General features: G+C 40.2%; 1 protein-coding gene, 1 long non-coding RNA gene and 1 other non-coding gene across 3 annotated transcripts; 2 read left to right on the top strand and 1 right to left on the bottom strand.

Moving 5' to 3' along the window:
* Nucleotides 1–17,378: 17,378 nt before the first annotated feature.
* On the bottom strand, nt 17,379–44,096 carry LOC131239969 (beta-glucosidase 24-like). Its single transcript, XM_058237943.1, has 13 exons — nt 43,846–44,096; nt 42,554–42,620; nt 42,293–42,351; nt 41,183–41,258; nt 38,954–39,031; nt 36,749–36,836; nt 36,384–36,633; nt 35,580–35,695; nt 25,623–25,843; nt 24,047–24,078; nt 23,849–23,954; nt 21,993–22,089; nt 17,379–17,699 (listed from the first exon to the last, which is right to left on the bottom strand). The coding sequence occupies exons 1-13, from the start codon at nt 44,059–44,061 to the stop codon at nt 17,516–17,518; spliced, it is 1,590 nt and encodes a 529-aa protein (XP_058093926.1). The 5' UTR covers nt 44,062–44,096; the 3' UTR covers nt 17,379–17,515.
* Nucleotides 44,097–51,798: 7,702 nt separating this feature from the next.
* LOC131239968 (uncharacterized) lies at nt 51,799–52,602 on the top strand. The gene is made up of 2 exons (XR_009168540.1): nt 51,799–52,220; nt 52,302–52,602. It is a non-coding gene; the product is annotated as an uncharacterized LOC131239968 (long non-coding RNA).
* A 9,979-nt stretch (nt 52,603–62,581) lies between these two features.
* LOC131241562 (small nucleolar RNA R71) lies at nt 62,582–62,688 on the top strand. Its single transcript, XR_009169122.1, has one exon. It is a non-coding gene; the product is annotated as a small nucleolar RNA R71 (small nucleolar RNA).
* Nucleotides 62,689–72,089: the final 9,401 nt, after the last annotated feature.

The following is a 72,089-nucleotide window of genomic DNA, read 5'->3' as shown; positions in this document are numbered from 1 at the left end:
GGTCCACTTATCGTTGTGGGACCCACATTTTGGAGAAACACCATCAACATCTTGGTTGTGCGTGAGATTTTCTTGCTTCGCATGGTATTTTCGAACTGGCGAGATTTTGTATGAGATCTTCTAACTGACGCTATGATAGCTTCAGGAAGCCCTATATCCTACGTTCAAGATGTTTTGAAGGAGTCCTAGAAGTTTGTCAATGGCTGGGATTATGCCAACGAGAAAAATATGGAAAGATTCCTTCCGCATTTTCTTTGGGTGTGAAGAGAAAGAAACCCTAATTCTTGCTAAAGTTGAATGGGTAAGATAAGTTGAAATGAATGGTTGAGATGGGAAGGAGTGGAAGCATGCGGATCGCTAGTGTGGCAATGAGAAACAGAAAATTTGTGGTGCCAAAATCACTGTTATGTTATATATAACTTGCATAAGTGAAGCTCTCTCAAGGATCAACATTCATGAACAAGCTAAGCTCACAACAAGCTCACAAGACCCTTTGACTCAAGCTGCAAGACTTCAAGAATAGTACAAAGCAGTTGGTAAAGATCTCAAGACCCTTTCAAGATTGATCTACATCAAGACTTCAAGACTGATACTTCAAGGTCACTTGTTCCTAATGTTTCAATGTCCTTTACTTCATGATTGAGGTTTGATTGACCTTAGGTTGACCTTAGAAGTAGGTCATTTCAGATACATAAACCGAATGTTTATTTTACATGATTTTGGTCTGAGTCCTAGGCCTTCTTCGACTAGTTATAGACTTGTTGATCAATCGTGAGTTTGTTACAAATTCGGGATGAATCTCTTAGGCTTCGACTAGTCCAGAATTTGTTATACTGCATCTTCGACTAGTCGAACAACTTCGACTCGAATTCGGCGATGGTTAATATTCGAAGGAAACCTACGACGATCGTAGGTGACCTACGACCGATCGTAGGAGACCTTCGACTAGTCGTAGAATCGAGCATATCCCGCCGAATTTTTCAAATATTCGTTGTTGCTTCGACTAGTCGAAGATGAAGACACGATCTGCTCACCTATAAATAGTGCACGAATCTCGGAAGAAATCATCGACTTAATTAATCCATTCAAGCCAAGCTTCGTAATTTTGTGCTCCACCTAAGCTAAGTGTGCTTATTTAATATTCTCTTTCCTTAGCTTTATTTTAATTGATTTTGTTTCTTATATTCCAATCTGATTTGATAAGAGAGAATTATTATTCCCTTTCTTTGGAATCAAAATCAATTAAGGTAAGCCCTATTCGGTTTAATTTAAAATCTATTAGAATTAGAACCATTGTAATTGAGTCTTGGACATTGAACTTGGACATTCAATCATCTACTCGATACAACGAAGGAGATATTCGGGTATTTTACATTTAATTGTAAATCCCTTTCTATTTTGGTTTCTTTCAAGATTTGCCGGAAAAATCTTGTTGTATTGGTCGAGGAGAGCCAGGAAAACTCGAAGTGGGGTTTTTTTAATTGTGTAAGCCCACGAGACAAAGACACAATTGTAAAGGTTTTGGGTGAACACTGGGAAAACCTATTTTTAGTGAACGCTAATATCCCTGTGTGAGGATATTAGGAGTGGAGTAGCTTTTTGCACAGGCGAACCACTATAATCCCTTGTGTTGTGGTTGATTGATTTATTCTTCTAATCTTTAATTAATTTTTGTGGGATGTATGTATGGTGGTGAATGTTATAATTATTTAATTCAAGCTTTGTGAGAATGTTGTAATAGTTTAGTGCTATTCCTTTATCACTTGATTTACAATTTCTTTTGAAAGTTGTTTGCCCCGCCATTTTTATGGTGTATGGTTTCACTAGAACAATACATTTTTAATTACAAGTTATTTCAAGTCGATTCCTCTTCGATTTGAGATTTGATACAAAGACCTTTCTAGAAATAAGGTTGTCCTACCATAAATGTAAGGTTGTCCTTAGAACAACGTTTGTATCAACCTCTCAAGATCTGAATTTTGAGGTTATTTTAATTTCCTGCATTGTGATTTACTTTGGCTATCATATTCATTTTAAATTCCGCTGTTATAAGTTTTATTTGCTATTGAGATGGGAAGGAGTGGAAGCATGCGGATCGCTAGTGTGGCAATGAGAAACAAAAAAATTATATTTTTGAAAGATGTTGTACATGCATCTGTTTGTGATGGAATTCGTGTGCATGCACACAAGTTTCATCATGCTGAAATAGCCATGGTTTGGTCAAAATTGCATGCCTCTCCAGATGGATGGCTCAGATCATTGTGATGGTCCCTGATGGTGGGCCACATTGCAAACAACAGATGGCTGTCCATTTAATTCGCAGCTAGCAGGAAAAATGGGAGGAGCAAAATCCTCCTTTTTAGAGGATTCTTAGGTTCGCATGGTCAAACTGTGTTAACAAGTTCGGTGTGCCATGGGAGCACCACCCTGGTGTAAACAACACCTATGTGGGGTCCACTGTGATGTATTATCGAAAGATCTACTCCGATCATATAATTTGAAAAGTCTTGTTAGGCCATTAGACCAAGGATAGGGTAGATATATAATGTAGGTGGGCCATATTTAGTAAATTGAGTTCTGTTGTTGATTATTGTTAATTTAACGATCAGATCGATTCTTCATTTGATCATTAGTGATTCTTAGGGGTTTTACCCCTGACTAAATGTTAATATTTAGTAAACTCAGTGATCTTAATGCCTGTTTGAAATTATCCATGGATGAATTGGTAATTGAGCATGGTGGCCTGATAAAGAGTGGATTTGCCGCTTGAATGGGCCACCCAATGAGCATTTCGACATCTAGTCATTAATCTCGAACAATCCAATGGTTGGAATTTGAACTAAATTTCTAATTTAGAGTGCTGTAATTATTGGAAGGCATCTGGATGGTGTTTTTACCGACAATCTAACGGTTGGATCATTTCTTGATATGCTCTTTGACGATATGATAGTCCTACTTGAAGGTTAAAGAATGAGCAGCTTGATTTAGGTTACTTCCAATAGTCAGATTTAAACTAAAATGAACGTGAGTAAGATAGATGTGAGTTACTAAATTAGGTCTTCATAGTAACACTCCAGTAATGAAAGTATAGGGTGTTACAGTTCCCAAGACCATTACTTTTGACTGTGACACAAAGATCATTAGCCACTACTTTCAGACTTTGTGGAGTCGGTTCGATACACAACTTCAATTTAACAGTACCTATCACCCATAGACCAATGGGCATACTGAAGTTGTGAATTGCACGTTGGGAAACCTCCTTCGATGTATTTCAGGTGACAAACCAAAGTAGTGGAATTTGGCCTTGTCTTAAGAGGAGTTTGCATTCAATAATATGGTGAACCACTCGACAGGAAAGCCTACATTCAAGATTGTTTATAGTTGAGTGCCTCGCCATATACTTAACTTGGTCCCTTTGCCCAAGCTTTCGGGCATGAGCATTGCAGTAGAAAACATGGTAGACTGAATCATGGGTATTCATGCGGATATGCAAGCTAAGTTGCATGCTTCAAATGACAAGTACAAAGAGCAATCTAACAAGCATTAGTAACAAAATGTGTTCGAGGTGGGCGACAATGTTATGGTCTATTTATGCAAGGAGATATTTCAACCAGGACCTACAATAAGTTGAAGAATAAGAAGATTAGACCGATATTGATCCTCCGAAAGATCAATGACAACGTTAACATTATTGTTCTTCCAGATAACATGGAAATCTCACGTACTTTCAACTTCATAGACATGACTGAGTATTATGAACCGAAGAAAGATGAGAACTCAAGGACGAGTTCTTTTAAAGTGGACGGAACTGATGTAGAGCAGGTCACGAACACTTTCAAGTCTAAGATGGACCAGAAAAGGCTCGATTAGAAGTGAAAGTGATCAGGACAATCAGAACCTTAAAACATGCATATCTCATAAACCAAAATGAGTTATTTGATGTATGTGAGACCTGTATCTTAGCCCATACCGTTCCGTAGGCTTCTGCGGTCCTCCCGGTCGAATTCCGGTGACCTGTGATCTGTAATCCGTGTTTGCACGTAACACTGAGTCGCATCTTGTTGATCTGAGTTAGCTCGACCCGAGACCTATACCAGTGTGATCGCGCTGACGCTATGGTTCCGACGCCGCGTCTCACACGCTGAGGCGATCCCCGAGGAAAGAGATGTGAGCCTGCATTTAGTTCGAGGAAAATGCCGCGAGTGCGAATTTCGAGAGAATCTCTACCAAACATCACATCAATCCATCAATCAAGTACAAGTAACCCAACCCATCCCTCTCTTACACCACCTTACCTAAAGTCAACTCTCTCTCTCTCTCTCTCCACCCATCCCTCTCTCACCCAAAATTCAACCCAACCCATCCCTCTTCTTACACACCCATCCCTCTCCCCTTACATCACCCTTCTCTCTCTCTCTCTCTCTCATTTTTCTCTCATTCCAAGCAACCCAAGGAGAGACCTAATGTTCAAGCTCACCACAAGAAGAGCTAGTGTGACCCACCTTCCTACCATCCAATCCCACCCTTTATGATCAATCTTAACCGTTGAATCATGTTCTATTGGAGCTAAAGATGAGGAGAAGTCCAAGAAGAAGCTAATGGTGGGCATTCAACATCTTGATTTTTATGATTTGAGGGCCCACATATAGTGAGACCCATCATGATGTATGTATTGTATTGAGGGGCCCAAGTGGCGGGGCCCCTCCTCCATCCGTTTCTCTCTCTCTCTCTCTCTCTCTTCCTTGTGTGATGGTCCACCTAATTGAGTGTGTGGCATCCACACCGTCTAGAAAATTTGGACGGTGAGACCCACCTAATGTATACATTACATCCAGGCCGTCTGTCCTTGCTAGATGTGCTGGACGTGGGCCACCTTGTTGCATGTATTTTATCTGCACTGTCCAATCGTGGACCCACCTTTGATGTGTATATATCCAAACTGTTCATCTACTGGGTCCCATGTACCAGGTAGCTGTTGCTGCCCTGGATGCTAGCAAGTTACGTGGACCCTACCACTATGATGCATGTGGTTTATATCCACGCCACCCGTCTTAATAATGTATAAACCCACGCCGTCCACACCTCACATGGACCCTCCTTAATGATGTTAATCCACGCCATCAGTCCAGAGCTGGAATCTTTTTTAAATATAATATAATATTATATTTTATATATATGTGTGTATATATATAATATTAATATAATAATATATATGATATTATATGGTGGGCACTACGTGGGACCCACCGTGATATGTGTTTTATCTTGCTACGTTAGTAGCCGTGGGACCCATGTGTGTGTGGACCCCATATGATGCATGCGTTTTATCAACGGTGCCCATCTGTTTTAACCCATGCCATCCAACCATTGCTGAACGGTGGGACCAAGCTACACGTGTGGGATCTCCATCGTCCAGCTGTAGTATGTGGACACCTACCTTGATGTATGAATTACAATCCACACCGTCCAATGATAGGACGGTGGGTCCCCCTATTGTTTGACACCAGCAATTGTGAGCTGCCATGATGTATGTGTTTTATACATACCACCTACACGTGTGGGGCCCATAGGGATGTATGTATTTCATACCTACGGTGGACGTGGATCACACCGTGATGTATGTTTTGTATTTCAAGCTGTTTATGCCTGACAGTTCTGTGGGACCCCACCATGTTGTATGCATTTCATCCACACCGCTCACACATCTGGACGGTGCTGGACAATGTTTGGATGGTGTTGATTCACATAGACAATGTTTGGATGGTGTTGATTTACCTGGACAATGTTTGGATAGTGGTGATCATCATTAGGGTGCCATGTGCCCCATAGATTGATCTGTACAGTGATACACATGTTGCACCTGCAACTATTGAAATGATTTTAGATGTAATCCAAGCTCTTATCTGTGAGGCCCACTTTGTTGTATTTTGTGGCCCATTTGTCAGGCCCACTTTGATGTATTTTGTGGCCCATTCGTCAGGCCCACTTTGATGTATTTTGGGCCCATTCGAGAGGCCCACCTTGATATACTTGTGGCCCATCGGTGAGGCCCACCTTGATATATTTATAGCCCATAAATGAGGCCCATTGGTGCGGCTCAATGATGCGACCCACTGTGATGTGTATGTTATCCAGGTTGTTCTTTGGCTGGATCGCTAGTAGGCCTAGCTGTGATGAGTGGGCCCACTTGCTACATGTGCAAGGCCCACATGTGATGTATATCTGAGGCCCACCTATTGGCTAATTGAGGCCCACCAGTTGGATATTTGAGGCCCACCTGTTTTATTTTTACGGCCCATATATCGTGTCCCATTATGATGTGTATTAGGCCCTTATCGTGCTGCCCATTGTGACGTGTATTAAGCCCATGACGCGTGGCCCATTGATGTATTTGAGACCCAGATACATGGCCCATTTGATGCATGCGAGACCTGTGTGTAGGGCCCACATGTTATGTATTTGAGGCCCATAAGCAGGGTCCACCTGTTGTGTATATGAGGTCCATTGGTGCGTCCCATTAATGTGGCCCACCTGTTGTATTTGAGGTCCACCGTGACGTGTATTAGGACTATGTGATGTGGCCCATAGTGATGTGTATGTAGCCCTTGGATGAGGCCCATTGCGATGTATATTACGCCTTTGTGTGAGGCCATGGGCCCACTTTATGTTTAGCTCTATGGGGGCCACTCCTTCGGAGCAACGTTGGTTGAACGTCCACATCGATGGGCAATGATGGTTCAATGTCCACATTGTGACCTTCCCTTAGGCCTTGTTAGGCCCAGTCTCACCGATTCCGATTGTTGAGGCCGATTCTGATTATCGAGGCCAATTCCTATTGTCATGACCGATTCTCTATTCTAATTGACGTGACCGATTTATCGATTCTGACTATCGATCGATTCCAATTATCGTGACCGATTTCTTGATTCTGATTATCGACCGATTCTGATTGTTGTGACTGATTGCTGACTTCGATTTACGTGACCGATTTACCGATTCTGACTATCGATCGATTCTGATTATCGTGATCAATTTGCCAATTCTAATTATCAGTCGATTCTGATTGTTATAACCGATTGTCGATTCTGATTGACGTGCCCGATTTGTCGATTCTAATTATCGATCGATTCCGATTATCGTGATCGATTGTCGATTTCGATTGACGTGACCGATTTATCGATTCTAATTATTGATTGATTCCGATTGTTATGACCGATTGTTGATTTCGATTGATGTGATGAATTTGTCGATTCTGAATATCGATTGATTCCGATTGTTGAGGCTGAGTATTAAGGCCGATTCTGATTTGTCGATGTCGATGGTATAGGCTGATTCTGATTGTCGAGGCTGATTCTGATTGTTGAGGCCGATTGTATAGACTGGTTCCGATTGTCGAGGCCGAGTATCGAGGCATATTTCGAGTGTTGATTCCGATTATTGAGACCGATTTCGATTGTCGAGGCCGATTTCGATTGGCAAGGCCGATTGTCCAGACCTATATGATGTCTATACGACCCATAATTAAGGCCCATTGTGATGTGTATTCGGCTTGTGTGATGTATATACAGCCCGTGTTTAAGGTCTAATGTGATGAATATGAGGTCTATGTAATAAGGCCCATTGTGATGCATTTGAGGGCCAGGTGATGGAGTCCATTGTGATGTATATTAGGCCCATGTGAGAGGCCCATCATGATGTGTATTAAACTCTTAAGTGAGGCCCATGGTGTTGTATATTAGGTCCTTGTGTGAGGCCATGGGTCCACTATATGTTAGGCTTTATGTGGGCCATTCCTTGGGGGCAATGTTGGTTAAATGTCCACATTGTCGAGGCCGATTGTTGATGCCAGTTGTTGATACTGATTATGAGTTTGTGACACCATAACATTATGATACATGCCTATACGCATCATTTGCATATTTGTTATGAGATGTAGTTAACCATTACATATGTCATTGGGTACTCCCTGATAGGCGGAGGTTTATCTCACATGAGCGCATGGTATGCGCATGATTGATGCATGACTAGATTGTATGACTCATGCATCTTGTATTGTGTGTTGTGATTACTATACACCCTAGCAACATCAGGACTGTAGCCTCCACAGGCATATCGTGGATGGCTAGATGGGACTCTGAAAATCTGTTACTAGCATCGGGCTGCAATAGATGGCCCTAGGTGAAAATTCCTAAACCCTCTTGGTACCAGAGGATGCCCCAACGTCGAGACCGAGTGGATATTTATGAGCTCATGAGAGCCGTATACCAGGAGGCCGTGTCTCTCACTGTGTCTGGCCGTTTGGGAGGGGATGTGACCTTACTCGCCTGAGTGAGGAGGCAATGTCTCTCTCTATCTCTCTTTTTCCCTACTGATGGCCCACCTTGATGATGTATGTATTTTACCCACGCTTTCCCATTTATGGGATGCCCCTATTGTCTAAACTGGGACCCACCTTGCTGTCACCACCCGGTAGTCCACCCTGCTGTTCGTTGTGGGTAGCCGGTCTGGAAGAAAAACACAAATATCAGTTTGATTGGAAGTGGGGTGGCCCACTCACGTGGACCCCCACCATGATGTATATCCTATTCACACTGTCCATCCAGTGAGCAAGGCCCACCTTGCTGTCGTTCTTGGGGCCTGGTTGAAAGGAAAACACAAATGTTAGCTTGATTCTAAGCTAATGGCCCACACGTACGTGGAACCCACCATGATGTGCATTATATCCTCACCGTCTATCCTCTGCTCACCCAAAATGTGGGCTAGATGGGCTAGGAGCGATCAACAGATTACTGTCCAGCAGTAAGCCTGGATGATACTGGGTTGACATCCACCATTTAAAACTTTCTGGGGCCCACTGTGATGCTTTTGGGAGGCCCAACAACTGGCCCACCTTCCTGGGTGGTCTATGCCCTTGTGGGACCCACCATGTATGTGTTTTTACCCAGGCCGTCCACTTGTGGGATGCCCAAATAAGGCCAGTGGCCCGGCAGGGCTGACCGTCCAGCATGCTGCAGGGCCACCATGATATTTGTATTTTATCCTCGTCATCCAGCCATTTTGTGGCCCACCTGGATAGGGCCCACCCTCTGGTGGACCGTCTATAGGTGGGGCCTACCTTATGTAAGTGTCTTATCCAGACCGTCCCCCTGGCTGGACGCCCAACACTGCCAGGACGCTGCTGGAATGATTGTCTAGCAGCTGGCCATCTTAGTGTCTGTATTTTATTCACGCTGTCCATCTGATGGGGCCCATCTGTAACATGTAGGCCCACATGAGGTGTATGTATTCATCCAGGTCGTCCGTTCGCTGGACATCCAGCAGGCCCCCAGGCTGTTGGGCTGGACGTTTAGCAATCGACCCACCATGCAGTATGTATTTTATATTCATGTTGTCTAGCATGTGTGGGGCCCATTAACGCCTTGTGGGGCCCCCTACACCATGATGTATGTGATAGACACGCTGTCCATTCATTTTAGGACCATGGGCCCCATTGCCTTGAGATGCCCACCCCGACTTTCAGGTTATACGCCCAACCGTGGGCTACTTTGTGAGGCCCGCTACGATGTATGTGTTGTATACATGCTATTTCCCCTAGTTTTGGGCAGTGTGCTGCCTTGTGAGGCCCACCATGTGTGAGTGATGTGAGCACACTGTCCAATGTGTTTAATAAGTTATCTGACTTCATCAAGAGTATTTAATTTTTTTCTTAGAAAGACTACCCAAGTATATCTAGTGTAATCATTAACTACCAACAGAAAATATTTCTTTTCGCCTCTATTCTCTGTTCTAGTTGGTCCGACTAAATCCATATTACCATATTTCAAGTGAGTGATCCCAATATGTTTCGTCTCCGTTGTACTTAAAGTAGTTGTTTGATTGATATGTAAAGTGTATTTCTTTGTATTGGTTGTTTTATTATATCTGTTTAAGCTTGAAATTCTATCGATATAATATGATGATATATGTGACAACATGCTAAAATGATGCATTGATCATTCTCATTCATTCATGTCATGCATAGTGCACATGCGTTGACTCCTAGGGGCACGCCCTGGATGACCTGTAAATACTCACAGTACCGGGTGACCTAGAGGACCATCCCTGGATGCCCACAATATATGGAAGCTTACCAAGATGGTGGAAGCCTACGTGAAAAGGGGAGATACGGGTTGATGGAATCCAACTAAAGCAAGTGGACGGATCAATCCACTTAATGCATTCATGCATCAATGCATCTCATAACATCCATGCATTTCTATTTTAATTATGACATTTATGAACTATGATGGGTTCACTCACTAACCTAGTCGGTTAACGTTGTGGATACTAAACCGTACATAGACGAATGAAACAAGAAATTCGATTCAAGTGCATTGATTGCCAGATGAATCGCAAGGACCAGTTGCTATATTTGGCAAAAGATGAACTTGCTATGCAAGATTAACGAATTATTTGTGTTTATTATTTACGAGTTTGATTTCTTTATTGCATTTATTTGTACATAAATATGATTCATCATTGTTTATAAATCTGATCATGGTGAATGATATTTGATTTATTTATTTATTGTTGAATGAAGTTTCAAATGAGTGGACTCAGATAATTCCTATTCAGATGATGTGGTTTTAAATATATGATGACGAAAATTATAAGAATGTAACACAAACATGGATGAATGGATGTTAAATTTGGATGTGAACTTATAATTCATTAAATTGTGCCTCCAGACAACTATATGAAGAGGGAATTAAGTACACTCAATGTACAGGTCATGAGCCGAAACTCGAGTCTGAGGGTGCACACTCTGTATCTGAATTTTGGGGTGTGACACCCATCCTCAAAATGGCCACGACTTTATGAGAGGATGAAAATCGGCCGCAGGCACATGTTGGACCAGCCCATTCCTTTGGCCAGCCTCATAACCTTTAACATACCAGACACCATCGACCATCATTTCTGGCAAAAAATATTCATAACACCTGAGCATAAGCCTCATCTTCCTTCTTCCCTGGTGAGCCCCACAAACATCTTCATTGACTCCCTCCATGATTGACATGCCTTCATTTTTTAACAAATAGAAGAGCAAAACCCCATCGGCCCATTTCTGATATAGTTCGTTATCGACCATAACGTAATTAATGGCCGATCTCCTTATGCTTCTAACAACCTTGGTTTGGAGACTTTGCAAGTAACCCATAAGGGGAGCCCTCCAATCATCTTCTTCTACATCAATCAAACAAACTTTCACTATACTTCCTCTTTGGAAGGTAGAGGGCAATGATCTTTTTTGAACTGTCATCAATCAAACAAAGAGATTCACCAATTATGGTGCTCCTCACCCCATAAGTTTTGGTATTGCCCTGCATCATATATAAAAACTATAAAAACTATAATCATGCTTATCTAATTCCCTAAATTGACCTAATCATTCCATTTATTATAAAATCCATCTTTTGCCCAAAATCCCCGTGCAATCATAAGAGTCTGACATCAAGATCTCAGTCATAAGATATTCATCAAGTTTCATAGAAAATTTTCTTGGGCGTTGTATGTGACCTTGCTACCGAAAGTGATTTTAGGATTTTATCTTGTGCATTGATTGATGAGACCCACCACCTCATCAATAAGGATGTCCTCTCATCAGTGGAAAATGATGGGGTAATTGTAACACCTCAAATTTTCGAGGCCCAAGTATACACTCGTGCTTGAGAATTTTGGGTGTTAATAATGTAAAAATTGGATGCTTTAAAATTGCACCTTATTAATTTATTTTCCATTTAGATCACATCCAGTTACGTTCGCGAAGGTAACCATTCACGATAATTAAACGAACTATATTTATTATTCCAATAGAGTAAAAAGCGTACAAATAATTCTTTAATGCCCTCTTAATGGGAGTTTATTACATTGCCAAAGTTTGCAGCGGAAGATAAATAAAATGATTCGTGGTACCATCCTTCTTCTTTATTTGGAAGAGTCTTCCATTAAATGATTATCATCTGTATCATCAACCTGTAATTCACCTGTAATATATATACGGTTGGAGAGGGCCAACGCCCTACTCATAGTGGTGGCTGTCCTTACAATGATTCAAGTGATTCATAAGAATAACAGAAGGGTTTCGATACATCTCATACTCCACAAATACAAGTGGTATTGGTATGCGTAAATATTCTATATAAAATGCATGCCTAGCAAAGTATGTGCAGTCCATCACACTTAGCCATCATGATCACAATGTGGAAAGTAGTTTAAAGATATCTGGCTCGCCCTGCATTCTCACACTATGGAGATTCGTCGGCATGTCCAACATTAATGTGAATTTATGCGAACATCTGAAGGCAACACAACAACACGATTGGGGGATTTACGTGACACGATGTGTTCCTGGAGTGACTATTTGTGACATCCAATCTCGAGAATTGATGTAACATGCATGACGATTTACTTATATCGATTGTGCACCACTCACCAACCCATGGGATTACGTATCGACTAAGAGGGCCGCTACCCGAACGCATTATGTCCATGATATTATATTGATCACTAGAAGTGAGATTTCTAACATAATACTTGTGTTGTGTGATATAAGTGCAGTAACTAAAATTACGTAGCAATGATTTGCATAGTGAAGATAGAGGGCATCAAAACTTGAAGTATGTAAGTAAGATGTAATTAAATAAATTAAGTTACAAAATTTAATGGAAAAACCCTCAACTTTAGAATTGGATTGCTTTCTAAAGTTGTCAGTACTTGTTGTATACAACATAAGGTCAGATTTAACATAATTCCTATGATTAGATTTTACCATCATACGGTTAAGATTCAATGTTAGAGTTTGTAGGTCTAGGTTTACACTAAATAGTAGCTTAATTACACACTCGAAATTAAGTTAAAATAATTTACCTTGTTCTTAAATTTTTAGCATAATAGCTCGGATACAACAATACTTTGTGTTGAGTCGACTCAACCTGATTTGATTTTGAATAGCTTTTAGTGATGGGAAGTCTGTCCCAGATTTGGATTTGAACTAGTTGCCACTCTCGACTGGGTGAGTCGTCACCCAGTGCATTAGCTTCTTCCTCTCTCTTTCTCTCTCTTTATTGCTGGACACCTGTCCAGGATCACTCCAACCGAGCGGATATTGTCGTTACTCTCGGTGCTAAATCCTCTCTTCTCTCTTTAACATTTCTCTCTCTTTCTCTCTCTATCTCTCTCTCTTTTATTAGTTAATTTTATAGGGGTTTTTAGTAGGTCATTGTAGGCTAAAAAGTCTTAGTGCTGCTGGAACGAGGAGTGCACATGATGGATTCGCACTTGGTGCAGTAAAATGTTGTTTGGTTCGTTCTAGCTTCCTACGTGATTGATCTTTTTTCATCAGGAAGTTTTGGTGTTGTGTTGATCCTAATGGCCCAGTGAGTGGTCATTTTGGATCTTAAGATGATGGCCAATGAGGTGTGGACGGTTAGGCTTCCGATGAGGAAGATGACATCCACTTTAATGGAAAATTTCATTCCAGCCTTTCTCCTCTTGAACTATTTCTCCCAGATGGGTCGGATTGGTCCACATATGCTTCGTTGCCCATGAAATCGAAGGTTTGTGGGTCCTTTCTTGATGGTTTGCGCAGAGGAAGTTTTTGCATGGTTCGGCTGGGTTTTGGGAAGAGTGAAAGGCATTGTGTTCATTTCGTCTTCCTCGACCCTAGTGTCAGTTAGAGGGAGTTGGAATCCCCCCTCTTAAAGGTTGGACGACTTAGATCACTTAGAGGATTTGGAACTGGGAGTTTCCAGTACAAAAACACCTCTTAGCAAAGGGTTTCGGGTGCTGTTTAATGTGTGTGGACGTTTTAAGTCTTCTGGTTTGGTTGTACGCAATAGGTCGAGTCCACTGTGATGGGTTTTTAGAAAATCCTCTCCATTTATCAGTCTTGCAAGGTCACGTTAGGCCATGGGCCAAAATATTACGTTGATCCAAGTCTCGGGTGGGCCACATAATCGGCATCTATGAGGAGGCGTCTGTTGTTATTAGACGGTTGAGTTTATTTGCCTAGTTGCGATTGAGGAGGGAGTTTCCTCTCTGGATTCATTGACAGATCTATGGCCGGAATGGAGGGAGAGAAATCAAGGATTTCTTTCTTCTTTTTCTTCCTTTTTTATTTTTTTTATTTTTTATTTTTACGTTATCGGTTTTCTGTTTTTGGCACAAACACAGGCCAAGTAAGGTCCAATCATGATGTTTGTTTGATCAATCCATTCTGTTCATCCTCTTGGTCGGACCATATAGACCCATGTGTTCAAATATGGAGTTGATTTGAGCTTTAGGTGGGTCACACTAATCTTTACGATAAAGAATCTTCTGGGATTAGAGATTTGGAGAATGAAATTTCCTCTAACACTTCTCTGTACATGAGATAGCTTGGGTGCACACACCAGTTGTCTGTATGTATAATGTGAGGTCCACTGTAATGACTTTTAAGAAGATCCATACTCTTCATTGACTTCGGCATGCCGTGTTGGCCCATGGGCCCAAGTATGGAGTTGATCGGAGGCTTATCTTGAAAGTGTTCATAACGGGTGTCCAAAACAGACTTGATCTCAATTAGTGGTCCACACTTAATGATCAAGGCTAAATTTTGGAGTAAATGTGTAATCAGGATAGGCAAATAATTGGGTAAAATTCAGTGGTTGATCGATGGCGGGAAAATTCTAAATCTAAAATACCACCTTTTACGTCAAAATGAAGGAACTGGCTTCAGCGTTCAATGGTGTAGGATCATAGATCGGGGTCTAAATTTTGTATAATATTGTAGTCATGTGAGGTCAAAGTGTGGTCCAAGTTTGAGTTGCGATGAACGGCAGAAAGAGGTTAAATCTAAGGATTTGGATTTATACAGAGTTGATAACCTTAAAAGGATAACTTCGCGCCTTAAGTAAAAGCCTACCAAGGTGGGGTCTTCATATTTCTCACTTGGTCCATATGATGGGAAATCCAAGTCGTTCATAAGAATGGAAATATCCTGCTACGAATACGTATGAGCTTTCCTCAGCCAATGGACCCCAAAATCAATGTTTAAGGGGTTGATTTGTCAATTGGGCCACTTTTACAATGATCTAATGGCTGAAATTCGATATTTGTAGTTAATTTATGATACACAGGCATAAAATGAAATCTCACATCAAACGGATCATGAGAATCATGTGATTTGGAATTCAAGGGTCTATGTTAATGGCATTTTCATAATTATTGCTGATATAAGAGTTTTGAAAAATCTAATGGTTCTACATGGTTATACGCATATTTTTAAATTATTCTTACAGAAGAAGTTACATCTAAATCATTATGGATAAAGCATTATTCACCAATTTAATTAAGAGAAGGTACATATATCAAACCACATGATGGATGGTCTTGTCTTAAAATCAATGGTCAGACGACTTGATCTATGGATGTAGATCATTCTTAACAGTTAGATTCAAGTTTGAGAATAGATGTAAGGTTAGGATAGCTAAATCGGTATTATACACATCTGCGTACTAAGTTAAACTTTATGGTAACACTCAAGAACTTTCAATACTCGAGTATTGAAAAGTTTGGGGTGTTACAATCTACCCCATTAAATAAAATTTCATCCCCGAAATTTAATTACTTATACTATTTATGCCCATCCATTATGTTTAACTTTTCAATGTATTCCTTATGATGTGGATATATATGTTTAGGTGTGCGTATAATTAACTATACGAAAGCGGGGTGCTATAGTAATAGTGAACGGATGCTAATTGATGAAAATAAGCTTGTGAGGTACTTGTTGAAAAGAGAGGCGGTGGTGCCATCCTCAAATTTTTTGAAAATGAATATCATGTGCCTTAGGAGCTCCCTGTTGTCGATAATGTAGTGTTCTCCCCCTCATAATGTTATGCAATGTTAGAAGATTTTTCATCGCTACTTCAACCGACCATCAACAACCTGGACCTGTCTCCAATGGGAGAATGAATGTAAACCATTGTGTCTTTCCATCTTCTGTTTTGTTCTAATTTTACATTTTTTTTTCAAATATAAAATAGCTTGAATGAATTGGTGCAGCTATCTCAGTCACAAATGCCCCCTCCTTCAGAGGCTAGAAGCTTTGATTAACACAAGTTGCAAATAATAGAGCCAAGAGCTTAATTTAGTTGGAAAAGGGTTTGATAGGACATTTTCAATGGTGACAGTAAAAGATTAACCATTAAAAACATTTGGGAAAACATCTAACCATTTTTACTAGATGCCCACCTAAGTTTTAGGTTAGCCTCTATTTTAGGTCCAGGGTTAACTGGGGGTGCATGCATATGATAGACGGGTTGGATTTGATGCATATATTGTGTGGGACTCATTTTTTAGTGTTATATATATGTGTATTTGCGTATATGTGTATGTACTAGCAGAATTTCAATCTTGATGGGCATCTACTTCTTCTAGGGGCAGAATTTCAATCTTGAGGGGTCTTATGCTTGCCTTAATCCTTTAGGAACTTTGGAAAGCTAGAAACGCAACTTGATTTGATGGATCGGTGATATGCGTTACTAAGGTCATTTCTAGCATCACCCGCTGGATCCACCTTTTGGGCCCCTTCTTCCTGCTGTACAAGGGCCCTACTCTATCTATGAGGATAACCCTCAGTGCCTTAGGAATTGACAGACCTGTGCCCATCATGCCCGGCTTCCAGATTGTCAAATGGGTTAAACCTCGCAATGGTTGGATAAAAATAAACATCGATGGAACCGTCTTGGGTAACCCGGGCCCTTCAAGAGGAGGTGGAGTTAAAAGGGACTCAACCGGCAACTTCCTCTTCGCATTCTTGGCAGCCTATGGTTTCGGATCCAATACTAGGGCTGAAATCAGAGCAATTTTGGATGGCCTTGTAAAGTGTGCACGACACGGTTTCATGAAGGTGAAGGTGGAGAGTGATTCAAGTTGTGTAGTCTCTGCCCTCTCCAAGCAGTCCCATCCCACATAGTCCATGTGGTATTGGAAGGTTAGGATCATGGATATCACGCGCAATATGGATCTTTGCCTTGCCCACACCCTCAAGGAGGCCAACTCGGTTGCGGATGGCCTAGCTCGTTTAGAGAGCAATGAGCAATAAGACTGGATCTTCAATTCCTTGGGAGATCTCCCCCCTCTATTTGCGGCCCACTATTCCTAGACAAAGTGGGCCTAGGCAACCTTTGGGAAGCCTAACTCCTTTTGCTTTCAGCTTTCTTCCTAGCTTCATGATAGGTGGGCTTGCTTCATTTTGTCAGCGGGCCTGCCCGAATTACCCTATATGTTTTCTTCTTGCAATGGAAAGTTTCTTATTATAAAAATGTACTAGCAGTATTATAGATAAAATTGAAAAATTAGAAAACGAACAAGTCTTACTTCTCAAATTACTAATTAATGAGGCCATACATCATAGGAATAAAGCACTCAATAGTACAAGAGATATTTTAGTGCAGACCCTCTAATTATCCATTTCAAGTGGGAAGGAATTTGCTCATTCTAAGGACTTTTTGGAAAGGAATTTAGCAAACCAATCAGCCGATTTCTTAGGGATTCGGTCAAGTGAAGGCTTGGTGCGATCAATGCTACAAATGCCATAGTTAACTTTATATCCTGATGCCCACTCAAAGTTGTCCATCAATGACCACACGAAGTATCCCTTCACATTAGCTCCCTTCCTGCCATATACACACATTACCATTATTACACAGCTACAAGGGTACATTTGGATGTAACTAGAATCACAAGCCAAATGGATAACAATCGATAGAGCTGTACATGAGTCGAACCAAGTTGAGCTCGGCTTGGAAGGGCTCGACCAGCAGCCAACCCTAGCTTGAACTCGGCTTAGTCCTTAATCCTGACTAGCCAACTTGGCTCAGTTCAGTCAGTAGCTCAGGCTAGCTCGAGCCTTTGTGACATTTTCTCACATACATAAAATGCATCTTTAATCTCTCACACTTTGAATGCAAAGTAGTAACAACACTTTACAAGCATTTCATCGAACACTCGATGAACAACATTAAGATTAAGATGTGAGGGCAGTTCTACAATGTATAGTTATTTTCTTTCCTTTTTGTGTGGTGATTTGTTTCTTCAATCTTTCATTTGATGCTCATTTCAAGAATACCCTAATATGAGGGCAGTTCGAGAAACAACACTTCGCTGAGTCATTTTATCAAACACTGGGTGAGCAACATTAAGATCAAAATAATCAGGTCGCCTAGCCGATTCGATCTAAGTCGATTGAAGTTGGGGTTTGAGCCGAGTCGAGTTAAGCACAGGCAAGCTTAAACTCGGCTCAAAATTTTTTGAGCTCCAAAAACCAGCTTGACTTGGTCTGAATCAAGTTTCAAGCCGAGGTGAGTTAAGCTTTTCCAAGTCAAGTCAAGCGAGCTGACCAAGCTCACTCGACTTGGGTACAGCACTAACAATCTATTACACTCTCCATTGAAGGTTCTTTAGAAAAAGATTTCATGATGGGATCATGAATGTAATTTTATGTTGAAAGATAGTCCAATTGTCCGCCTACCAAGTAAAGCAACAAAACTTGATTGAACCAATCAACTTGATCCAAACCCACCCAAAAAAGTCAATGTTTGGGTCAACCCATTTTCCATGTGGGCTGGGTTGTAGTTGTGTTTTGGTAAAGCAAAATTAAACAAGCCAGATTTTTGTTTGTTTGTTCGGACATGGTTGGTCACACACACACACACACACACAGATGAATGCTCACCTGCACACCTTCTTATGTGAGCATCCATGCGCAGCTTTGCACATGTATCTAAGGCACAAAATTTGAATGATTAACGTGATGTGGCACCCCTTAAAACTTCACAAGCCCAACTTTTAGCCTGATACAAAACTCTGGTGGGCCATGGCAAAAGGAAACATTTTTCTCCCTTGATTTGCATTTCTCTTTGCTATGGCCCACTAGAGTTTTGTATAGGCTGAAAGTTAATCCTACAGTGACCTCAAATTCTATACCCATGACACGTGTGCAAAGGTGCACATTCCTCTCTCTCTCTCTCTCTCTCTCTCTCTTTATATATATATATATATATATATATATATATATATGCAAAGTGTGAATAAAAGTTGATGTATAGCCCATTTTTGTCTCTATATGTGTGTGTGTGTGTGTGTGCTGGGATGGGCTAACCCAACCATCTCATAACTCCAAGGGCATCCTGAATGTACCTTAAAGTATATTTGAGTGAGGTTGTGCTTGTGTAAGTGAACATATCGCCTCCCAAGTTTGAGCAAAATGACTTAACATGAGACCTATTACCACATTTTGAGTGGTGGGTCCTTTGAGCTATGGCCCATTCGTCCATCTAGGTATGGCCCACTCATCCATCCTACGGTGGACGTTGTAGGAGGCCAATTTAAATCCTCAATTCACTGGTATTTACATTAAAATATTTATTTTTAACAAAAATAAAGTAAAATTAAAATAACCCAAAGGCCAAACTCTATTTTCTTGATATGTTTTGATTCCTTTGCATCTAAGCGCTATGGTTTCTTGAAATTTATAACTATTTTAACAATGGCCATACACGTGCCAGGCCTTGTCTGGTGGAATCTCTATAAAATATAACCTAGGCCAAAGCTTGCACTCGTCTCATGGTGAGCCAAAAATACATAGGAACGAGCTGGGCCAAAGACGATTATGGTTAGCTAGATTCTAAGCCTGACCCGTTATTCCAACATTTGTACATCATCCAGTTCGTCCAATATATAGTATATAATCTATGCTTGTAAAAACTAAATGGTAGATGAGTTTTCACGCACATATATAAAGAGAGAGGAATGCTCGCTTGTGCACCAGTTCTCAAGAGAACTGAAAATTAAACTGTTCATGTAATGCAGCACCCCATGAAACCCTTGGGCCCAACTTTCACCCCGATTCAAAACTTTACTGGGCCATGGCAAAAGAGAACAACAAATCAAGTGAGGAAACTGTTTCCTTTTGCTATGAGCCACTAAAGTTTTAAATCAAGGTGAAAGTTGGGCCCTAAAGATTTCATGGGGTGCTTCATCACGTGGACAGCTCAGATTTTACCTCCTATCATGGGAGATGAGTTCTGAAATGGTACTATTAGGTGCACCTTAGGGGAGTTTCGCATCAGGTGGAGCTGTTTGGGTCCAACCATAATGTGTGTCAAACATCAATATCATCATTCAAATGCACCATTCCATGGTGGGCTACAGCGTTAGAAAAAAAAAATTAAATCAATCCATAACTTGGGTGGGCCAAACCATATACAACAGTTGAGAGGGGTTACCCTCCCATTAAAACATTCATAATCATTTATTGCGCTCACCGAGATTTGGTTTACAAATCTAGACCATCCATTGTATGTGTCCCATTGGATGAGGGATCAAACTAAGTTCCAGCTACATCTAAAACTCAGGTGGGGCCCACCAAGTACTTTTATAAGTTTTAAGCATGTCTTCACATGGTTTTAGATGGTATGGCCCACTTGAGTTCCAATACAATTGATTTTTGAGATATCCCATAACCTAAAGGGGACTCATCAAATGCACGGTGTTGATGTTTGACACACATCACGGTGGGGCCCTCGAACTCAGAGTATGATTTATATATATGGTAAATGGTACTATGAGGTCGACCTCATATATATATATATATATATATATATATATATATATATATATGGTAAATGGTACTATGAGGTCGACCTCATGGAACTTCACACGAGGTCCAGATGTGCGGCCCCACTGTGATGTGTGTCATACATCTACCCCATCAGCCAGATAAAACATTACATGGTGGTCCACAGGCTTAAAAATCAATTCAATCCATTGGTTGTGTGGACCACACCATGTACAACAGTTGAGAGGGGTTACCTCCCACTAAAACATTCATAATCATTTATTGCGCCCACCGAGATGTGGTTCACAAATCCAGTACATCCATTGTGTGTGTCCAACTTGGATGAGGGGTCAGACCAAGTTTTAGTCACATCCAAAACTCGTGTGGGCCTCACCAATTGATTTTATATGTTTTAGTCATGTCTTCACATGGTTTTAGATGGCATGGCCCACCTGAGTTCTGTATATGGATGATTTTTGGGATATCCCATAACATAAAGGGGACCCATCAAATACACAGTGTTGATGTTTGACAAACATCACGGTGGGGCCCACACATCTTGACCTCATAGTACCATGTGTGTGTGTGCGCGCACACACACACACACACTTGATTGATAAACAGGATTAAATTTTTGGTCTATGACTAGCCCTGGGTCTTTATATGGTAGCCCGACATTGGCGCGAAGAAGAGTACACCTGAAACTCATGGACTGGCACAGTCATTGCCAATAATGATGCAACTCAGGCTGGTTGGATTGGGTTAAGGGTTAACCTAAACCTAATTTGAAACCCACGGACTGGCCCAGCATCAAGAGAACCCAACCTGCAAGCCTACGCAAACCAAATTCCAACACGTGGTACCCAACCCAAATTTCCCTATACCTGACACAACCCAGCTCAATCTGGCCCAACCCAACCTCAATCTGAGACAAATGCAGGTGATTATTCCTAACCTAACGTAACCTGAACAGGATTTGTTCAACCCAAAACCAACCTAAATTCAAAACATGTTGGCACTATCCAACCAAACCCAACCTAATTAATTGGAGTTTGCTTAATCACTTTTGGATTGGCCTGAACCCCTAATCGATAGCCCTACTTCTAACCAGGAACATCTTACAATTCACTATGGTTAGAATGGGATTGACTGGGTTCCACATCGACCATTGACTATGTTTTGTTTTAAACCATCCATTTGTGGGTTTAAAAAACGGATGTCTGTGATGGTCTAATGGTGGAATTTTTTTAATGCACCACCCATTCATGGTAGGGTGGCCCAACAAATAAATGGTGTAAAATCAGACGAACATGTGCTCAACTAGTCCCATAAAAATGGTATTGGTTATTACCTGAGTGCATCTTGAAGTTCCAAGAGATGAGCAGCATGGAAATTGATCCTCACTGAATCTTCCATCGTGCGACCCTCTCTAACATTTATCCCCAATCCTGTCCATCAAAAGCTCAAAAGTCATCTCTCTGTCTCTCTCATATGCAAATAGTAAGTAGGTTTGTATATATTAATTTTTTTTTAATCTTAGATGGTCATCCATATTCGACGATTATGCACTCAGATTTCTCTTGATGAAAGACGCACAATCCGTGAATCTCTACATGTATAATACAAGTCAGTCTTGGACTTTTTTAGACTCAATGGAGAACCTTGAATATTTTAAGAACATGAAAGGTATTTTATTTAAAATTAAGGGATTTTAGGAACTTGAAAATATGGTTGGTTCTATTGTTTGGCTTTGATTTTAGCATAAAAGCCAACGTACTGCTTATATTCTACCCCAAGAAAGTCTACGCCCTGACTTTCTCTACCCAAACAAGGTTTCAATCTTCTCTCCTGGTTGCTTTCTTCATCTTTCTTTATGTGTATTGCACGTGCTATGCCCCTTCTATGGATGGATGCCACTTGCCCTGGTAACCAAATGTTATGGCATGTGACCCCTGTGGTCACCTAATGAGAAAGTGCCATTGGCCCATGATAGAAAGGGTAAAACTGTAATTTAATGTAATAGTCTTTGTCTTGATTATGGCCTTGCATTTGACATGCACACTTATTACTTTTTCATTGGCCGTGTCAAGAGTCAATTGCCTAGATAAGATGACACACACACTCTCTCCCTTACTAGCTCACACACCTTTACACATATTGTTGTGTAGGATGCCTTAGATTCTGGCCCTGTCTTGGTTTGATTGGTGTCTTTTTCTATCCAAATGAAAATAAAGGTGTATTCTCAGTTTGCACGTTGTGGAGATTTGTATATATATTTTTTTCATTCGACCAAAAAGTGTGAGTCGGTTTGGTTCATCTGATTGAATATGTCGTTCGATCTAATCGATCAGATTATGCAGATTAGCACAAATCGAAGTATTTAAGTTCGATCGCAATTAGGGTTTTGTGAATAAGAGTGTTTTCTCTCCAAGTGGAAGGGTTTGTGAGGTGAAAGGGTTGTAAATACTTGTAAGCACTTGAGAATGGATATTCTCAAGGAACTAGGGTTTTTTGAAGCTTGCGCATTACAATTGGAGATCGAGTGCTTTTGTAATAAAAGGTGTGTGGTGTATATTTTAAGGTTTTGATTATAGTGGATCTCTACCACTTTTTATCGTGGTTTTTTCCGACAAGGATTTTTCATGTAAAATATCTTGTGTTATGTGATTGTTGGCTTCACTGTTTGGTTATTCTGTTTATTATGATTGTTGGATTTTCGTTGAACGTACTTCCGTAAAGTACACGGATTGATGTCAGTATTAGATCCAAATTTCTAATATTTAGGGTTGATCCTGGCTCACAATTACATTATAGTAGTGTGAGACAAGAGCCGGAACTCAAACACGTGCCAATTTATCACATCTGAGACATTAAGATTGTCTTTACATGTGGCCCGTGTGCCAATCTATCACATGTTATCAGCTGTGTGGGACTTCAATTAATATATAAGGGTGGACCCATTACGCACATGATCAACTAAAAAAATTAGGCAGACCATCTGCACTTAGATAATATCATTTTAGAAGAAAAAAAAAGAAGCAAAAACGTGTTGCCTGCCTGATTAGTCATTAGTGGAGCGGCCTCCTTTTCCTGGTAGGTCATTTGTGATAATATATCCAACACATGAAACAGATTGATTAGTTGCAACCTGTAAAGGTTTGCATGGCTGCAACCTACTACATAAACTATTAAAAGTCATATACATACCATTCTCAGTGATGTAAATGGTTGGATTTCCAAATCGACTCTTAACATATAACACTAGATCTTTTATTCCTCTCGGATACACAGATGGTGGTACGACCCCTTCTTGCTGTGCCAAGAACATTTGTAAGGCCCATGTTAGAAGAAACATGTTAGAAACATTGCTTAAATACATACATGCATTAATAGAAATTGTCATACCACAATTCCAATAGGTGTGCAGTCTTTCTTATCTGAAAATAAAGAAAGAAAATGATTGCCCAAAAATTAGAAATAGGATATAGTCAAGATCTTCAAGACATTGTTTGAGATCAAGGAAAGAAGACAAAATTTGGTAAATTCATAAATTTGTCAAATACATGAATTTCTATAGGATTTGGATTTGAAAATTTCCAAAGTCTGTTGTTTAGGAATCAAATTATAAATCCATGGATTTGAAAAACTTTTATTACAAATAAATAACATTTTCTCTTTTAAGAGTCACTAATTTTGAGGATTTTTTAAGTTATCCAAGGATTTGTCTAATCCCTGATTAAAAAAATAAAATGAACGACATTCAAAATAAAAGATCCCTGCCCCAAATGCCACAACCCAAACAGCCCCAGGAGGAGAAGAGAATCCAAATTTATGTGATTTAACAGTCAGGCAGCATCTCAATGCATAATTCAGATGAATTCAAACATTCAATTCAACTAGGAAGTGGATGTCTGACGGTTGTAAGTAAAATCTCCAGACTATCATTCAGTTCTTTCATTAACGAACAGCATGTCTGGCCAACAAATTAATCATCAGAAAAAAAATTTTACAAAAACATATCAACTACCCTCTTTTTTCATGCTTGATTGCCCACTTCTTAACTTAGAGGCCCCTTATTCAAAGGTAGCCTCTTGGGGTAATTTTTTATTCCCTAATCCCAAAGATTGCATTTAAAATTATGGGTTGGAAATCTAAAATGTTCTCGACCAAGGGAAAACCGGTACTCCTTGATCACCATGTGCTCTTCAAGTATTTTGATCTACATTTTGGCAGCAGTTCCAGCCCCCAAATTATGTTGCATCCTGGAATCCCTATTTTTTAACACTTCTTTTTTGGGGAAAAAAAAAAAAAATAGGAGGACTATCAGAAGAGGCATTGGGTGGGGTGAAAGGGCACCGGTATGCCAAGAGAAGAAGGCGGTCTAGGTGTCCGCTGTCGGAAGGATGTGATGAAAAGCCTAAAATTGAAGATTTAATTTTGAAAAGTGATTAGTGTACACTCTTTGTAGAGAATTTGTTCCAGGAAAGAGACAAGATCATGGAGGCTCTTGCTAAAAGGGATAACCATTCGAGATTTAATGACATGTTTTGGAGAAGAGGCGACCTGCTGAGGGGAATTAGGGGTAAGGTTTTTATAGACAACATCGGCCTTGTATATTTCCAAGTATAGTGAGGTCCATGCCCGTTCCCTTTTATGTTCTTTTTTTTCTTTGGGAAAATTGGTTTTTGTGGGGAGTCTTTGTTTGTCACACTGTCTTAGTTTGAGGGATTTTTGTATAGTATTTGTGATTCCTTGGCTGGTTTGTGGAGTATTTTTTTTTTCATCACTTTTGACTTTTGAGTTAGCCATTTATCAAATGGAAATAGATATTAATTATTGAGAGATGTTTGTATAAATCTCGAATGGCCTTTTGGCCCATATGCTCCCTCCTTACGGGTTTCTAAGATTGATCTTTTCATTAATCAAACACTAATGGTGTGCCCCCAACTTTACCAAAAAAGAAGGAAAAAAAAAAACTTACCACATTGCTCAACATAGTTGTCTCGAGAATAGCTCGTGGGTTCATCATCATACTTTATTGGAAGGCTCTTAGCATAGTATCGATAGTAGTAATTGAGACCAATAAAATCAAAGGAGCTCTTTATCATTTTAGTCTCTTTCTCTGTGAAAGTAGGAAGCCTCTCCTTCACTATAGCCCTCATGCTGAACGGGTAGTCTCCAAACACTACTGGCTCCAAGAACCTGAACAAAATCCATGTGTTAGACTTGTTGGCAAATAATATTTTCATCTTTTTAATAGAAACTAGGTTCATGTAAATCAATCAGGGATGTCTTAGATATCAATTTCTAGAAACATGGCTAAAAAAAAAAAAAACTCCACGTCCAACTAGGTCGTCTTGATTTGTAGATTCAAATGAGTCTTTACTTTACTCAACTTGATATATAATAATTAAATCTAATAATACTAGTAACCAGCATGTGCACTGCATGTGTAAGCCACTGTTCCAAATATTTACAGCATATCCGTAGCGAATTCGTGTCCAACCCACCATTAATTGTTTACAGGGAAAGTTTGGTATTAAAACAAAATTAGTAAGTAGGGTCAATTGGCTACTAGACAATGCATAAAACTCATATTCCACCTCTAACATAAGTATTTCTCTTTAATAATCCTTTAAAAACTAAATATATAGGATTGTTGTTGCTAAAATAAGAAACTCCCTTGCCCCAAAGCAACCAGGGGCAATCAAGAAAAAGAACATCCATATGCAACGGTAATGTGATAAAATCTACAGTTCAACTTATTAGTGGAACTAATAGATTTCAACTAAGACTATTATGTATCTTTAGATTAAGTTAATCCTCACAATTATCTTAACTTTTGAAGAGTGTAGTTGTATCATGGATAGCATCTTAAACCTTCAAGAAGAGATTGAACATTTTGATCTTATTTTCTTTCTTTAATTTAATTACTTTGATAAATTGTGATAGAACTTCACTTAATTTATAATTAGCTAAGAATCCATATTAGGAATAACTTCAAGTCAACATCACTGTGCCGAAGTTTGACAAGAGATCAAAAAAGCACATCGATCTATTTTTTCTTCTAACTATAGTATTATTTTGCTCATAAGATTCCCTATCATGACTAGAGAATGGCTGTCGCCTGCCACTGGTGCCTCCGTCATGAAAGATGAAAACATCAAAGATGATTAATACTTTTGATTTCGTGGGTCATCATATTGACAGACCATAGTCCAAAAGTCTTTGACAACTAAAAACTATCATATATAGTAGTCATCAACAACTATTTTTAGTCAATGGAAAAGGATTACACCGATCTAATGTCCTGTTCTGGATAAATAGGTATGTTGTTTGGTGTGTTGGTTAAAAGGCCTGTTCTCATAGATGTCTGTGATAAACTTACTCCATTCGTTTTATGAAAAAGAGTACTTCATAGGCAAGTGACTTGGTTATAGTAGTCATGTGTGGCTTTAAGACACCATGACGGTGTTGTTTGCCATAAAGATCCAATAATGACTATGGTGATGGTTCAAGATGAGACCACCATTGTTTGGTATTCCTATGGATGTGGTAATTAATGTGTAAGAGGCTTCAACTATATATAATTATCTAGGTTACAGAGACCGATTCCCCTACTTGTACCAAGTAAGATGAGACCGGACACAATGGCTAGTCCCAAGAAAGATGAGATATATTGGACTCAATGGCAACTAGCTAGCCAAGGGCAGTTTGTGTTATCATGGATCTTGGTACCCTAAACGTCCATGTCCACCTTAGTGGGATTGGACAACCCATAATCATATTTCAATGGTTACCTTATGGGTAAGGAATCAATAATGAGTTGGAATGAGCGCTTTCTACATTTAGGTTTCCTGTACCTTTGCACTACCCATATGGAACTGTAAGTGTTCATTATATTGATGGGTTCATTGGAGGATCGCGTAAAGTCTCTAATTTGGGATGCTTGCATTGAATTGACTTGTTCATGTTCTAACTTTGACTAGTCCTTAGACTTGATGAATGGAGATTTTGAGGTCCTATTATATGTGATTTGGCTCACCCTAGGAGGTTACATTTGTGACTAACATACAAGTGTAATTAGGTGCATGCATTATGATGCAGTTGAGACCAACATGTTATAACATGGGATTCACTTGTTCTCCTGAAAATACATTAGTGGCTTAGAACTTGGTGATTGAATTGTCCATCAAGTCATTTTTAACAAGCTCTGACACTTACAAGGTTTCATATATTAATTTCTTCAAAAATTGTAATAATTTATCTTTTGATTAAAATGTTAAAAATAGTTTTATTGAACTTAACGGATATCAAATGGTTAAGATCTTGAGGTCCATCTATTAGCCATGCATGGGATTTATGACTAAGGCTGGATACCACCGGTAGTGGAGGGATTTTAACCAATATAAGTACATACATAGGCAACGTTGTAAACTTTTGATGGCATAAGGCATATACTGGAGTCTATAAGGGTGAGGAGACCATAATAGGTCCATCATTCTAAGACCATTACTACTTATAAATTAACTCTACTCCAAAGAGTGAAAGTAAGATAGAGCCTGGGACATGTTTACACTAATAGAGATGACAAAGGATGTGTTGGCAGGTCTAGAGCACAAGTTCAAAACTGAAGATAAGAACAACATGACAAGATTTCTTGTAATCCAGTTACTTGAGTAAATGATGAATGACAATAGTTGAATTCTTAATTAATTTCATAAGAGTTTATAAATTATCAATCAACTTTTTTTTTTTTTTTAAGAAAAAAACAAAATGATAGAACCCTTCTTAGATGAGTCCGCTTGAAAATTTGTTCTAAAATTTGAAGGATCATTATAAAGCATTAAACGCTATGGGAGATGCTTATGCATGACTTCACTCAAAATCTTCAAATTGAATAGATTTAAGAATCTTGGCAAATAGCTTTTAGGATACAATGAATCTATGTATGGTTCGAGAGTCATCTTCTTTGATCATTGGAAAGATGGTTTGCCAAGACATTAGGTGGAGATGAGGGCGAGAAGAGGGGTGCCGTCTAGGAGCAGAAGGCGGGATGCATTCGAGGAAGCCCGAATCCCTAGTCATGTAAGGAATACTAGTAGAGGGAGATCTCTGGGTAGGGCAAGGTATGACAGGCAGAGGAAACTCAGAGAAAAAGAAAAGGGTTTCAGTGTGTTTGTAGGCAATTTTCCTTTCGACTGCACGGTTGATGACCTACTCGTTATTTTTGAAAGGTATGGGAAGGTGGTGGATGTTTACGTTCCAACATTTCTTGATTCGGCTCGCCTGAGGGGATATGCATTTATTCGATTCTTGTACGAAGCTGAGGGCAGAGAAGCAATGGGTGTGCTGGATGGTCAGCGGATTGATGGGAGGATTGCTACGGTCAAAGAGGCAAGACCTAGGGCTTTTGGTCAAAAGGGCCATCAGCAGTCGGTGAATGTTCATAAGGAAAGGGGTTCAAGAAATCTAAACTCCTATGCAAGTGTGTTGCTGAATGGGGGAAAGAGCCAGGTCCCCCATGTGAATGTAAGGGTGGGGACTGATTACCTCAAGGAGGAAGATGTTACCACAGTGGCAGATTGGGGGGCGGTCTCTGCCAAGTTACAGCAGTTGAAATGGGGTTTAATCGATGTAGTGGCAGATGATTCGATCTCCATTCTTCGTCTAATGGATGTGATTAGGGAGTCAAAATTCGTGGCGTCAGCAATAGATGTAGCGAGGATTTCGACTACAAGGTTTCTCATAGTTGTTAAATCGGAAGTTGAGTTGGAAGAATTTAAAGTGGATGGCCAGCTGCACCTGAAGATGGGCCTGGAGGATCTATTTCCGTGGACTCCTCAAGAAACGGAGGTTAGTGACGGCAGCTGGGTTCGTCTGTTTGGGATTCCACAGCACACCTGGCTAGAGTTGGTCATCATTGACCTGGGAAGCTTCTTCGGCAAGGTGATCCAGACAGATTCAGTCACTAGTCTAGGGTTGTTTCAAATGTTTGCTAGAATTAAGGTAAAATTTCACCATGGAATCAACCTCAGACAGATTTTGAGGCTAAAGGTAGGAGAAGTCTCATTCCCGATTCGAGCTGAGGTGGAAGATGACCCTCAGATGGGCGTGGGAGGTTCCAACAGGCAAGGTCAGGCCACTGAATCTACTAGAGAGTGGGTGACCAGGAGGTTTGGGCAGAGGGCTATGACAATAGCAGCATGCCTTCCAGATGTTTATCAGTTAGTGGAAGAGAGGAGCATTGCTAACCCGCTACCTGTTTGTAGTAAGGGCAGTGCAGAAACCCACACAAAGCTACCTGACAGAAGTTTGGATGAGAGGCAATGGCGGATTGCTCCCAACCTCATCCATTCCTCATCCCATCGCTGAGTGATTCATCAGAATTGCAGGAAAATGGGAGGGAACAGTGTTGTAGAAGGCCCCCCATCAAGTTAGGCCCTCACCATGGGGGAAATTGGTTCCCCTATCCATACCAGCAGGGCTGATCGCGAACTAGCAGAGGGTACGTTCAGAGGTGAGTTGCTGGCCCCTAGGGAAGGTGATGGTCTTAGCTTGGTGGTGTATTGCCCACCTATCCAGGACCATCAGTTTAGTGAAGGAGGAATCGAGGAAATCAGGGACCCAAACAAAGCCGACAATCCTACGCCTGACCATGTTTTGCCGGATAAATATTGTGAGACCTGGTCCAATAAATTGCCAGGTATTTCGAAATCTGCGGGCACATCCCCGTGTCGAGAATGCAGCGAGGATGTTTTTCTCGGCAAATCAGCTATGCCCTTAGCAGAACTGAGTAGGAAGAGCCCCTTGTCCAAGACGCCAATGAGAGATGGGAGAGAAGCCAATAGAAATCTGGACTTGGAAGTGGATCTCTCTCCGTATTTTGCTCAGGTCTCAAATTGCAGCAATGAGGAAGACAGGTAGCAGAATACTTCAGCTGAGATGCAGGAAATTCTGAAAAGTCCCAGAGAATCAAATCGGGAGGGAAGACTAGAGATGGAGGTCTTCCCAACCACAGCCTAACAAGTAGTAGAATCAGAGATCACTGATAGGAACCTCTCACCCCAAATTGCAGAGGAGTTGGATGAAGAAATCAGCTTGAGCCAAGCAAGAATGGACACTGTGCTTCAAGGCCAAGCATCCAACAGAAAGTATACGAGAAGGAAACCCATTGTGAAGCCGTTGGATTGTGAATGGTATAGTAGGCTAAGGAGATAAAAGAAAAGGGCTATGAACTCAGGCTGTGTAATAGATGGATAAGGCCCTAATCTGGAATGCTCGAGGGCTGGGAAATGTTCCAACAATGAGGACAGCGGGTAGATTGATCAAGAAATTCAACCCATGGATTGTGGCAATTCTTGAACTGATGGCTAGAGAAGACGGCAGAGTGGGTATTAGACTAAAGCTAGGATTTCACTCGTCTTTCTCTAATGGTCCAGAGGGGGGAAAATTTTGGGTCTTCTTCAAGAATCAGATCGAGGTAACTCAGTTATCAATTTCTAACCAAATGATTTCCCTAAAAATTGTATTGCAGGTCAGCACCCTTCCAATCCTGTTGTCTATTGTATACGCTAGCTGCAGCAGGATAACTAGGAGGTATCTGTGGGGTGAATTGGATGACTTGTCCAGATCGTGGCAAGGCTCGTGGGCTATTGGGGGTGACTTTAATGCTGTGCTTGAGGTGGCTGACAGGATTAGCAGGCGTAGAACTGTGGACCCAAGCTCGGAGGAATTTGCGGTTGTGATAGATGATGCGGGAATCCAAGACGCAGGTTTTTCGGGGAACAGGTTCACCTGGAGCAATAATCAGGGAGGCAATAATAGATCTTGGGCCAGACTAGATAGGGTATTAATCAACGGGGAGTGGGCTAGCCTGTTTAGGCGATTCAAAGTTGAGCATCTGCCTAGGGTAAACTCCGACCATTCCCCGCTTTTGTTAGTGTTCCCGAGGCCCTCCTCCTCGGTGGCCTCTTCTTGTAGGTTCCAAAGGATGTGGACGGTCCATGATTCTTTTATGCAGGTGGTTAAGATGGCCTGGGAGTGTCAGTCTTGGCCCTAGTCCATGTTGAACGTTCAAATGAAGCTGAAAAATGTGAAAAGGGCCCTTAAAAGATGGAACAAGGAGGAATTTGGGAATATATTCCTTAGTATCAAATCTACCAAGTCAGAGGTCTGTGATTTAGAGTAGCAAAGGCAGGATTAGCAAGGCCTGGACCTAGAGGCCGACCTAGCTAGGGTGTGGTAGAATTTAGCCAAGGTGGAATTGATGGAGGAAATCTTCTGGAAGCAAAAGGCTAGGAATTCCTGGTTGCAAGAAGGGGATAGGAACACAAAGTTTTTTCACACTTCAGTCCAGGACAGAATCAGAAGAGCAGATATTATCTCTATTATCTCAGGAGGAGGGACTGTCCTTACGAACCATCAAGAGATTAAAGAGGAAGCAGTAAGGTACTTTGAAGCCTCGTTTAGGGAGGAGCAAACCTCCATTGATCAATCCATTCTGTCAGCCATCACTCCTCTCATTTCAGCATAGGATAACGAAGGTCTTCTAGCCCCTCTGCTTTTTCAAGAGGTGCATCAGGCTATAGCGGCGCTCCCAGAGGATGGTGCCCCAGGCCCGGATGGGTTTTCAGGGGCTTTTTTTACCTCCTGCTGGCCGGTCTTGGGGCAGGATCTGCACAAAGCGGTTGTTGACTTCTTTGGGGTGTGTGTGTGTGTGTGTGTGTGTCTTGCCCAGAGCATTCACGTCCTCCCTTATTTATCTAATCCCAAAATCGGCAATCTCCTCGTTTGCCGACTTCAGGCTGATCAACCTATGTAACTGTGTGTATAAGATTTTCTCCAAGATTGAATCTCCTTCTACCTAAAATCATTTCAACCAAGCAAGGGGCCTTCACGAGAGGCAGGTCCATTTCTGAGAATATAGTTGTTGCCCAAGAAATGGTTAGAGATATGGGGCGCAAGGTCAGAGGGGGAAATCTAGTCCTGAAGATTGATATGGGAAGGCCTATGACAGGTTTGATTGGAAATTTCTCAAGCTTGTCTTGAGCAGATTCAGATTTAGTGATAAGTGGATCGGGTTGGTAGAAAACTGTTGGTCAAATTGCTGGTTTTCTGTCATAGTGAATGGAGAGGCGTCTGGTTTCTTTAAATCCTCAAGGGGTCTTAGGCAGGGTGATCCGATTTCGCCTAGCCTTTTCATTATTACGGCGGAATCCTTGAGTAGAGGCTTTAAAAACCTGTTGGATAGGAGTCCGGCCAAGCCGTTCTAGCTCAAGCAAGGGTGCTCGATTATTTCGCACCTTATGTTTGCGAACGACACACTGCTCTTCCTCAATGGGAGTCGCTCTTTGATCCTAACTGCAATAGACTTCCTGAAGTGATTCCGAGATTCGTCAGGTTAGAAGATCAACCTCCTTAAGAGCTCGTTCCTTTTCTTAGACAAAACTCCTAAGAGCAGGGTTATGGGATTGAGAGTTTGTTGGGGTTCCCTAGGGCCAGGTCGGGTTTGAAGTACCTAGGTGTTCCGATTGTTGCAGGTAAAATCAAGAGAATTCACGTCCAATATTTGCTGGATAAAGTTCAAAGTAGGATTAATGGCTGGTTCGCCAGACATTTATCGCAGGTAAGGAGGCTCACGTTGATTAAACATGTGTTGGGTGGCATTCTAATTCATACCATCGTTGCAGCAAAGGTCCCGGCTTCGGTCCTGGCCGATCTGGATAGGAAGTTCTCCAATTTTCTTTGGGGTTGGGCTGATGGGAGGAAAAAGCTTCATTGGATCAGTTGGAGGAAAGTCTGCAAGCTGATTAATGAGGGTGGTCTGGGCATAAGGGCCCTTTAAGATGTGATGAGAGTCTTTAGGATGAAATTAGCTTGGGCGGCTAAATTCAGTGGAGGCTCAGGCCAGTGGGTAGAGTTGATGCAGGCGAAGCACCCCTAGGATTTCTCCTCTGTAGGTAGCATCAGAGTGTCGGCCGGGATTTCTCCTCTCTGGAAGTTGGTGCAGGTCCTTTTTCCCATGCTAGAGGAGAACGTGCAGTGGCAAGTTGGGAGGAGCGAGAGAAGCTTATGGGAAGATAATTGGACCAACTTGGGGCCGCTACTTCTTCAGCCGGATGTGGAAATTCCAGATACAATCAGGGGCTGAAAGTAAAGGACTTCCTCGGTCCAGAGGACCCCCTTCCTCCTTCTTCTGCTCTTAGCTTTCTTCCACAGTGGATTATCGATTTTATCTTCCAGGGAGGCTATGCAATGTCTAGTGAGGAGGATAGCTACTTCTGGCCCCTCGACCCATTTGGTTCTTTTTCGGTAAAATCGGCTAAGAGTCTGTTCAGACCAGCCGGGTCCCGCAGGAGTTGGGCCAGAGAGGTTTGGCAAGGGAAGCTGCCTCCAAAAGTATCTATTTTTGTCTGGAGGCTTTTACAAGGTGTGATCGCAGTGGACGAGAGAGTGCAGTCCAAGGGAGTGGCCCTGACATCCTCCTGTGTTTACTGTAGGGATCTAGTTGGTTCGTGTCCTCAGGCCGAAACCTTGTGTCATTTATTCATCTATGGGGGGGCTGGCATCCAAGGTTTGGGATCACTTTAGAATCTTAGCTGGGGTGCCTCCTTTGGAAGCTCATTCTGTGGAAGCCAGGATGAAGCAATGGTGGTTGGCTGATCTGGGAGGTTGTAATGCTCTATTTAACAAGCTGCTCCCTAGTCTAATCCTTTGGGAGATTTGGAGAGCCAGGAACTTCATGAAGATGGGAGGTAAATACAGGTCCAGTACTACAACGATCAACTTGATAAACAGATGGATAAAGGTTATATGGCTGGACGAGGTTAGCTACTGCAAGCACGTTGGATATAAGGTGGTTAGGTGGAGTTTGCTGAAGGAAGGTTGGGCCAAGTTAAATGTTGATGGGTCGGCCCGGGGCAACTCGGGCCCCTCAGGTGGAGGCAGGATTTGTAGAGACTCCAAAGGGAATCTCATTTTTGCATTTGCAGTTGGCTTTGGTGAGGGCTCCAGTAACAGAGCGGAGCTGCGTGCGGTTTAGGTCGGGCTTTCTTCTTGTTTGGCCCATGGGCTGCGCAGGGTGGAGGTCGAATCGGATTCAGATTTTGTAATTAATCTCCTGTCAGGCAGCTCCAATCCAAGTTGGGTTTGGAAGAATTGGATTAATCGGACTAAGGGCCTTAGGAGAGAAGGGGTCTTCTTGTTTCGCCATATCCTGAGGGAAGTGAATACTCCGGCTGATGCCTTGGCCTGCATTGGTAGTATTGGTCAGGTGGAGTCCAGGTTCATCTGCGCGTCCAGACTTCCGCTGCATATGCATATCAGGGGGATGTTGGTCCTAGATAGATCAGGCCTTGGAGCCCTCAAAAATCCTCTAGGAAGCCGGGTTAGCTCGTATGTACATGTCTAGCACATGATAGGTGCCCCTGTTTTTTGTGAGGAGGGGTGCTCGAATTGTCCAGCTTAGCATTGTAAATTGCTTTTTAGATGAATGAAAAGCTCAGTTCTTAACAAAATTTTAAAAAAGAAAAAAGAATAAAAAATAAAAGAGATTTAAGAATCTTAGGCTTGTAAGGTGGAAGTAAGCAACCCCATAACAATGTAGCAATTTAAGAATCTACTAAGGATTTGAATAAGAAATACAAATTCAAGGGCATGCCACTGTTGATACAATTTTTTTTTTTTCTAATTGATTAAGGCCATTGGTTTCGATTCACATTAATTCGAAAGCCTATGCTTCAAATCAAAGTGACTCTAGAAGTACAGGAATTGACTTTTATGAAAAGAAATCAAAGTTTGAAAGAAAAATAAACAAATACAAGATTATTCAATCATGAACTTCTAGTTTTTAGGGATTTTCATTAAAAAGGGACCTTAAAGTAGCTTTTTGCTCCCCCCAAAAAAAGTAATTTAAGAAATGGGATGGGTTGTTTACCATCCGTAATTGAAGTCCATGGCCCTCTCAACTGCTTGCTGGTCAGGATTACTAGATGAATAGGGTTCGAACCAGCTGGCCTCCAATGTAATTCCAATTTCACCCTTTTGTGTTGCCTGTGAAAGTAAATAAATGCATTTCAAGGCCTTTAATTATTAAAATCTCTTTGGATAAGGGAAAAAAAAAACTCGGCCCCACCAACTTAACCTGGGTCTAACTTGGCACCACCAAACCCTGCCTAGTTGCATCCATATAAGTGAGGCTTATTCATTGTATTACCAGTCTTTTATTAATCTTCCCCACAATCTACACATTATTGAAGTTTGATAACATTCACTGCCTTCATCAACACTAATTGGTCTATCTACTCATGGACCTGAGCCATCCATTAGGCCACCACCAAAACTCAGGTTGATGGATGGTTTAAAAATGCTAAAGGCTGCTCGAAATATCCAATCTAAAATTTTATATGCTTTGTATGCTCCATGCCATCTAAACAATATTGTTTTGTGCAATGGCCTATCTAAGAGGTTGTTGCTCTACTGAATGGCTTGGATCGATCAATCAGCACATGCATTGATGAGTGTTGAAAATGGCACTCCAAAGGTTAAAATACTTCACCAACACAGCGAGAATTAGAAAAACCCAATGGAAATAAAAATAAGAAGTGGGCCTTACGAACACCCATACTGATAGATTTCCATAGACCCGCTTTACATTTTACATTTTCATGCCCAAAATGTAAAGAGGGTTTATGCAAATCAAGCATGGTGATGTGGATATAGTTTATCCAACATGTAGTACCTGATATTTGGACCGGTATAATTCCACTGTAGCTGCATGACAGAGGATTAAGTTATGGGCGACAATATAGGGCTCCGTTGCAGAATCACCAAAATCGCATGTTTCTCTGTCGGAACATCTGCCTGGTGCCAGTTCTCCAACATCATATCCTAGCCATGTAAATATATTTGGCTCGTTCATTGTGGTCCAATGCTTGACCCTATCCCCAAATTCTTTAAAGCAAACATCAGCAAAATCTTTGAAAGGCTCTCTGCAAATAAATGAGACAATCATAAGATCGTTATGCCTGATTGAGAGAGAAAGAGAGAGAGAGAGAGAGAGAGAGAGAGAGAGAGAGAGAGAGAGAGAGAGAGAGTAGTGCATACATGATATTTTTATTCAAGAATCCTCCATACATAGCATCTAGCTCCTCGGGAAGATCCCAGTGGAATAATGTAACGAACGGCTCTATACCTATCACGTCCATAACCAAACATTTCTACATTAGTTCTCTTGCAAGTGAAAAAAAAAAAAGAAAAGAAAAAACCAAACAGTTGTCCTTTAACCAATAATTATTGGATTACTACATTGGTTCTCTTGAAATGAAAAGCCTCGGTCATTTCTTTCTTAATTGTTCGACCAAGAAAAGTACTTCCAGCTACTTCTCCTTTAGGACAAAAGCATAATGGTGCCTTTGGTAACACCACCAAAAGCTATTTCTGACAATTTCTCTTACGAGGAAGAAACTATTCTAAAGCATAGAATGACTTCTATTTTCAAAGAAAAGCTGCTATACCAAACCAACCCAATGTATTTGGTTGTAACGTTTTAAATCAAAGTGTGTTCTTCTTCTTCTTCTTCTTTTTCTTTGCCTTTTTTTAAACTGGAAATTCACTCTCTCTTTTTCTCTATTTACGGTGTAAAGTAGGTTGGATCTATTTTCTTTGGGAGGAGCCGTTATATCAAAAATTGATTCCATAGAAGCACTTGAAATCAAAGGTGAAGTGGATATGATGGATTATCCATACAAGCATGTATGTGTGCGCACACAAACAAACATATTCCCTTCATTTCTTTGAGAGTTGACTAGTGAATGAGTGGATGGCATATAAACATTGCGTATGCCCTAACAAGGTTTCCATGGTGGAGTTTTCAATGACCACTGTTTCCAATATTACTTTGCCTACTAGAGTTAATTTAGATTGTTTTTTTTTTTTTCCGGGCTAACATCTTGACATGAGCCAGTGCAACTAATGAATTACCAAGTGTGTGTGTGTGTGTGTGTGTGTGTGTGTGTGTGTAAGATCAGAATGCACCCTATAGAACCTTTTGTTACATGGGGTCTAGATGAATGCCTATCCAATAGGTTGGATGAGGGCTATATGCAAAGAGAAGATTTAGGGTTGCATCGATTGCTAGTATCAAAAGATTTAAAGACAAAATTCCCTAGATGAAGAGAAAGAGACGATTAATTGTCCTTTTAAAATCTAAAGTTTACAAATCTTTTATACAACTAATTACATGGGCAAAATTGTCCCTGCTCTTGTTATAAGTAGTTGAGACTTGGTCATTAATTTTTTAAGATCAAAGTGATTCTTGAGAGGCCCCGGCTAGTAGAGGCCTGCCCTTTGATGGATGGCCAAGTTAACAATGAGACATTATTTTGATAAATGATCTAGGCCATCCATTTTACTTGCAATCAATAGGGGGATATGGGAGCATCTTATGAAGGCGATTATTGAGAGTATAGGTAAATAAAAGGTGGAACCCACCAGTTGGATGGTCCATAATCTAAAGTTCTTGGTACAATTGAGAGCCTAAATTTCATTGGCTTTTGATCATTCGGATAGGGTCATTAAATCAAAGTAAACCAAGAGAGGCAAGGGGTTAGAGGTGGGACCCATAACATGGCGGTCCAGGTCGATAATCAAGCAGATTTTAGTCACAAATGATCTGGAATGTCCATTTTTTTCCCACTGATCAGATGACTAGTATCTTCAGGTCAAAGTGATTCATGAGAGATGGGGCCCATAATATGAACAGTCCAGATCTATACTTAGACTTTTTTTAACCATAAATGATTTGTTGACCACCCAATTTTTTCTAGAATCATCAGATAAAAGTGATCCTTGAGAGGCATGAAAAATGAGATGTGGGACCTAGATGATGGGCAGTCTAGATCCATTATTGGGCTTCTTTTTTTTTCTTTTTTTCTTTTTTTTTTTTTTGCATTTAATTGTATACTTTGTTGACCATTAATTGAATATTTAGAATCATGTGATCAAAATGGTTGATGATAGTCATGAGCAATAAGCAATAGATAAGTGTCCCATGAGATGAGTACTGGTCTAAGTTGATGATCATTTTTATCACAGTCGATCAATTTGAAGCTACGCGATAATGTAGTCATGTATTTCTAAAGCATCTGCAACCAAACAGTTCATGACGTCCTTGTAAGTGAGGTTTTCAATTGGCGAGGTGCACCCGAAGCACGGCTCAGATGTTCCACATTCCATATGGCAAAAGAAGAAGAAGATGAAGAAGAGAAATTAAAAAGCTTATCAAAATCCCTTGCATCAAAATGTGCTTACCATTCTCTTGTAGACACGCTATTAGTTTTTTGTAATAATTAATGCCCTCCTGATTTATACCACCTTCCTTCGTTCCTTCTGCACAAATACCAATTTATCTAATCATCAATATCAGTTTCCAATAATAAAAGGGGTGGGGTAATTTGATAATACTCAAGTAGGGCATGATGTTTGATACTTAGGCACTTAGAAAATGCATTAGTGGCACACGTTAATTACCTTAAAACTAAACCTCATGAATTGTGGAACCCACTGTAAAGTAGTCACGATCCTAAATTGAGATATTCCATAGTTTGGCCAGTTTAATCTATATTAATTTTGTGCCACATGTACAGTTTTTCATGCTTGTTTATCATCCATCCTCCGCCAGCTTCTTTTTTTTTTTTTTTTTCAAAAGAAGAATATTTAGCGGATGGATGATAAATGGTGTGCAGTGTAAATTCTATATGGCATTATTAACCACCATCCATTGCCAGAGGTGTCCTGGCCCCATACACAGCCTGAAGAGCAACATAAGTAAAAATGAACATATTCCACTCATTGGTAGGTGGGGGCACAGGTGTAGATTGGGCGAGTCCTTTAAGTCGTCCAAGCTCTTCGGATATGCCACGATCCTAGTTTTTTCAAACACTTATCTTCACCCGCAGGGCCACCTTTTAGATATATATATATATATATATATATATATATATATATATATATATATAATATATATATATATATATATATAGTTCTATGCGGTCAACCTCATGGAAACTTACCATGAGGTCAAGCTGTGTGGGCCCCACCATGATGTGTGTAGGACCACATTTTGGTGGGCCCAAGAAATGATTATGAATGTTTTAATGGGAGGGTAAGTACCCCTCTCAAATTTTGTATGTGGTGTGGCCCATACAAGCCATGGATTGACTTGATTTTTAAGCCCGAGGCCCACCATGTAATGGTGCATCTGACTGATAGGGTAGATGTTCGACACGCATCATGGTGGGCCACACAACTCGAACTCATGGGAAGTTCCCATGAGGTCGACCGCATGGAACCCTTTCCCATATATATATATCGCATCAGTTCTGGTGCCTTCCGGTGAGAACTTTTTGAGAACTCATTTTCAGTAATAGAAGCCCCAAATTTGAACTGTTCATGGGATGCATCACCCTATGAAACCCTCAAGACCCAACTTTTACCTGGATCCAAAACTCTGATGGGCCATGGCAAAAGGAAATTATTTATTCCCTTGATTTTCCTCTCTTTCTTCATGGCTCACCAAAGTTTTGGATCTAGTTAAAAATTGGGCCCTAGGGGTTTTATGGGGTGTTGAATTAGGGGAACGGTTCAGATTTTGATCTAATATCACTAGAAATGAGTTTCCAAAAGGTTCTCAGGATAACCAGTGAGAACTGGCGCACGACTGACCATTCCTCTCTCTCTCTCTCTCTCTCTCTCTCTCTCTCTCTCTCTCTCTCTCTCTCTCTCTCTCTCTCTATATATATATATATATATATATATATATATATAGGAAGGAACTCCCCATGAGGTCGAGCTGTGTGGGCCCCATCATCATGTACATCGAACATCTACCCCATCAGTTAGATGCACCATTCCATAGTAAGACTAGGGCTTAAAAAGCAAGTCAATCCTTGACTTGTGTGGGCCACACCACATACAAAAGTTGAGAGAGGTTACCCTTCATTAAAACATTCATAATCATTTTTTGTGCCCACCGAGATGTGGTTCACAAATCCAGCCCATCCATTATGTGTGTCCCACTTGGATGAGGGGTCAGACCAAGTTTCAGACGCATCCAAGTTTTAAGTGGGCTCCACGAAGTGATTTTATATATTTTAGGCATGTCTTCACATGATTTTAGATGGTATGGCCCACTGGAGTTCAGTATACGGCTGATTTTTGGGGTATCCCATAATTTAAAGGGGACCCATCAAATGCACGGTGTTGATGTTCGACATACATCATGGTGGAGCCCACACAGCTTGACCTCATGGGGAGTTCCCATGAGCTCGACCGTATAGAACCTTTTCCATATATATATATATATATTGGATGTCATACAAACTTTGGAAAGTTTGATTGGGGCCAAGAAAATATTATACCAAAAATAAATAAATCTCGTGGTTCAATGTGACAGCAAGGTGCTCCACTATCTCTACATCCTTGAGGAATGAATAGTGGATGATGGACTATACACAGAACAACAGTGCAGGTACGACTTACTTGGTAATATTCTGGGCCATGAGATGGAAAATCTGTAAGAGTCGAAACCCATGTTCTTCATTATTTTTATGTCTTCCTGCATTTCACATATATAAAACAAACAAGAAATGTCGTTTTCAATGACATTGTGCACTCAAACCTGCTTTTGTGAAGAAGATGCATGTGTACTAGTTGGAAAGGTGGAAAACCCGAACAAAAGAAATTGATTTCTATGATAATGTATTCTTTTCCTTTATTTTAGTAAAAAAGGAGAAAAGAAAAAAAGAGTGGCCATGGAAATCGATTTACATTTTCAATGGTTTGCTACAAAGACGTGGATGTCAGTTTGTTGTAAAAGAACTTACTAAATGACAATTTCCATGTTACTAGAGAGCGCTCAACTTGTGAACGTTGACCTTTTAATATTTCAACAGAAAACATGGCTCCAAACTAAATAACAAAATCAATTTCGTATTTTGCAGTTTTCCATTTTCTTAGGGTCTCATACGCTTTTTTCATTTCTAAATTTGTCTGTCTTTTCAGCTTTCGGCTGTAAACTAGTACAATTTTGCATATTTTTTCCCCTCATTTCCTGAGAGAATTTCATAGGTTTTTCATTCCCACGTTTTGAAATCTCTATCTTTTCAGCTTTGGGTTGTAAACTCCTGCAAAGTTTGGATGAGTGTAACGCCAATATCCAAATAAGATGAGCTTATCAAGCCATTGGCGTGGGGCCAATTGCTCCCTCTCTCTCTCTCTCTCTCTCTCTCTCTCTCTCTCTCTCTCTCTCTCTCTCTCTCTCTATATATATATATATATATATATATATATATATATATATATATATAGAGAGAGAGAGAGAGAGAGAGAGAGTCATGCTCACCTGCACACCTTCTTTGGTGAGCATTTTACGTGGACCGTTCAGATTTTATGCTCACATTATGTATCAAAAAGTGTTCATGAGTTCTCTTGAGAACTGTTTCACTACACATATTTGATAGTTAAACCACTCCTTTAACAGATTTCTGTAAAAAAAAAAAAAAAAGAGAGAGAGAGAAAAATATCTAACAATTGCAGTTGGAAACGGTTTTCATCCATATGTTATGAAAATGAAAGCTATTGGAAGCAAACCATATAGAGATGATATGAATCATTTGAGGTTCTCCAGTCAGCCCCTTCAGGGATTTTGCCTGCACAATAGTGGCATCAAAATGGAAAAAGAATTAAAAAAAAATTAGATTACATGGAATCACAATGATTACTGTAACCTATAAACGAATTTTCAATCTATATATTCTATCATAAACGTCGGTTCCAATATGGCACAGCTCTTGATGCAAAATGGACAGTATCTTGCAACTGGAGCTTGAATAAACGCAATTGTATCAGTACCAGGCTCTTCACAGAAAGTATCCCATATACTTGGGCTTCTACCGCCTTCTTCTGTCGCACCTTCCACCTAATTAGGAAGTAGAAAATACACAAGTAAATTTCAGAAATGTCATATCCGTATTCCAGTATGAGTTTTCCAATGTCCACAATGTGATGAACTATGTTAAGGTTTCCCAGAATGCATTTATCCATCTGGATTGTCCAAAAGTTATGCGATTAATCTATATAGGGTTAAGATAATGTGCAGGTATCCAATCAATTAGATTCTCCACCATTTAAGGAATACTAGCATTATGATTTGCACCACCAACGATTATAATGTGGCCCATCTCTAGCCCCTTATCTGCGAATATGATGATTGATCTGGATAAGAATATGATGATTGATCTGGATTGCTTGATCCATGGCATTACTCATGGGTGGGCCACATAAGAAAAACAACACAAAAATGATTATCCTATTTGTCAAATATAGGAAGAAATGATTAATAGTTTTTATTTTTTTATTTTTATTTTTATTTTTAGAGGAAATTAAAAAAAGAAAAAGAAAAAGAGCAAAGAGTTAGCAATTAGCCAGATAGTTTATAGAAAGCAAATGCACCTATTGGATTAGGTACAAGGAAAAATAAAAATAGTTATCTATCTTAGGATGGATATGCATGCACACATCTACAAATATAACTGTATATTCTTAGCTTGGTATATAGTAAAACAGGTAGTAGATCTCTGTATCAAGAGACGGTTTCATTTAAGTTACATGGCGTACTCGAGTTTGAGATCTGCTTCTTATTTGAACTAACATTGTAACATAAGGCAGCACAACTAAACGTATATATGAATTGAATGTTAAAGGGTCATCATGATGGGATATTCATTGGACAGCTCCCTGGTAGAATTTTCATGCAGGCTAAGACAAAAAGAGGTGGGAGCAGCCTACATGCGTATGAAACAATGAATGGAGAGGAGAAAATAAAATCCATGCCATCTATTATGCCGCTAAAATCTCATTATATTGCAAATTCCACAATATTGAAAAAGCTATATATCCATGCATATCACGTAGATTTTTAAAATTCCAAAAATACGACAGATTCGACTATAATGAAAATCTCACTTAATGTCTCCCAAAAACTAACTGCATGGATAAAATGTCCATTTTCTCCTCCTCATATATATTTACCAAAAACAAAATTAAGAAGAAGAAAAAAAAAAAACTCCCTTGTAACACTGGAATACGATGAGCGTGGAGAAACCTTAAAAAGAAAGTATATGAGATAAGTGTAAAATCTACACCTGAAAAGAAGAGGTGGCTGTGCCAAATTTAAAATCAGGAGGGAATCTATTCCTACTGATCAGGTGAAGCATATCATCGTTCATGCATGCAGCAATGGGCATGCGACATGATCGGCCAAAACGAGATGGAATTGGGTATTGCATGGGACGTGTTCGGCCAAAGCGAGATGGAATTGGGCATTGCATGGACGTGATAACATTGCTAAGCAAAGCCATATCGAGCTAATATAACCCTAATCAAAATGCTCAAAACCAAGGATGCTTTGGAGAATGCTTGGGGGAAGTCCCTTTATATAGACCTTTTCCAGCGCCTACCTATCCATTAAGTGTCCGGTGCCCTCGTTTTCTTTTCACACTAAGATTCTACAGGTATCCAGTGCCCTTGCCTTCTTTCCACACTCGATTCTACAGGTGTCCACCCTTGTTTTCTTTTCACACGGGATTCTACAACCACGATCATATCCATGGTGACACGTGTCATTCTTAGCAATTTCTCGAGAGATTTTCAAACTTTAATTTTCTTTCTCAAGAAATTATTGAGAAAATCTTGCCATATAAAAAATACTTAAAAATATTTATTTTAAATTATTAAGAAAATTTTAAATATAAAAATATATTTACATATAAAAAATCCTTATTATATATTTTTGCTAATTTTTGAGTCATGTCACAATATTATCACAATAAAAACATGGTATTTTTTAATCTGTTGAGATTTTGATAATATCATGATAACATCATTAACGCATTTTCACAATAATATCGACATTTTCAAAATCTCAGTAGCATTTGTATAACCCATAGCATCTAAAGAGGCCGCCAATAGCTCGAGGACAACGGAGAGCATGGGAACTGTTCATACAGGGGGCAGTTGGGTGAGATTAAATGTAATTAAATGGTTGGAATTGGAAATAAATGGAGGTAAATAAGACTTGAAGTGTGTTTGAATATAAATACATGTAAATGAAATGAAATGGGAGTAATGTACATGTAAATGAAATCCTTTGCAAGTTAACAAGTTCAAATGACCTTTTGAATTCCCTTGAAGAGTCACACGTAAATAAATGTGCCACTACTATGCACATGTTTACCGTACATATGCCATGCTAATCATGCTTTAAAATAATTTAATTATTGGCTGTAACACAAGAATCACACTAAAAGAATGATGCAAACCATCCAAAGGATGACCATATAAATGGACAGTGTGGGTGTGAGGGTGATCATTCTATTATATATATATATATATATATATATATGGAAATAGTTCTAAGCGGTGGAGCTCATGGGAACTTCTACCCCATCAGTCAGATGCACCATCCCATGGTAGGCCACGAGCTTAAAAATTAAGTCAATCCATGGCTTGAGTGGGCCACACCACATTCAAAAGTTGAGAGGGGTTACCCTCCCATTAAAACATTCATAATCATTTATTGGGTCCACTGAGATGTGGTTCACAAATCCAGCCCATCCATTATGTGTGTTCCACTTGCATGAGGGGTTAGACCAAGTTTTAGAAGCATATAAATTTTAGGTGGGCCCCACCAAGTGATTTTATATGTTTTAGGCATGTCTTTACCTGATTTTAGATGGTATGGCCCACCTGAGTTCCATACATGGCTGATTTTTGGGATATCCCATATTTTAAAGGGGACCCATCAAAAACACGGTGTTGATGTTCGACACGCATCACGGTGGGGCTACACAGCTCGAAACATTTTCAAAACTCATCTCCTATAATATGAGCACAAAATCTGAATCTTCCATGTGATGTGGCACCCCATGAAACCCTTAGAGACCAACTTTCACCCTGATCTAAAACTTTGGTGGGCTATGGAAAAAGGAAACAGTTTCTCCCTTAATTTCTCTCCGTATTTTGCCTTGGCCCACCAATGTTTTGGATAAGGGTGAAAGTTGGGCCCTAGTGTTTTCATGGGGTGTTGCATCACATGGATGATTCATATTTTGTGGAGATGAGTTTTGAAAAAGTTCTCACAAATTTTCGTGAAAACTAGTGCGAAGGTGAGCATTTCTCTCCACACACTAGGGATATTCAAGTTGATTTAAGATATCACATATACTACCATGAACATTTAAAAAAATTAAAATGCATTTCAATTCGTACTGTTTACTTCCATCCAAGCAGATAGATTTGGATTTGATATGCATTTCATTTACTCCCACATACAAATACAACCATGTAAGTCATGGATTTGATATGCATTTCATTTACTCCCGCATACAAATACAACTATGTAAGTCATGTACTCCCAATTCATTCCCTCCAATTCTATTTTCCATTTATCTCCGCTTATTATATCCTAAATGAGCCCAAGTATTTCCGAAAAGAATATTACCCCACCTGTACCAAGCTTCCAGGGCTCTAAGGTGCCCATGTATGAGTTTTATTCACACCGTACATCTATTTTGCCCTGTCATTTTAGGGCATAGGCTAAAAAATTGAGGCAAATCAAGGTTCAATTGGACCAAACCACACCAAAAGCAGCAATGATAATGATCCCTATTGTTGAAATATTCCATGATAATGTAGCCCTTAAAAAGTTTTCAATAGTAAGAATATAATCCTTATTTCGTGGTCCACTTGAGCGTAAGATCTACTTCATTTTTTGCCCACTAACATGAAAGGATAGAGTAAAATGGATAGACGGTGTGGATAAACCCATACATCATGATGGTCCCTGGGTGCCCTGCCGAGCTTGGGACTGGCAAGGCCGTAATCAATTCGCGCCCAGCTAAAGCACGTGGAGAGTATTGCGGCTTTCCATTATCGTCATTGGGTCTATGCCAGTCAGTCATGACGGTAGGTACTGCTCCCGTCCAGTTGGATTGCAACAACCTCGCTTTCTTCGCTTGACGCAATCAGAGGATCCGAAATCAAAGGAAGCGGATTGCGTCCGAATCTACCAGCCTCTGTCCACCAATAGGTAGATTTGTGTGGGGCCAACCCTGATCTATCTGTTTTATCCAATCCGTCCACATATTTTTTCAGATAGTTTTAATATATAGGCTCAAAATAAGGCAGATGCGACGCTAAGTGAACTATACCATGGATGACTCATGCATTTCATGTTTTATCCATTTTTAATGAACCTAAGTTTAATATTTAGTGTGGTTCACTTGAGCGCTAGATTCGTCTTATTTTTAGGCTAATACCTTAAAATGATATAATAAAAGGGATAGACGGCTTTGATACACAGATACATCAAGGTGTCTCCCTCACAAATCTGCCGGTTTGTGGCTGCAAGTGGGATAGGACACAACCCGCTTCCTACCGAAAAAGGCGGCAATTCAATGCGTACATTGGATATTATTGTGTTCCCACAACTTTCAAACCCACGTGACATGCATGATTTTTTATAAGATCAGTTAAACGGAAGCGGATTGGCTGGTGTACCAGCCACCACCGACCTGGCTGGTGTGGGTACGTGTCGTGCGAAGACTTGTAGCTCCGAGTTGTATGACGGTTCAAAGGAGATCACAGTTACATGGCCCCAAATTGATGTAGCTATTATATCCACCCCGTTTTATCCATTTGGCAATATTATTTTAGATCACTGGCCCAAAAATGAATCATATTCAAATCTTAACTGGACCACACCATAAATAGCAGTGGGCACAATGATTCTCACCGGTAAAACATTAGTAGGGTTCACTGTAATGTTTATTTTCCATCCAATCTGCTTATAAGGTAAAAAATAAAATAACTGGATGAAGAGGAAAAACAAATATCATATTGATCCAAAACTTAAGTGACCCCAAACAGGTTTGAATGGTAGACATTCAATCTCCCACTGTTTTTTGCAGTGTGGTCCTGATCTTTGGATATGTCTTATTTTCCTGCTCAAGACTTAAAACAAGCTCATCAAATGGATGGATGGTTAGGATATAACACATAACTCATAATGGGACCCACAGAACTTGGTGACATTAACACACCAGCTAGGTCTCAATTGATAGCTTGTTGAAGGAAAGTTTCGAATGAAGGAAAGTTTCAAAAAAAAGAAAAAAGAAAAAACATGGGAGAACATGAAGAACCAATGGATATCAAAATCAAAGCTCCAACTCCATGATTTTTCATGGAAAACATGAAGAACCAATGGATTTATAACCATTTGACATTGATTTAACATAATTTCAACAAAAAAATGATCGAAAATTAAAAATGCTCGCCGGATCGAACATGTGAGATATATCAGCACTACTTGTGTGTAGTGTTCTAAATATCGATGATATTAGCCGATATATTCTTGTATCCCACCTGTGTGATAAGAAACACACAGGTAGTGCCGATATATCCCACCAATCCGATCCAGTGTGCATTTTCAATTTTTGATCCATGTTTTTGTTGAAAAGCACATTAAACTAGTGTTAAATTGTTACAAATATATGATTCTTCATATTTTCCATTAAAAATCATGGATTTGGAACTTCGATTTCGAGATTTAGGAGAGATAGCTCAAGTTGTGGAAAATTGAGAAAAATAAAAAATTCTCAATTTCTCGCAAATCAGTTACAATCTTTGTATCCAAACACAAAGTTAAACATGTATGTAACCTGATCTAGTGATTCTTCTTTTGCTTTTGAATGTATTGCTTGTGTTTCCATACATGTCTTCTTACGTTTATAAATATATGAATAAACTTTCAATATACTTACATCAATTCAGTTGGAAAGCGCATATATTAGGACCCCATACAAGGAAACCCTTATTATGTGCAATTTATTATTATTATTGTAATGTTTTGATTTCTAAGTGTGTATTGATGTCTTTTTCAATAATCTTCAAAGTTTCATTGAAAAATTTGACCAATTTCCCAATGTTCCCATGTTTCCCAACAATGGTGATACATCACGCGATACAACCGATATATCCCATGCGATAACCGATATGTATCCGTATTCCAAGGCTGCGATACATTACGCAATAACGATATTTAAAACATTGCCTGTGCGTTTCGTATCGCATAGGTGGGATATAAGATATATTGTGAGATATTTCTGCCGCTATTGTCGATATTTTAAACATTGTGTATATATATAACAACACTTGATGATTATCATTTCTATGCTACAAAGATGATCAATCATAAGAAATTTATCGCATCTCACCAGCCACTAGGGCTGAAAGTCAGGCAGGTTGGCTCGGGTTGGTGCTCAACCCTAACCCAACCCAAGGTTCCTATACCTTAACCCTAACCCAACCCAACCCAATCTCGGGTTGTGAATTCTTAACCCAAGCCCAACCCAAACGGGCTTGGTCGGGTTGATCGGGTTGGTCGGGTATATATGTGCTAATATTTTCATTATTACATTAGTTTATTATATTTTAATATAGGACTTATTTTTTGTATCTATAATTTTATTAATTAAATATATGATTATTCATTATAAAAAACATCATTTTTTTCTTTAAAAAAATAAGCTAAAATATAAGACAACTACTCCTTTAAAAGTCATGTAGCATAGCACGAAGTCTATTTGGGAGAGAGAAATCTGGCATATCTTGTTAGCTTGAGTCCTTGGAAATGACGTGGACAAATGAGACTCGACATCACTAGTGTGCCTTCGACACAAACGATCCACACTCAATTATAATTTATAAGTAACTTATATATTGATCGGGTTCGAGTTGGGTCAGGTAACCCGAGACCTCAACCCGAGCCCAACCCAAGTTTTATGGGGTTGGTGTTTGTATAGCCCAAGCTTAAGATCGGACTCAAAATATCCTGCCCGAGCCCAACCCAATGTCGGGTCGGTCATGGGTCGGTCGGGTTGAACCCGCCCAACTTTCTGCCCTACCAGCCACCCAAGAGCCAATACATGTGTAGGTGTAGGTAAGGACCATAGGGAGGCCATAAGGGTAGTACCTTAGACATTTCCCATTAGGTAAATAATTATCATTTTAGGTATAGGGACATGTTTGAAACTCAATACACTAGTCAAGGTGACAATCTTTCAACCTACGAGCCAATTATTCTCCCCCGTTATCAAGATGAAGGATCTCGATTATTGTACTATATTGAGTCCTCATTATCTTTAGTTCACATATGATACGATCATTATAATAAATATTGAGTCCTATATCATTAAAGACATTCTTTGGTGTTTTAGATTTTTTTCAGCCCTTCTTATTAACTCCAAAAAGTGTTATTCACAGTGTAGCTATGGAATCGAGGATTGTGGCCAACTTGGTAAGGTTCTTTTCTTAAAATACTTGAGGCTTCTGTCGGGGTCATTCCCTACTCCTCCATTTGAGTTCTGGTAATTGAAAGGTTTGAAACGAGGCTTGTGGTTGGAAATGATATTTTCTTTCCTTTGTAGGTCACATTATGCTCATCAATTCTATGCTTGCCAATCTTCCAACATATTATTTGTCTTCTCAAATTCCCAACAAGGATTTCCAAGAAGCTTGAGAATATGTAATTTTCTATGGGAGGGAAGAGGAAATAGCTATAAATATCCACTTTTGATTTGGGAGGACATCTAAAAACCTAAAGATGAGGAGGGTATTGCAATTGGAAGAATTAGAGATAATAATTGGACCTTTCTATCTAATGAGGGTGAGGTTTTGGCAGCAAATAAGGAGAGCTTTATGGAGGAACATAATTTCTAGCAACTATGAGGAAAGGGAATAAGATAGGATTCCTATTGGAGTTAGAAACAGAAGGGACTCTTTTATGTGGAAGGATATTTCAACTTTTAGTGACCTACCAAGAGGCGTGAGAAAAATCTTTGTTGGTGGAGTGAGATTTAGAGTTGGCAAATGATGATAGAACCAAATTCAGGGAAGTCATGGGTTGAGGTTACTGCCTTTCTGGATAGATTCCTCAACTATTCTTGGTCTCATATAGGAATATCCTTATCAAGGATTGCTAGGACATATTGGGTGAGTAGTGTGGAACTAAGAAGCCAGTTGGACTTCAAAAACTGTTGTGCTTTCATAGTTGCTTTGCATTCTCAGAGGTACCTTCCTCCCCTCCAACAAGAGGGATGAAAGGATCAGTCCCCTCATCTCTTGGGACCTTTTTGGCAAAGGGGTTCTTTAAGTCTCATATCCCTGCAAATCTTCCTAGGCCACCATGTATTAAAGTTTGGTACTTCGGCTCCTCATGCTGAAGTATTTTCTTGGACAAAGAAATCCTCTCCTTTGAAAATTTAAGAAGAATGACTCTCCCAAGTGTGTGCTTTCGACAAGGAGATGGCAATCTCTGTCTGCATTGCGAGTTTCGCACTGGAAATATGTGTTCCTTCTTCATGCTTTTCGAGGTTTCGTGGATGCTTCTGAATTCTGTTAATGATTGGGTTGGTCTTTCGGTCCGTTTAGGCTAAGAGGAAAAGTTACACTTACATGTGGTCATGTGGGATATTTGACGGAGTATCCTGCTTGATTACCCATGTTAAAGAAAATCAAGTCCAATATGGTGACTTGGGCCTTGTTGTCGAGGAGTTTAACGACATCTTTGTGGAAGACCTCTATAGAAATTTGAGGTTTTTCTTTTCTTTTTTTTCTTTTTTCTTTTTTTTAATGTGTTGTTGCCGTTTAAATAAGAAAATTTTTTATAAGATGTTTCTTTTACCTTTAATTGGAACTGGAGTCCCATCAGCTATTCTGATGGTATCACAACTGAGAAAAAGTTGATACAGTGAAAGAAAGATCTAACATACCTGTCATGTGATCCATGGCTTCTGAATCAATACTCACAAGGAGTGCATGGAGGAGAAGACGCATGATTTGCAGAAACAAATGCACCTGTCTAAACCAAGCGAGACTTTGGGAAGAAACTTCTGTCATCTTGATTAGTTGGACGGTGAGCTATATATATATATATATATATATATATATATATATATATATATATATATATATATATATATATATATATATATATATATATATATATATATATATATATATATAAATCAAGTAACTCCTTGCATATGCAACGGATAAGATTGAGGTACTGTTACTCTAATATGGTTGGCTATAATGTGATGAACAACATTTACATGCATAAGCACAAAAACATATGCATATACATGAATCTGCATCCAAACATAGATACATAACTATGTTCATGTCGCACATTTCAGGTGTTTCGGGACACCCAAATAAAGCTGGATTTAGGAGTTGGATTTGTGTTCTTGAATTTGTTTGCTTCATGCTGATTTATTCCATTACATTCTATATCGTTTTCATTTCTGTTTTTAGACTTTTCTGGAGGAGCTATTTTCAATTCTCCGTACAGTGCATCTCTTGAGAGGACTGAGTGTTGGTCTAGGCATAAACTACTCGTGTGTCGAACAATGGAATCCTATTGCAGAAGAAGCTTTATATGTAGCTGGAAGATTAAAAGGTATGTCTCTCTCCATCTCCTATTACATTTCAAACTGCCATGTATAGATTCTGTAACTTTCGCATTCATGTAATGTTTCAGATAAGGATCCCAATGTACGTAAACATGGCTTCTTAAGATGAATATTTTGGAAAAATTGATGGGCATTGTGACTAGTAGACCTAGACGATTTGAATGTTGTTACTTCTATAATTGATGTACGCCCTCAACAATATTTTTGGTGGTGAGTGTTACACCATTACTATGTGTTTAGCTTTCTTTACTTATCCTATCTTACATAAGTTTAGTTGTAGGACATGTTGGGTATTTTTACTTTTGTTACTAATGGCATTATTGCAACTATTGCAAAATCACTTCAAATAAAACATAAGAGATTGGGGGACATACATAAGTTTAGTTGTAGGACATGTTGGGTATTTTTACTTTTGTTACTAATGGAATTATTGCAACTATTGCAAAATCACTTCAAATAAAACATAAGAGATTGGGGGACATCCAAACCCTAACATCTCTCTCTCTCTCTCTCTCTCTCTCTCTCTCTCTCTCTCTCTCTACTTTCCCTTATTCCTTTGGTTCGTGAAGGTGTGTGATGCCCTCTTTCACCTATATCCATTGTAATGGATAAAGTAGCTAGGGTATCATACGTATGTGGCTAGGTTTTTATGGTAAGATTTGAAGAAGTTTAATATGCGTTGAACGTGGGTATGACAAGTGGTGAAGAATCAGTGTGTGCATGTGTCAAGGTGTTGAGGCAAGAAGTGGTGTTGAACCATCGTCCGTCGGTGTTCATCGGATTCTAATATACTTTGTAAGACCCGTATCTTAGTCCATACCATTCCGTAGGTTCTCGCGATCCTCCCTGTCGAAGTCCGGCAACCTTCGACCTTTATTCGACATTTGCGCGCGACCCTAAGACACATGCCGTCAACCAGAGTCGGCTCAACCCAAGACTTGTCACTACCAAAAAAATGACCAAAGGCTACAGACTATAGAGGTCTATGGCTACGGCTTTAATCCGTAGCTAATTAGCTACGGATATAATCCGTAGCTAAAACTTCCATAATCTGTAGCTAAAGCATACCTCTCAATCTGACTTTATTAGAGACGGACGATGCTTAAGGGGCTCCATGGGGCCCATTGTAATATATTTATTTTATCTGATCGGTCCATCAATTTTGAAATATTATTTTAATGCATGAACCCAATAATTAGAAAGATCAAAAGTCTAAGTGGACCACACCATGAGAAAGAATGAAAAAATAAATTTATATCGTTAATATGTGGTGTGGTCCACCTAAATCTTAGATCTGACTCATTTTTTGGATGAATATTAAAAATGAGCCGTTAAAATGAATGGACGGAGTGGATAATTAACATATACAACGATGGGCCCCACAAGTCCTAAAATAAAAAAACCCCTAAAATCTTATCCGCTCTCCCGCGCACCTCTCCTGCGCACCATTTTTGTGAAAAGGAAATCCCTCTCTCTCTCTCTCTCTCTCTCTCTCTCTCTCGCGTCCGCCCGTGACTCAACCTCCCTCGCCCTCGCCTCTCTCTCTCTCTCTCTCTCTCTCTCTCTCTCTCTCGCACTCAGCCCTCTCTCGATCTCTCGCGCTACCTCACCCTCTCTCTATCTCTTAGCTCCATTTCCTTCTCTGTTTCCCAACCTCTCTGTCTCTCTCACTAGGGTTTTCAAAACCCCCTTTCGTTGCAAGAAGGAGAGGAAAAAGAAGGAGAAGGAGAAGAAGAACGGTGAGAGTTAACAACTACAATGCCTTCTGTTTATGGTTATTTAATGGTGAGCTAATTGAGTAATCATTTGAGAAATGCAGGTTCAGGGTTGGACGTTCACAATATTTGCTGGATCATGAAATTTTTGACGAGGTATGTTTGATTCCTTTGGCTATTGTTTAAATCTTTCATTTTTGCTGGACCGTGATGACCCATCACAATGCAGCTCGGTTGAAGGCTAGCTCATTTACGACCGTAAGGTATTTCTCTCTCTCTCTCTCTCCCTCCCTCCCTCTCTCTCAATCTCTCTCAATCTCAATGCCGATTTAGGGATTTGGGGATTTAGTAATTTGTGGATTCCTGATTTTATGTGGACTCTCTGTTCACTCCCCAAGTATAGGGTTGTGATGTAGTAATAAACTCGGTAAGACCGAGGTCGAATCCACAGGGACTGAAACTTGTACGTGTCCTGAAACTAGGTAGAAATAGAACTAGACTAAGATGCTATCTAAATCAAATAGAATTTAAGAAATAATTGTGGAAGAATTATCTAAAACTTTAAGGAATTCAGAGGAAAGGAACTAGGGATTTAGAGGATCCACTTGTAGAGATCAGGGAAATCTTATGCCTGCATCAAGGATTATGGAATTCAACTGAACTTACTTGATTTGATTTTCAAGAGATGAAAGGTATATGAATTAGAATGGATTCCATCACCAAACCATGCCCAGGAGATAAAGTAAACAATAGAATTAAACTAATTACCAACCAATCAACAATGTATGAAGATCAGGAAGGTACTGTCATCCTACCATGCCCATGAGACGATGGTGAACAACAGGGCCTCCTGACGTCATAAACATCAAAAGAGAAAAGAAATATTCAAAGCCATTGCAAACCCATTGTAATTTCAGTCACAACATACCATTAAAGACTAAGAAAAATATTCATTTAATAATTAAACCACAATCAAGTTTAATTCATGAATTAAAGGCACACAGTAAAATCTCCCATCTCGCTACAGGCTTCACCTCTTAGCCCTAGCTAAGAGGTTTAGCCAAGAATAAACATCATCTTAAAATAAAAAAGCAGTAATCCGAAATAAACAAATTCAAATAAAATAATACTCTCTCTCTTCCTCTGTCTGCTCCACCGTCCCTTCGAAATTTTTAATAATCCTCCCAGCTTTTTTATTCTCCTTTATAGAAAACCCCTCTGGTAGTCTTGAGTCCCAAAAGGAATAGGTTGGGAAGCTTGTTTACGCACCTGCAGAGATTGCGCAGCTCCAGAGATTTCGCAGCTGCCAAGATTACGCAGCTAGCTGTCTTGCGTAACCGGAACGGCTGGAATCCCGTTGGCTTGGTTTGTGCACAACGGTGTATTTCCAAAAAAAGGGGAACGTCCCTACGGACGGTTCTGAATGACCTAACAGATGGATGTTGTGGATTGTTTGGACATCCACTCATAGTGGCCCATAACCCCTCTAAACTGATGTTGTCCTTTAATCTCGTAACGCAGGGGCTCTCCTTTGGCTGAGAACTGTGAGTTCGTACGTGCACCCCAACCTTTGATACTTTCATGATTTTAATCTTCGGCAAACCATTTTCATGATGGACGGTTCAGATTAGCCACATGATCATCGCCGAACACACACCACAGCTCGCAAAAAATCGGGTTGCGTTCTAAAACAGGGCCTGCGAAAGGCTTTCGCTGTGACATGGTGGGGCTCACTGTCTATTTCAAATGAGAGATCCAAGCCGTCCATTGAATTCCTCTCGAAATTTCAGTTGGGAAGGGATGGTTTTGGATCAGATTCGGCGTGACCCACGAAAGAAATCAGCTGCAATAGTTGTAGGGCAGTCCATTTGTGACCATTGAAACCAACAAGTGTGCATGCATGAGTGCATAAAGTCAACATGGGTTTGGCTAAATCGAGCCCCTCTGCATGATGGACGGCTCGGATTGAGCATTTGGACCATGATGATGGCCCACTGAGATCATCTTCAGTCTCTGTTTCATGACAGAAACGGAGTTCACTAAAGAGTTCACGTCCCTGTGTTGCCATGCACTCTTAGTGCAAAAAGTGTAGTATATACACTGTATAATGATTATGAGAAATCCACACCATTCATCTTGTTCTCCATTTCATTTGACCGTGGGGACCAAAGTTAAAGCGTATCTGGCAGGTGGGCCCTAAATCAGATTTTATGGACTGATCTGTTAGTTCACCACTTTCACGAGGATCCAATGACTGAAATTTGACGTGTGCGGTTAGTTTATGGTCCTCGAGCCACGTATGAAGTTTCGAATCGATTAGATGGTGGGAACCCTATGATCTTGCATTCGGGACACTTTTCGGCCACTTGAGCTTCAATTCCTTGATTTTCTTGGGTCCCTGATGTGTAATTCTGATCTTGGGTCTCTGGAGTCCGTCCCACGCTTTGGTGTCATCGAGCGTTAAGTCCATGCTTTAAGCACCCATTTCGGTCCAGGCTCGACATACACTCTGCATTATAAACACGATTAATCGGGCCATTAAGCAGTATCATGCGTGTATATCTATGCAATAAATGGGTCGATATGCAATATTTGACCCTCAACACAACCCCAACCAGCATTTTGCTAGTCCCAGAGCAAAGTATGCGAAAAATGAGTTGAGAATTACATAACAATTTATAAACTCGAGTGATTTTGCAGAGTAATCCAGATACGAGAACTTTTAGATTCATGAACTGTTGGATATTACTTTCTCCTAGACTCCAGTACATGGTAAACTTCATAATCAAGTTCAAAGTATTATTCCATTAATTAGAAAAATTCTAACCATTGAGATCCATGAATGTATAATCTAATCTCGACTTGTCAACATTAAGATTTTCCTTGATATTTAAGGATATCATTGGTAACAACTGAGAGAATTCACGATAACTCTTCTTGGCTTACACATTATCTTTTTATTCTTTTAAATTTTTTTTTTTTTTAATTTTTTCGTTAGAAGTAACGCCAAGAAGAGGGATCAGATCCTCACCTATAGGGAGCAAACCTAAGGTAAAGTCTGTACACCCAACTTTTTCACATATCATTCATGGGGAATTAAATCTACACCTATAGGGAGCAAACCTAAGGTAAAGACCATTTGCCCAATCCTTTAAGTTTTCCCAAGTTAATCCTTTAATATCGAACTGAAACCTTAATATGCAAGCGAGATGTGTCCTGCGAATTCATGACTCAACCAATGTTTACAAATTCTAATAATGGATTAATAATTCAAACTTAGCTGTGAAATTTAATAGATAACTGAATCCAAGAGTCATAAAGTACCAACATCATGCATCTTGAAATTCTAAGTGCCCTAGATGGCCGTCAAAATCACTTCGACTTCAACAAAATGTCAGAAATTTTTTTAAAATTTTCACAACTTTTGTTCAAGACCAAGAAAATGCTGATTAGGTGACCTAATCTCCCACCCCCAACCTAAAATCTACATTGTCCTCAATGTAAAAAGAAATAGACATGCAATGCACATGAGACAACGGAAAAATAAGAGTGATGGAAAGATAGTACCTGAATGAAAGAATCAAGAGGCTTTTCAAAGATTTCTACGTAAGAGCGGTCAGCACAAGAGAGAAACCAACAAATAAAATAACAAAAATACAATCCTACCTATACCACTTTCGCAGGTGCTCTCGATTGCATTTAGCGTATGCAACAAGCCTTTAAACCCCTAGGTTACCCCTAGTGGACGAGTTGTAGTCTCGTGATGGTTTGCTAATGTTACCCACAAACATTGAACTAACTAATGATAAAAATGAAATGAAATGAAGAGTTGGATTGCCTCCCGGGAGCGCTAAGTTTACCGTCTTCAGACAAATAAAGCAACTACCCTAGTCCTAAGAAAACAGAAACTTACCTATACCTCCATCGGACTAGGAGATTAATCCTGGTAAACAGGATCGATCGAGGCATGGACATGTCCTCTGAATCAAATTTCTCGACAAATGGTTTCAATCGATGTCCATTGACTTTAAACTCCTTGCCATTGTCGGGATCTCTTATCTCAACGACCCCATGCGGAAAAACAGTAACAACAATGTAAGGGCCGGTCCAACGAGATCGAAGCTTACCCGGAAAGAGATGTAATTGAGAATAGTACAAAAGGAATTATTGACCAGGCGTGAATGATTTTCGCAAAATGTGTTGGTCATGAAATGCTTTCATCTTGTCCTTGTAAATTCTCGAATTATCGTACGCATCATTCCGGATTTCTTCAAGTTCATTCAATTGAAGTTTGCGTAGCGAGCCAGCGTTGTCCAGATTGAAATTAAGATTTTTGATCGCCCAGTACGCTTTATGTTCCAGCTCCACAGGCAAGTGACAAGCCTTCCCATAGACAAGTCTAAAGGGAGACATTCCAATAGGAGTTTTAAATGCAGTACGGTATGCCCATAAGGCATCGGTCAATCGGATTGACCAATCCTTACGATCTGGGTTAACCGTTTTCTCCAAAATGTGTTTAATTTCCCTATTAGAAATCTCAGCTTGTCCACTTGTCTGAGGATGGTATGGGGTGCTCACCTTATGAGAGATACCGTATTTCTTCATTAAGCTCTCAAATGGTTTATTACAAAAGTGTGAGCCCCCATCACTAATGATGGCTCGAGGCGTTCCGAATCGAGAAAGGATGTTTTCTTTTAGGAATTTAATGACCGTGCGATGGTCATTCTTTCGACACGGAATCGCTTCGACCCATTTAGTGACATAATCCACGGCGAGCAAAATATCCAGAATTCCCAAACGATTGGGGAATGGTCCCATGAAATCGATGCCCCCAATCAAATGCTTCAATGATAAGAATGGGATTCAAAGGCATCATATTTCGACGGGACAATGCTCCCAATTTCGACAACGCTCACAAGCTTTGCAAAACTCATGAGTGTCCCTAAACATAGTGGGCCGAGTAAAAGCCACATGCAGAATCTTGGCCGTGGTCTTTTTAGCAGAAAAGTGACCACCACAGGCCTGTGAGTGACAGAAGGAGATGACACTCTAATGCTCATCGTCTGGCATACATCTCCTTAAGATTTAATCTGGGCAATATTTAAATAAATATGGATCGTCCCAAAAAAAGTTGCACACCTTGGTAAAGAATTTCTTCTTATCTTGCGCAGTCCAATGTGTTAGTATAGAACCTGTGATAAGAAAATTAGCAATATTAGCGAACCAAGGTGAATGGGAGACTCTAAACAATTGTTCCTCAGGGAACATGTCATTGATATGGGTCGCCTCAAGGGAATCAGAGGTATTAAGGCGAGAAAGGTGATCGGCCACTACGTTCTCTACTCCCTTTTTATCTTTAATTTCCAAATCAAATTCTTGGAGTAGAAGGATCCATCTTATCAAGCGGGGTTTAGAATCATTCTTAGAAAGAAGATACTTCAGTGCCGCATGATCTGTATATATAATGATCTTGGATCCAATCAGGTAGGACCTAAATTTGTCCAAGGCGAACACTACGGCTAAGAGTTCCTTTTCCGTAGTCGAGTAGTTCACTTGGGCAGGATTTAGAGTCCTACTTGCGTAGTGAATGACGTAGGGCTTCTTATCTTTTCTTTGGCCTAGGACCGCCCCAAGAGCATAATCAGAAGCGTCGCACATAAGCTCAAAAGGAAGGTTCCAGTCGGGTGGCTGCATGATAGGTGCAGTGGTTAATGTGCCTTTAAGCTTGGTGAAAGCTTCCTGGCATTGCTCAGTCCACTCGTACGGAACATCCTTTTGAAGAAGATTACATAATGGACGAGAGAGGAGACTAAAGTCCTTTATGAATCGCCTGTAAAATCCTGCGTGTCCTAAGAAGGATCGCACGTCTCTCATGTTCTTGTGTGGTGGTAGGTTAGAGATAAGATCGATTTTTGCCTTATCTACCTCGATTCCTTTGACGAGATGATATGCCCAAGGACAATTCCCTTGAACCATGAAAGGACACTTCTCCCAATTAAGTACCAAGTTCTTTTCTTCACATCTTTTCGGACACATTTAAGACTTTCCAAGCACTTCTTGAAAGATGGACCAAAAAAAGAGAAATCATCCATGAAGACCTCTAGATATTGCCCCTACCATATCGGAAAAGATACTAAGCATACATCGAAAGGTGGCGGGGCATTACATAGTCCGAATGGCATCCTTCGATAAGCAAAGGTGTCGTAGGGACATGTAAATGTGGTCTTTTCCTGGTCTTCAGGGCTATCTCTATCTGGTTGTAGCCCGAATACCCGTCAAGGAAACTGTAATAGGAATGCAGCTAACCTTTATAGGATCCGATCAATGAATGGTAAAGGAAAGTGGTCTTTCCTCGTGACGGTATTCAACTTCCTGTAGTCAATGCACATTCTCCAACCAGTAGTGACTCTAGTTGGCACGAGTTCATTATTAGCATTGGCTACGATGGTGATTCCGGACTTCTTAGGGACCACTTGAGTTGGACTCACCCATTGACTATCAGATATAGGGTATATAATACCCACATCCAATAGTTTAAGAACCTCGGCCTTAACCACTTCCTTCATGTTTGGATTTAGTCTACGTTGTGGTTGCCGAGCAGTTTTGCATTATCATCAAGATATATGTGATGAGTACAAATCGAGGGATCGATTCCTTTGAGGTCCGCTATCGTCCATCCTAGGGCTCCTTTATGCTCAATGAGAGTAGATATAAGCATACTCTCCTGTTCTTTCTCCAGGTGGGCAGAGATCACCACCGGGTATGTCTCATCTTGACCTAAATAGGCATATTTCAAATCAGAGGGCAAAGGTTTTAGGTCAAGCTTCGGCGGCTTGAGGTTAGACGGTAGAGGCACTACATCGGTTTGTGGTAATTCTTCAAATTGTGGCCTCCACCGGTTAACTTCAAGTACTGGCGCAGTATCAAGCAAGGCGCACGTCTCCCTAATCATGTCATCATCAAAATCATGGGAGTAGGCCAGGCACGTCTCTAGATGGTCGGAGGATAAGGTTAGAGGTGTCGTATCTTCCACGAAAGAGTCAATCATGTTAATGTCGTGGAAATCGTCATCATCCTCTGAGTTGCTGCCGTTATTGAAAAAAATGTTTGACTCCAATGTCAAATTTCCAAAAGACATAGTCATGATACCATTCCTGCAATTGATAATTGCATTTGACGTGGCAAGGAATGGGCGACCAAGAATGACGGGAATCTGAGTGCTCATGTTATTGATGGGTTCGGTGTCCAGGATGATAAAATCTACAGGGTAGTAAAATCTATCGACCTGGACTAACACATCCTCAATTATCCCTCTTGGTACACGAACAGAGCGATCAGCAAGTTGTAGTGTGGTTAGGGTGGGTTTTAATTCACTCAAACCTAACTGTTTGTATACCGAGTAGGGAATCAGATTGACGCTTGCTCCTAAGTCAAGAAGTGCGTGATCAATTCGATGGTTCCCGATTACACATGATATGGTTGGGCTACCGGATCCTTGAATTTTGTGGCACGTCTTGCTTTAAGATAGCACTCACTTTCTCAGTCAAGAAGATTTTCTTTTGAATAATTTTTCATCTTTTGGTCGTGCATAAGTCTTTCAGAAATTTGGCATATGAAGGAATCTGTTTCACGACATCAAGTAGAGGAATGTTGACTTTCACTTGTTTCAACACCTCTAGGATATCCTGAGAGTTAGAAAGAGGTTTTGGTGAAACCAACCGTTGGGGGAACGAAGCAACTGACTTCTCTAGAAGTTCTGGTTCTAATTTTTGTGGGGCATCACTGGATCCATCATTGTTGTCCTCTTTTGGTTTTTGAGGCTTTTCAGGCCTAACCGGAAGAGTTTTATCAATGATCTTTCCACTCCTAAGAGTGTTGATGGATTTAGCATGCCCCATCTGATTTGAAGAGCTGAGATCATTGATCTCGTACTGCGGTTTAGGATTGGGGAGAGGTTGTGCAGGAAGCATCCCCTTTTCTATAACCGTCATACGAGAGTCTATCTTTTGCATAAAATCTGTAATTCCCTGCATTGCCTGAGCCAGCTCTTGTATGGGATTTTGAACCGGTTCCTCTTGGGGTTTCACTTGATTTGGATTTTGATTAAAGAAACCTGGAGGGGTTGCCGTTTGTCCATTCCTCCAACTAAAGTTTAGATGATTTTTCCAGCCAGGATTGTATGTATTGGAGTTAGGTCCAGTAAAAGGTCTTTGATAGTTGTTTACGGCATTGGCTTGTTCATTCAACACTCCTCGAAAGGCGGGTATTGTAGGACAGTTTTCAGTTGTGTGAATGTTGTAGTCACAGATGCCGCAAACAATTTCATTGACCTTATCCTTCTTTCCTTCCATGGCCTCAACTTTCCTTATGAGCGTAGTCACTTTACACTTGAGATCATCCTCTTCTTTCAAGAGATATAATCCACCTTTCTCCTTTAATTGAGTCGGCCTAGACGTGGTGTTCGACTTTGGGTAATAGTCCCATGATTGTGTTTTTCAGCAAGACTATCGAGGTAATCCCATACCTCGTCAACATCTTTATTAATGAACTCCCCATTACACATTATCTCGACCATTTGGCGCATGGAAGATGTCAGTCCATCATAGAAAAAATTTGTAATGCGGCACGTTTCAAATCCGTGTTGTGGGCATGAACTGACCAAATCTTTGAACCTTTCCCAACATTGGAAGAATGTTTCATCTTCCTTTTGGGCAAAGTTCATGATCGCTTTTCTGAGGGTAATCGTTTTATGATGTGGGAAGAATTTTTTTATGAATTCCCTCTGCATGTCGTTCCATGTGCCAATGGATCTAGGACGCAGTGAATGTAACCACGTCTTAGCTTTCTCTTTTAAGGAAAAAGGAAAGAGTTTCAGCCTAATTGTATCCTCAGATACATTAGGAAAACATAATGTAGCTATAATCTCATCGAACTCTTTCAAATGTAAATATGGACTTTCTGATTCAAGTCCATGGAATTTGGGAAGGAGTTGGATAACTCCTGGCTTGATGTCCATTTGTCCCGTGTTTTCAGGAAAAATCATGCATGAGGGCATACTCACTCCCGCCGGTTGTAGATAATCTCGTAAAGTACGAGGCGGGGGTGCCTGTTGCACCTCATTCTCATCTTGGTTATCCTCCACCCTAGGTGGAAGTAGAGGAGGTTGGTCTTCAGCCATAACTTCACTTAACTCAGGGGATTTCGAGTGGTGTCTAGTCCTGCGATGGATAGTCAACCCCTCAACCAATCCTCCTTCAGTCAAGAGACGTCGAGTGTTGTCACGGGCCCACTTGGGCATGAAAACACTCGCAGCCCTCAATTAAAGACTTAACCCTAAGAAAGGAAAAGAAAAGCTAGAAAGAAAAGAGAGTTGGAAATAAATTACCAAATTGAAGCCCCTAAGTTAAGGACCTGCAAAATAAAACAAAATAAGTCAGTTTCTAAAAAGAGAAGAACGATCCTTTAAAAGAAAAATAACAGTAATTTAATTTCTAAAAGAAGGTATTCTTAAAAGAAAGTGAAAGTTTCTAAAGTAAATTGGGGAAGATCTAAACTAGAAAGTAAATTATTAAAGGAGAACTAAAAAAAAATAGAAAGTAGGGAAGGAGCTTACCGAATTAGGAATTTCTATCTTAAAGGCCTACAAAATAGGAAGGTTAGTTTCTAAACAAAAATTCTAAAGATAAATTAGGAAACAAATTAGATTCTAAGATTAGAAAGTTAATTAAGAAATAACCTAGTTTCTAAGACTAAACTATTTCCTACAGATGAGAGGATACTAGAATTAGAAAATTTCTAAGATTTAAACCTTAATTCTAAAAACATAAAAAGTAGAGAATTTAGGAAAGAATTACCAATTTAGGAGTTTATGTCAGGATCCTACAAAACAGGAAACAGGTTAAGTTCTAAACATAGAATAAAATAAAATAAAATAAAATAAAAACTTTTATCCTAAAGTAAATCTTAATCCTAACCTAATTCTAAAACTAATTAATCCCAGAAAACGTAACCGTCAGTCCCCGGCAACGGCGCCAAAAACTTGTTCACTCCCCAAGTATAGGGTTGTGATGTAGTAATAAACTCGGTAAGACCGAGGTCGAATCCACAGGGACTGAAACTTGTACGTGTCCTGAAACTAGGTAGAAATAGAACTAGACTAAGATGCTATCTAAATCAAATAGAATTTAAGAAATAATTGTGGAAGAATTATCTAAAACTTTAAGGAATTCAGAGGAAAGGAACTAGGGATTCAGAGGATCCACTTGTAGAGATCAGGGAGATCTTATGCCTGCATCAAGGATTATGGAATTCAACTGAACTTACTTGATTTGATTTTCAAGAGATGAAAGGTATATGAATTAGAATGGATTCCATCACCAAACCATGCCCAGGAGACAAAGTAAACAATAGAATTAAACTAATTACCAACCAATCAACAATGTATGAAGATCAGGAAGGTACTGTCATCCTACCATGCCCATGAGACGATGGTGAACAACAGGGCCTCCTGACGTCATAAACATCAAAAGAGAAAAGAAATATTCAAAGCCATTGCAAACCCATTGTAATTTCAGTCACAACAGACCATTAAAGACTAAGAAAAATATTCATTTAATAATTAAACCACAATCAAGTTTAATTCATGAATTAAAGGCACACAGTAAAATCTCCCATCTCGCTACAGGCTTCACCTCTTAGCCCTAGCTAAGAGGTTTAGCCAAGAATAAACATCATCTTAAAATAAAAAAGCAGTAATCCGAAATAAACAAATTCAAATAAAATAATACTCTCTCTCTTCCTCTGTCTGCTCCACCGTCCCTTCGAAATTTTTAATAATCCTCCCAGCTTTTTTATTCTCCTTTATAGAAAACCCCTCTGGTAGTCTTGAGTCCCAAAAGGAATAGGTTGGGAAGCTTGTTTACGCACCTGCAGAGATTGCGCAGCTTGTGTAACCGGAACGGCTGGAATCCCGTTGGCTTGGTTTGTGCACAACGGTGTATTTCCAAAAAACGTCCCTACGGACGGTTCTGAATGACCTAACAGATGGATGTTGTGGATTGTTTGGACATCCACTCATAGTGGCCCACAACCCCTCTAAACCGATGTTGTCCTTTAATCTCGTAACGCAGGGGCTCTCCTTTGGCTGAGAACTGTGAGTTCGTACGTGCACCCCAACCTTTGATACTTTCATGATTTTAATCTTCGGCAAACCATTTTCATGATGGACGGTTCAGATTAGCCACATGATCATCGCCGAACACACACCACAGCTCGCAAAAAATCGGCCAGCGTCCGGCGCTAAAACAGGGCCTGCGAAAGGCTTTCGCTGTGACATGGTGGGGCTCACTGTCTATTTCAAATGAGAGATCCAAGCCGTCCATTGAATTCCTCTCGAAATTTCAGTTGGGAAGGGATGGTTTTGGATCAGATTCGGCGTGACCCACGAAAGAAATCAGCTGCAATAGTTGTAGGGCAGTCCATTTGTGACCATTGAAACCAACAAGTGTGCATGCATGAGTGCATAAAGTCAACATGGGTTTGGCTAAATCGAGCCCCTCTGCATGATGGACGGCTCGGATTGAGCATTTGGACCATGATGATGGCCCACTGAGATCATCCTCAGTTTCTGTTTCATGACAGAAACGGAGTTCACGTAAACAGAGTTCACGTCCCTGTGTTGCCATGCACTCTTAGTGCAAAAAGTGTAGTATATACACTGTATAATGATTATGAGAAATCCACACCATTCATCTTGTTCTCCATTTCATTTGAACCGTGGGGACCAAAGTTAAAGCGTATCTGGACAGCGGGTGGGCCCCAAATCAGGATTTTATGGACTGATCTGTTAGTTCAGCCACTTTCACGAGGATCCAATGGCTGAAATTTGACGTGTACGGTTAGTTTATGGTCCTCAGGCCACGTATGAAGTTTCGAACTGATTAGATGGTGGGAACCCTATGATCTTGCATTCTGGACACTTTTCAGGCCACCTGAGCTTCAATTCCTTGATTTTCTTGGGTCCCTGATGTGTAATTCTGTTGATCTTGGGTCTCTGGAGTCCGTCCCACGCTTTGGTGTCATCAGAGCGTTAAGTCCATGCTTTAAGCACCCATTTCAGTCCAGGCTCGTACATACACTCTGCATTACAAATACAATTAAATCAGGCTATTAAACGGTATCATGCGTGTATATCTATGCAATAAATGGGTCTGATATGCAATATTTGACCCTCAACACAACCCCCAACCAGCATTTTGCTAGTCCCGAGCAAAGTATGCGAAAAATGAGTTGAGAATTACAGAACAATTTATAAACTCGAGTGATTTTTGCAGAGTAATCCAGATACGAGAACTTTTAGATTCATGACTGTTGGATATTACTTTCTCCTAGACTCCAGTACATGGTAAACTTCATAATCAAGTTCAAAGTATTATTCCATTAATTAGAAAAATTCTAACCATTGAGATCCATGAATGTATAATCTAATCTCGACTTGTCAACATTAAGATTTTCCTTGATATTTAAGGATATCATTGGTAACAACTGAGAGAATTCACGATAACTCTTCTTGCCTTACACATTATCTTTTTATTCTTTTAAATTTTTTTTTTTTGATTTTTTGATTTTTTTCATTAGAAGTAACGCCAAGAAGAGGGATCAGATCCTCACCTATAGGGAGCAAACCTAAGGTAAAGTCTGTACACCCAACTTTTTCACATATCATTCATGGGGAATTAAATCTACACCTATAGGGAGCAAACCTAAGGTAAAGACCATTTGCCCAATCCTTTAAGTTTTCCCAAGTTAATCCTTTAATATCGAACTGAAACCTTAATATGCAAGCGAGATGTGTCCTGCGAATTCATGACTCAACCAATGTTTACAAATTCTAATAATGGATTAATAATTCAAACTTAGCTGTGAAATTTAATAGATAACTGAATTCAAGAGTCATAAAGTACCAACATCATGCATCTTGAAATTCTAAGTGCCCTAGATGGCCGTCAAAATCACTTCGACTTCAACAAAATGTCAGAAATTTTTTTTAAAATTTTCACAACTTTTGTTCAAGATCAAGAAAATGCTGATTAGGTGACCTAATCTCCCACCCCCAACCTAAAATCTACATTGTCCTCAATGTAAAAAGAAATAGACATGCAATGCACATGAGACAACGGAAAAATAAGAGTGATGGAAAGATAGTACCTGAATGAAAGAATCAAGAGGCTTTTCAAAGATTTCTACGTAAGAGCGGTCAGCACAAGAGAGAAACCAACAAATAAAATAACAAAAATACAATCCTACCTATACCACTTTCGCAGGTGCTCTCGATTGCATTTAGCGTATGCAACAAGCCTTTAAACCCCTAGGTTACCCCTAGTGGACGAGTTGTAGTCTCGTGAGGGTTTGCAGCAATGGTACCCACAAACATTGAACTAATGAATGAGAAAAGTGAAATGAAATGAAAAACTGGGTTACCTCCTAGGAGCGCTAAGTTTAACGTCTTCAGCTTGACAAGAATGGACTATGAATTAATCAATCAGGAAACTTACCTATACCTCCATCAGACTAGGAGATTAATCCTGGTAAACAGGATCAGTCAGAGGCATGGACATGTCCTCTGAATCAAATTTCTCGACAAATGGTTTCAATCGATGTCCATTGACTTTAAACTCCTTGCCATTGTCGGGATCTCTTATCTCAACGACCCCATGCGGAAAAACAGTAACAACAATGTAAGGGCCGGTCCAACGAGATCGAAGCTTACCCGGAAAGAGATGTAATCGAGAATTGTACAAAAGGACCTTCTGACCAGGCGTGAATGATTTTCGCAAAATGTGTTGGTCATGAAATGCTTTCATCTTGTCCTTGTAAATTCTCGAATTATCGTACGCATCATTCCGGATTTCTTCAAGTTCATTCAATTGAAGTTTGCGTAGCGAGCCAGCGTTGTCCAGATTGAAATTAAGATTTTTGATCGCCCAGTACGCTTTATGTTCCAGCTCCACAAGCAAGTGACAAGCCTTCCCATAGACAAGTCTAAAGGGAGACATTCCAATAGGAGTTTTAAATGCAGTACGGTATGCCCATAAGGCATCGGTCAATCGGATTGACCAATCCTTACGATCTGGGTTAACCGTTTTCTCCAAAATGTGTTTGATCTCCCTATTGGAAATCTCAGCTTGTCCACTTGTCTGAGGATGGTATGGGGTGCTCACCTTATGAGAGATACCGTATTTCTTCATTAAGCTCTCAAATGGTTTATTACAAAAGTGTGAGCCCCCATCACTAATGATGGCTCGAGGCGTTCCGAATCGAGAAAGGATGTTTTCTTTTAGGAATTTAATGACCGTGCGATGGTCATTCTTTCGACACGGAATCGCTTCGACCCATTTAGTGACATAATCCACGGCGAGCAAAATATACAAATTCCCAAACGATTGGGGGAATGGTCCCATGAAATCGATGCCCCAGCAATCAAATGCTTCAATGATAAGAATGGGATTCAAAGGCATCATATTTCGACGGGACAATGCTCCCAATTTCTGACAACGCTCACAAGCTTTGCAAAACTCATGAGTGTCCCTAAACATAGTGGGCCAGTAAAAGCCACATGCAGAATCTTGGTTGTGGTCTTTTTAGCAGAAAAGTGACCACCACAGGCCTGTGAATGACAGAAGGAGATGACGCTCTGATGCTCATCGTCTGGCATACATCTCCTTAAGATTTAATCTGGGCAATATTTAAATAAATATGGATCGTCCCAAAAAAAGTTGCACACCTTGGTAAAGAATTTCTTCTTATCTTGCGCAGTCCAATGTGTTAGTATAGAACCTGTGATAAGAAAATTAGCAATATTAGCGAACCAAGGTGAATGGGAGACTCTAAACAATTGTTCCTCAGGGAACATGTCATTGATATGGGTTGTCTCAAGGGAATCGAGGTATTAAGGCGAGAAAGGTGATCGGCCACTACGTTCTCTACTCCCTTTTTATCTTTAATTTCCAAATCAAATTCTTGGAGTAGAAGGATCCATCTTATCAAGCGGGGCTTAGAATCATTCTTAGAAAGAAGATACTTCAGTGCCGCATGATCTGTATATATAATGATCTTGGATCCGATCAGGTAGGACCTAAATTTGTCCAAGGCGAACACTACGGCTAAGAGTTCCTTTTCCGTAGTCGAGTAGTTCACTTGGGCAGGATTTAGAGTCCTACTTGCGTAATGAATGACGTAGGGCTTCTTATCTTTTCTCTGGCCTAGGACCGCCCCAAGAGCATAATCAGAAGCGTCGCACATAAGCTCAAAAGGAAGGTTCCAGTCGGGTGGCTGCATGATAGGTGCAGTGGTTAATGTGCCTTTAAGCTTGGTGAAAGCTTCCTGGCATTGCTCAGTCCACTCGTACGGAACATCCTTTTGAAGAAGATTACATAATGGACGAGAGAGGAGACTAAAGTCCTTTATGAATCGCCTGTAAAATCCTGCGTGTCCTAAGAAGGATCGCACGTCTCTGATGTTCTTGGGTGGAGGTAGGTTAGAGATAAGATCGATTTTTGCCTTATCTACCTCGATTCCTTTGGACGAGATGATATGCCCAAGGACAATTCCCTTCTGAACCATGAAATGACACTTCTCCCAATTAAGTACCAGGTTCTTTTCTTCACATCTTTTCAACACACATTTAAGACTTTCCAAGCACTTGCTGAAAGATGGACCGTAAACAGAGAAATCATCCATGAAGACCTCTAGATATTGCCCTACCATATCAGAAAAGATACTAAGCATACATCGCTGAAAGGTGGCAGGGGCATTACATAGTCCGAATGGCATCCTTCGGTAAGCAAAGGTGTCGTAGGGACATGTAAATGTGGTCTTTTCCTGGTCTTCAAGGGCTATCTCTATCTGGTTATAGCCCGAATACCCGTCAAGAAAACTGTAATAGGAATGACCAGCTAACCTTTCCAGGATCTGATCAATGAATGGTAAAGGGAAGTGGTCTTTCCTCGTGACGTTATTCAATTTCCTGTAGTCAATGCACATTCTCCAACCAGTAGTGACTCTAGTTGGCACGAGTTCATTATTAGCATTGGCTACGATGGTGATTCCGGACTTCTTAGGGACCACTTGAGTTGGACTCACCCATTGACTATCAGATATAGGGTATATAATACCCACATCCAATAGTTTAAGAACCTCGGCCTTAACCACTTCCTTCATGTTGGGATTTAGTCTACGTTGTGGTTGCCGAACGGTTTTTGCATTATCCTCAAGGTATATGTGATGAGTACAAATCGAGGGATCGATTCCTTTGAGGTCCGCTATCGTCCATCCCAGGGCTCCTTTATGCTCAATGAGAGTAGATATAAGCATACTCTCCTATTCTTTCTCCAGGTGGGTAGAGATCACCACCGGGTATGTCTCATCTTGACCCAAATATGCATATTTCAAATCAGAGGGCAAAGGTTTTAGGTCAAGCTTCGGCGGCTTGAGGTTAGACGGTAGAGGCACTATATCGGTTTGTGGTAATTCTTCAAATTGTGGCCTCCACCGGTTAACTTCAAGTACCGGTGCAGTATCAAGCAAGGCACATGTCTCCCTAATCATGTCATCATCAAAATCATGGGAGTGGGCCAGGCACGTCTCCAGATGGTCGGAGGATAAGGTTAGAGGTGTCGTATCTTCCACGAAAGAGTCAATCATGTTAATGTCGTGGAAATCGTCATCATCCTCTGCGTTGCTGCCGTTATTGAAAAAAATGTTTGACTCCAATGTCAAATTTCCAAAAGACATAGTCATGATACCATTCCTGCAATTGATAATTGCATTTGACGTGGCAAGGAATGGGCGACCAAGAATGACGGGAATCTGAGTGCTCATGTTATTGATGGGTTCGGTGTCCAGGATGATAAAATCTACAGGGTAGTAAAATCTATCGACCTGGACTAACACATCCTCAATTATCCCTCTTGGTACACGAACAGAGCGATCAGCAAGTTGTAGTGTGGTTAGGGTGGGTTTTAATTCACCCAAACCTAACTGTTTGTATACCGAGTAGGGAATCAGATTGACGCTTGCTCCTAAGTCAAGAAGTGCGTGATCAATTCGATGGTTCCCGATTACACATGATATGGTTGGGCTACCGGGATCCTTGAATTTCTGTGGCACGTCTTGCTTCAGGATGGCACTCACTTTCTCAGTCAAGAAGATTTTCTTTTGAATAATTTTCCGTCTTTTAGTCGTGCATAAGTCTTTCAGGAATTTAGCATATGAAGGTATCTGTTTAACGACATCAAGTAGAGGAATGTTGACTTTCACCTGTTTCAACACCTCTAGGATATCCTGAGAGTTAGAGAGAGGTTTTGGTGAAACCAACCGTTGAGGGAATGGAGCAACTGGCTTCTCTAGAAGTTCCGGTTCTACTTTTTGTGGGGCATCACTGGATCCATCATTGTTGTCCTCTTCTGGTTCTTGAGGCTTTTCGGGCCTAACCGGAAGAGTTTTATCAATGATCTTCCCACTCCTAAGAGTGGTGATGGATTTAGCATGCCCCATCTGATTTGAAGAGCTGGGATCATTATTCTCGTACTGCGGTTTAGGATTGGGGAGAGGTTGTGCAGGAAGCATCCCCTTTTCTATAACCGTCATACGAGAATCTATCTTTTGCATAAAATCTGTAATTCCCCGCATTGCCTGAGCCAGCTCTTGTATGGGATTTTGAACCAGTTCCTCTTGAGGTTTCACTTGAGTTGGATTTTGATTGAAGAAACCTGGAGGAGTCGCCGTTTGTCCATTCCTCCAACTAAAATTTGGATGATTTTTCCAGCCAGGATTGTATGTGTTGGAGTTGGGTCCAGTAAAAGGTCTTTGATAATTATTTACAGCATTGGCTTGTTCATTCAACACTCCTCGAAAGGCAGGTATTGTAGGACAGTTTTCAGTTGTGTGAATGTTGCAATCACAGATGCCGCAAACAACTTCATTGACCTTATCCTTCTTTCCTTCCATGGCCTCAACTTTCCTTATGAGCGTAGTCACTTTACACTTGAGATCATCCTCTTCTTTCAAGAGATATAATCCACCTTTCTCCTTTAATTGAGTCGGCCTAGACGTGGTGTTCGCCAGTGGGTAATAGTCCCATGA

This window comes from Magnolia sinica, chromosome 3 (assembly GCF_029962835.1).
Source record: "Magnolia sinica isolate HGM2019 chromosome 3, MsV1, whole genome shotgun sequence".
NCBI classification, from domain to species: Eukaryota; Viridiplantae; Streptophyta; class Magnoliopsida; order Magnoliales; family Magnoliaceae; genus Magnolia; species Magnolia sinica.
Note: the sequence above shows the minus strand (reverse complement) of the source record. Positions and strands in the feature narration are given on the sequence as shown.

Bases quoted from the DNA above. Each gene is read 5' to 3' on its own strand.
- LOC131239969 (XM_058237943.1), bottom strand. From the start codon at position 44,061: ATGGCTTTGCTTAGCAATGTTATCACGTCCATGCAATGCCCAATTCCA. The intron at 42,352-42,553 runs GTACTGATACAA...ACTATTGTGCAG, and splicing joins TACTTTCTGTGAAGAGCCTG to GCAAAATCCCTGAAGGGGCT. The intron at 17,700-21,992 runs GTAATAACCAAT...TGTATATGGCAG, and splicing joins GAACTTCAAGATGCACTCAG to GAAGGGAGCTAATGTGAAGG.